Source organism: Nicotiana tomentosiformis, chromosome 10 (assembly GCF_000390325.3).
Source record: "Nicotiana tomentosiformis chromosome 10, ASM39032v3, whole genome shotgun sequence".
In the NCBI taxonomy this organism is placed as follows: domain Eukaryota; kingdom Viridiplantae; phylum Streptophyta; class Magnoliopsida; order Solanales; family Solanaceae; genus Nicotiana; species Nicotiana tomentosiformis.
The window spans coordinates 67,643,095-67,715,183 of record NC_090821.1 but is presented as its reverse complement, the minus strand read 5'-3'; the positions used below and the strand labels follow the sequence as shown (position 1 = coordinate 67,715,183).

The 72,089-nt window shown below is 36.5% G+C and overlaps 5 protein-coding genes across 10 annotated transcripts; 4 read left to right on the top strand and 1 right to left on the bottom strand.

Annotated features, from left to right (window-relative positions):
* Window positions 1–5,015: 5,015 nt before the first annotated feature.
* LOC138900342 (uncharacterized) lies at window positions 5,016–7,700 on the top strand (the record flags this gene model as incomplete). The annotated part of the gene is made up of 5 exons (XM_070187070.1): window positions 5,016–5,241; window positions 5,383–5,806; window positions 5,867–6,235; window positions 6,647–6,803; window positions 7,443–7,700. Coding segments are annotated over 5 exons (1,434 nt in total), but the record flags the coding sequence as incomplete, so codon positions are not given.
* A 1,744-nt stretch (window positions 7,701–9,444) lies between these two features.
* On the top strand, window positions 9,445–14,650 carry LOC138900341 (uncharacterized; the record flags this gene model as incomplete). Its single annotated transcript, XM_070187069.1, has 9 exons — window positions 9,445–9,670; window positions 9,812–10,235; window positions 10,296–10,664; window positions 11,076–11,232; window positions 11,872–12,193; window positions 12,800–12,975; window positions 13,445–13,536; window positions 14,230–14,452; window positions 14,495–14,650. Coding segments are annotated over 9 exons (2,145 nt in total), but the record flags the coding sequence as incomplete, so codon positions are not given.
* Window positions 14,651–30,120: 15,470 nt separating this feature from the next.
* On the bottom strand, window positions 30,121–35,458 carry LOC104091486 (uncharacterized). Its single transcript, XM_009596836.4, has 5 exons — window positions 35,015–35,458; window positions 31,588–31,645; window positions 31,424–31,507; window positions 30,932–31,073; window positions 30,121–30,703 (listed from the first exon to the last, which is right to left on the bottom strand). Exons 1-5 carry the CDS (start codon window positions 35,409–35,411, stop codon window positions 30,425–30,427), a joined length of 960 nt encoding a protein of 319 aa, XP_009595131.3. The 5' UTR covers window positions 35,412–35,458; the 3' UTR covers window positions 30,121–30,424.
* Window positions 35,459–37,444: 1,986 nt separating this feature from the next.
* LOC104091488 (putative pentatricopeptide repeat-containing protein At1g13630) lies at window positions 37,445–43,103 on the top strand. 6 transcript variants are annotated; one of them, XM_009596844.4, is made up of 5 exons: window positions 37,445–37,936; window positions 39,006–41,167; window positions 41,292–41,363; window positions 41,480–41,570; window positions 42,921–43,103. In XM_009596844.4, exons 1-2 carry the CDS (start codon window positions 37,495–37,497, stop codon window positions 40,988–40,990), a joined length of 2,427 nt encoding a protein of 808 aa, XP_009595139.1. In that variant the 5' UTR covers window positions 37,445–37,494; the 3' UTR covers window positions 40,991–41,167; window positions 41,292–41,363; window positions 41,480–41,570; window positions 42,921–43,103. The 6 variants fall into 6 exon arrangements, with proteins under 6 accessions (XP_009595139.1, XP_018624739.1, XP_070043362.1 ...); XM_018769223.3 differs by having other exon boundaries at window positions 41,292–41,367; XM_070187261.1 differs by having other exon boundaries at window positions 39,006–41,171; window positions 41,301–41,367.
* A 15,982-nt stretch (window positions 43,104–59,085) lies between these two features.
* LOC138900340 (F-box protein At2g16450-like) lies at window positions 59,086–59,661 on the top strand. Its single transcript, XM_070187068.1, has one exon. The coding sequence runs from the start codon at window positions 59,086–59,088 to the stop codon at window positions 59,659–59,661; it is 576 nt and encodes a 191-aa protein (XP_070043169.1).
* The last annotated feature ends 12,428 nt before the right edge of the window (window positions 59,662–72,089 follow it).

The window sequence follows — 72,089 nt, the reverse complement described above, 5'->3', positions numbered from 1 at the left end:
AATATTATCACTATCCTGAACAATATTTGTTTTGGGGTTAATTTTAACCCTTTCAACAGGTTTATCACCTACTTTGGTAGAAATTGTGTGTAAGGAAGCCGCACGATTTCTAGCCGGTCCATAGACTGGTTCAACAGGAGAAATATGTTGAATATCAGGCAACAGTCTACGATTGGTAAAAGAATGTCTATTATAATCCGAACTAATAGTAGGTAACAGTCTATTATTTGAAAATGACTGCCTACTATAAGTAGAACTATTAGCGGAACTTTTATCATCAAACTGAATACAAATCCTACCATCTGGATTTTGAGTAATATGAGAATACTCAGTATTACTGACAGCATCAGTTATCTGACTTGGGGATATAACTGAATCCAAAGTCTATGTAGTTGGAAAATTAATTTCCTCCCACTTAATAGGTCTCCTCGTGGTGACCTTAGACTTTGCAAAATTCGTTTCTACTAGAATAGTCTGATCAGATGTATCATATAATTTACATCTAGGGTTTAACGTAGAAAGTAATTTAAAATAAATCCTATATGATAAACATATAAGTTCAGAACCAGGCACGTAATTATAACCATGCGTTTTCACATTTAATGTTAAAGCATCTAGTATATTAACATCAGACAGAGATAATTGCAGATTGGGTTGGGTATTAAAATATACTGGGCCATAGGCGACAGTAGATTCAATAGAACCCATCAGAGACTGTCTGAAATTTAAATTTCTGGCATCTCTGAGAGCAGCCAAAAAAGTCTCTGGTAACCCTTTAAGGGTTAAAGGTTTAAAAGCAATTTGAACCATACCAATATGCAAATAATTATACTGGTGTTTATAAACATCTACATCATGTTTGTTTAACAAGCGAATAGTCTGTTCAGACGAATTCAAAGCTAAAGATTTGTTATTAAAACTGATGCACAGTCTGTTAAATATATGTTTAACAAAGATTTTAAACATGATGCCTCAAAGATGATATTTGCAAGATGGCAGGCTCAATTAGCCCCTTTTGATTTTGAAATACAATATAAAAAGGGAATTGATAATTCTCTGCCAGATTTCTTATCTCGTGAATATTTACAGGATGCAATCCCCCTGGGGTAGGGGAAGAGGTAGAGGTTGGGGAAGATCATCCCCACAGTCCAAAGGAAGGTCATCACCTTCAGGATCGTCATACGGATCCTCATCAAACTCCCCAGTTATACAAATGGGAAGAAGGAGTTTAGTCAATGAGAGGATATCTCTCAGAGAAGAATCATCTATTGGACCGTCCGTCCACCTGGAAGATATTCCTGAAGATAGTCCGTTATACGCACATTTGCAGGCATATTTAACTGCTCAAAAACAGAAAGAAACTTCTGTTAAGCAAAGTGATAACTTTGCTTCTATTGCTAGAGATGACAATGATGATATCAAGTCATACGAAAAAGTGCCAAAAAGAGAAATAATATTTCTCTTAGAAAACTCTGACATTCAGAGAAAAGAAGAACCATGGAAGATATTCCAAAGATATTTGATAAATGGGTTATATTACCCGGGTGAGTCATACAAAACCCGTTCTTACTATGAAACGATACTAATTAGTACGGGAAGTGCAGATTTTCAGCACTTTTCTGGATATAGTACAGACGAAAACGTTTATAATTTCTCAAAAATCATAATTAAACAGATTATATCTGTTGAAGAATGGGGTATATCCACAATGAAAGAAAGGCAGATAAGCCTTAACAAAGTAAAAATGAATTTTACTTATTGGGATTATATCCAAGCTTTTGATAAAGCATTATATTACAACAATGACAAACATAAACATACTTGGTTTATAAAGGTATGTGCAAAGATATTTGCAACAACTATTCCTAATTGGTTTCTAAACTGGTGGTCATACCACGGTCCAACGATAAAGATTTTACCAGATCCATTTCTTATGTTATACAAATAATGGGTAAAGATTTCTCCTTTTATTAATGATCTATATCACGCAGACCATATCTGCTACCCAGAAAAAATTAATCAAATATATTTCTTTCTGGAATTTTCTATCCCATGGATACACAAATGGAATCCAGAAGTAGGATTCACTGAAGAACAAGTCCCTTGCTTATATAGGACATTTTACAACAATTTTTGGGACAAACTAATGAAGAAGGATCCCAAAACAAAAACCTTATATGGTCAAGAGCTCTTGGACACAATCAAGATGAAGATCCAAGAATATTCCAGTAAACCTCAAAAAGAGGTAATTGATGACAGTACGATGAGGCATATTGCCAGAAGGATCTCCTTTCAAGAAGGAGATAAAACAGAGATGATTAACAGTTACTTGGAAGAGGTTAAAAGGAATTTATTGTCTTCCATTAATCAATATGAAAAGTCAGATACGTCAATGCAAAGTGAAACAAGCAACGATGATATTGCTGAAGATTCTCAGCCCATTGAAGCAGAAAGGATACTATCTGAAGAAGATTTACAAGAAGCAGAAGAATTCATCCGCAAATTAAAAAAAGCGGAAAAGAAGCCAGCACAGTGAAACAGCTGGACCCCTCTCAACAGTGAAGCCGCCGGACCCACAGCACAGTGAAGCCGCCGGACCCACTCAAACAGTAGATACACTGTTCATCAACAGTAAATACACTGTTTCAACAGTAGAAACACTGTTTCAACAGTAGAAACACTGTTACAGGGACCCACGGGGACCCACTTTTACTGTTCATAGATTCCTTTTCTTTTTCTATAAATAGAATTCATTCGTTTGAAAGAAGAGAACCCTGGAGACCCTATCTCTCTAGACTCTCTCTCTCTCTAAGTTTTTAAGTTAGTTTTAAAGTTTGAAGTTTGTTCATAGTAGATTGTAATAGAAGAACAAGTAAATAAAAGTTTTCAGTTCTTCATCTTCAGGGCCTTGCTTCTTGGCCACAAGGTACATACTTCTGTCTCTTAATTAGTTTTTCTTCTAGTCTCTTCTCTCTGGCCGCGACAATGTCCGGCTAAGAGACTTCATATCTATGTTGAGTATCTAACTTCTCTTTTATATACACCATGAAAGCGACGGCATCTATTAAAATATAAATGAGTTTTATATATAGAGTTTTGACTTGGTGTCAAGATGGTCGGTACAGTCTGATATAACACTGCTCTTATTGGCTTTGCCTTAGTGGCTTCGTCTAGCCAGCCGTGAACCTCAGCCCGATAAATGAGTTAAAAGGGCATCTTCTTTCACGGTTAGAACTGCTAGACACATGGGCTCAATAAAAGTATGTATTATATTATGACAGGCCCCTTGCTTGAGTAAAGGTTTTTAACCTTCCATACAGTCATTAAACTATATATAAAATTCAAGTATATTTCTATTCTTATCCTTACTGATTGTGCGGATTACCGCCAGTCTTTAAATATAAGGGTACTAAATTAGCTAGATTAAGAATTCTCAAATATGTTAAAATAGAAATCTTTAACTGGTGGAGACCTTTACGACCGTTGTAGTGTCGAAGAAGGTATGAAACGAAGCCAGTTCCCGGTCAAACGGTGATTTCTATTTTAATTTAATTGAGAAGTCATGGCGGATTACCGCCCGACACTTGATCCTGTATACTATGTATATATGTATACTATATTTAGTATACTATGTATACTATATGTATACTATATCTAGTATACTATGTATATATAGTAATTAAAACGCATGGTTATAATTACGCGCCTGGTTCTGAACTTATATGTTTATCATATAGGATTTATTTTAAATTACTTTCTACGTTAAACCCTAGATGTAAATTATATGATACATCTGATCAGACTATTCTAGTAGAAACGAATTTTGCAAAGTCTAAGGTCACCACGAGGAGACCTATTAAGTGGGAGGAAATTAATTTTCCAACTACATGGACTTTGGATTCAGTTATATCCCCAAGTCAGATAACTGATGCTGTCAGTAATACTAAGTATTCTCATATTACTCAAAATCCAGATGGTAGGATTTGTATTCAGTTTGATGATAAAAGTTCCGCTAATAGTTCTACTTATAGTAGGCAGTCATTTTCAAATAATAGACTGTTACCTACTATTAGTTCGGATTATAATAGACATTCTTTTACCAATCGTAGACTGTTGCCTGATATTCAACATATTTCTCCTGTTGAACCAGTCTATGGACCGGCTAGAAATCGTGCGGCTTCCTTACACACAATTTCTACCAAAGTAGGTGATAAACCTGTTGAAAGGGTTAAAATTAACCCCAAAACAAATATTGTTCAGGATAGTGATAATATTTCTGATAAGGATATTCCTTCTGCGTCCGAAATGGACTTTGACCCCAATGATACTTAATGATTCCACACCAAATTGATTTTAGTCCAGGGTCACAAGCTAGAGGTTATATTCAAAAAGAATTTTTCACTGATAAATGGAACCAGTTTAAAACTTGGTTTTTTGATACTTATAGTGAAGAAGATTTAAACAATATTTCTCAAGAGTTTTATGAAACTTGTGCTTTACATAATCAAATTATGTATTTTGTTCCTTGGTTTATAACCACATATTTACCACTTTTTATAAAAGTTTTGGAAAGATCTTATAAAGATGGGAGTGGCAATATTACTAAAGCCATTTACCCTCCTCAAGCGCCTTTTGTTTTAAATAACAATACAGGTATTACTTTTAATGCATTTCAAAAATTTATTGATGATGATGTTGCTGCAGTCAGCATCGCAGAAATTAATAAATTAATTTCTCAAAATAATTATTTGAGTTTATATGTTAAAGTTTTGGGTGAAAATATTACTTTTCTTAATAAGAAACTTGATGATTTAACTGTCTTAATAAAAGATATGAGTACTAAAAGGACTTTAACTGATATTGCCTCTTCTTCAGGAAGCAAATCAGAACCTCAAATTGTTGTTACTCATATTCAAAGACCCCCTGATATTCAGGATTTTAAATTTAAATCCTTTGGTGACTTAGAAGAACTTCTTGATAAAAAGTTATCCGGTTTGAATATCAAACCCATTGATTTATCAAATGATTTTGCTGATAAATTAGATTCTACTTTTGACTATAAAAAGGATGTTTTGTCAGAGTTTAATAAACTCCGTAGCTACCCCAAAAATAATAGTAAGTTTGCAGATAGCAGATATGCTGATAAACCTAGAATGCAGACTTATTATTACAATCGTCCTACTCCTCAAGATGTTTTAATAGAGGAACGTGATTGGAATCAGACTAATACGTCTTATAGTGGTTCCGAAATCTATGAATGGAATCTTGATGGATTGACTGATAGGCAATTAACTATTCTTGTGCATAGAATGCTTATGTATGCAGCTATCTGTAAAAGTGTGAAAAATACAGATAGAAATATTTGCAGAATGATTGTTGCAGGTTTTACTGGCCAACTTCGTGGCTGGTGGGACAATTATTTGTCTGTCGATGAAAGGGCAATGGTTATTAACGCTAAAGCCCTTGACGAAGGAGTTGATAATTTAGGCATGGCCCTAGTGGCAAATAGAGAAGATGCTGTTTACACTCTTATTCTTACTATATTAGAACATTTCAATGGTAGATTTACCAACCAGAATGAAACTGTCCGTACTCTCCTTAATAGCCTTAGATGTAAGACTTTAAGTGAATTTAGGTGGTATAAAGACACCTTTATGAGTAGAGTGATGGAACTACCGGAAAATAAGTTTGAACATTGGAAAGCTAAGTTTATAGATGGCCTTCCCTCTTTATTTGCCGAAAGAGTTAGAAAAGTTTTAAGAGGCAATAATGGTGAAATCTCATACGTAGATTATACCTATGGTAAGTTAATAGGAATTTGCACATAAGAAGGGTTAAACCTGTGCAATGAATTAAGATTATCTAGACAGCTTAAGATGGATAAGCTCAAAGAAAGAAACCAGTTAGGGGATTTTTGCACCCAGTTCGGTTTACCCGAGACTTCTACTCATAAGAAAAAGAAACATAAGTATCATAGATACCCCAACCAAGACAGTCCTAATAGGAGAAAGAGATCTAGATATAGATCCAAAGAAGAACGAGAAGCCAAGAAAGCACATCGCAAGTCTACTAGATTTACCAAAAATAGATCTAAGCGAGATCTTGCTGACATTAAGTGTTATAAGTGTGGTAAATTTGGCCATATAGCCCCGAATTGTAAGCTTCAAAAGCTGAAAACCTTAGGACTAGACGAGGAACTTCGTGATAAGGTTTATGGTTTGTTATACACTTCTGGATCAGAATCCGATTATTATTCTGAATCAGATTCCGAAGCAGAAATTGACTTGCTTGATTTATCTGATAGTGATAAAGATATTGATAATACTTGTACAACTTGTAAAGGTGATACATGTACTTGTGATGATGAATTTTATAAATTACAATCACAGTTTGAAAATCTAAACATGAAAACTATTACATCTGATAATGTGATAGAACTTTTAAAGGAAATTACTGATGATAAACTCCGCGAAAAGATTATTAATTTGGCTGCTAGTTCAAGTTCTAATTCAAAATCAGGTATTGAAAAACCTTTTGAAAAAGAATTTGAATATTCTCCACCTTATTCTTTACTAGAGGTTAATAACCGTCTTTTGAACAAAAATGCAACTCCAGCAAGAGATTCTTCTTTCGATGATTTAAAAATTGAAGTTGAAAACTTGAAACGAGAGATTAAATCTCTTAAACAAAATCAAATGATTTGTGATCATAGGATTACTCAGATTGAGAAAATCAATTCTCCAGCTGAGAAATCTAATGATAAAAACAAAGGTATTTTTGAAAATAATATTGAAGAAAAACCTATTAGTTTTAATCCTAAACATGATATGTTTTTAGGAATGATGAAAATTATTACTGCTCATAAATGGTATATTAAATGTACTATTCTCATTGATAATGATTTCTCTATCACAAATATTGCTATGATTGATAGTGGAGCAGATGTTAGCTGCATTCAAGAAGGTTTAGTACCTACGAAATATTTTCAAAAAACTACTCATATGGTTAGATCTGCATCCGGACATGCTTTAGATATAAAGTATAAACTTCCTAATACGGGTATTTGTCAGAATAAAGTCTGTATTCCTCACTTCTTTTTCTTGGTAAAGAACCAGTTATACCCTCCAATTATACTTGGAACACCGTTTATTAACGCCGTTTATCCTTTTACAAGCATAGACTCGAAAGGTTTTACTGCTACTTATAAGGATAAAGAAATTAGTTATACTTTTGTTACAGATCCTGTAACTAGAGATATTAATACTTTAATTAATATGAAGCAAAAACATGTTAATTCTTTACAATTAGAACTATTTAGTATGAATATATTTGATACTTTGAATTCTACTAAAGTACAGGAAAAAATCAAATTGATTTCCGAGCAGATTGCTATTGATATTTGTGCTGAGCATCCTAGTGCTTTTTGGAATCGAAAAAAGCACATTGTCACTCTTCCATATGAAGATAATTTCACTGAGGATGATATTCCTACTAAATCTCGACCTTGTCAGATGAATGCAGAATTAGTAGAATTTTGCAAGAAAGAGATTGATAGTTTGCTATCAAAGGGTTTGATAAAACCCTCGAAATCTCCTTGGTCCTGTACAGCTTTCTATGTTAATAACGCGGCTGAAAAGGAACGTGGTATTCCTAGATTAGTCATAAATTATAAGCCATTGAATGAAATCTTGATTTGTTAAACAAATGGACTATTCCTAAAGTCCCTATTAGAACAATCTATGATTATGGATGGTTTGATAAACTCTCTTCTAAACAACTTGTTAAAACAACTGAGCAATCTTTAGCTTTGAATTCGTCTGAACAGACTATTCGCTTGTTAAACAAACATGATGTAGATGTTTATAAACACCAGTATAATTATTTGCATATTGGTATGGTTCAAATTGCTTTTAAACCTTTAACCCTTAAAGGGTTACCAGAGACTTTTTTGGCTGCTCTCAGAGATGCCAGAAATTTAAATTTCAGACAGTCTCTGATGGGTTCTATTGAATCTACTGTCGCCTATGGCCCAGTATATTTTAATACCCAACCCAATCTGCAATTATCTCTGTCTGATGTTAATATACTAGATGCTTTAACATTAAATGTGAAAACGCATGGTTATAATTACGTGCCTGGTTCTGAACTTATATGTTTATCATATAGGATTTATTTTAAATTACTTTCTACGTTAAACCCTAGATGTAAATTATATGATACATCTGATCAGACTATTCTAGTAGAAACGAATTTTGCAAAGTCTAAGGTCACCACGAGGAGACCTATTAAGTGGGAGGAAATTAATTTTCCAACTACATAGACTTTGGATTCAGTTATATCCCCAAGTCAGATAACTGATGCTGTCAGTAATACTGAGTATTCTCATATTACTCAAAATCCAGATGGTAGGATTTGTATTCAGTTTGATGATAAAAGTTCCGCTAATAGTTCTACTTATAGTAGGCAGTCATTTTCAAATAATAGACTGTTACCTACTATTAGTTCGGATTATAATAGACATTCTTTTACCAATCGTAGACTGTTGCCTGATATTCAACATATTTCTCCTGTTGAACCAGTCTATGGACCGGCTAGAAATCGTGCGGCTTCCTTACACACAATTTCTACCAAAGTAGGTGATAAACCTGTTGAAAGGGTTAAAATTAACCCCAAAACAAATATTGTTCAGGATAGTGATAATATTTCTGATAAGGATATTCCTTCTGCGTCCGAAATGGACTTTGACCCCAATGATACTTAATGATTCCACACCAAATTGATTTTAGTCCAGGATCACAAGCTAGAGGTTATATTCAAAAAGAATTTTTCACTGATAAATGGAACCAGTTTAAAACTTGGTTTTTTGATACTTATAGTGAAGAAGATTTAAACAATATTTCTCAAGAGTTTTATGAAACTTGTGCTTTACATAATCAAATTATGTATTTTGTTCCTTGGTTTATAACCACATATTTACCACTTTTTATAAAAGTTTTGGAAAGATCTTATAAAGATGGGAGTGGCAATATTACTAAAGCCATTTACCCTCCTCAAGCGCCTTTTGTTTTAAATAACAATACAGGTATTACTTTTAATGCATTTCAAAAATTTATTGATGATGATGTTGCTGCAGTCAGCATCGCAGAAATTAATAAATTAATTTCTCAAAATAATTATTTGAGTTTATATGTTAAAGTTTTGGGTGAAAATATTACTTTTCTTAATAAGAAACTTGATGATTTAACTGTCTTAATAAAAGATATGAGTACTAAAAGGACTTTAACTGATATTGCCTCTTCTTCAGGAAGCAAATCAGAACCTCAAATTGTTGTTACTCATATTCAAAGACCCCCTGATATTCAGGATTTTAAATTTAAATCCTTTGGTGACTTAGAAGAACTTCTTGATAAAAAGTTATCCGGTTTGAATATCAAACCCATTGATTTATCAAATGATTTTGCTGATAAATTAGATTCTACTTTTGACTATAAAAAGGATGTTTTGTCAGAGTTTAATAAACTTCGTAGCTACCCCAAAAATAATAGTAAGTTTGCAGATAGCAGATATGCTGATAAACCTAGAATGCAGACTTATTATTACAATCGTCCTACTCCTCAAGATGTTTTAATAGAGGAACGTGATTGGAATCAGACTAATACGTCTTATAGTGGTTCCGAAATCTATGAATGGAATCTTGATGGATTGACTGATAGGCAATTAACTATTCTTGTGCATAGAATGCTTATGTATGCAACTATCTGTAAAAGTGTGAAAAATACAGATAGAAATATTTGCAGAATGATTGTTGCAGGTTTTACTGGCCAACTTCGTGGCTGGTGGGACAATTATTTGTCTGTCGATGAAAGGGCAATGGTTATTAACGCTAAAGCCCTTGACGAAGGAGTTGATAATTTAGGCATGGCCCTAGTGGCAAATAGAGAAGATGCTGTTTACACTCTTATTCTTACTATATTAGAACATTTCAATGGTAGATTTACCAACCAGAATGAAACTGTCCGTACTCTCCTTAATAGCCTTAGATGTAAGACTTTAAGTGAATTTAGGTGGTATAAAGACACCTTTATGAGTAGAGTGATGGAACTACCGAAAAATAAGTTTGAACATTGGAAAGCTAAGTTTATAGATGGCCTTCCCTCTTTATTTGCCGAAAGAGTTAGAAAAGTTTTAAGAGGCAATTATGGTGAAATCCCATACGTAGATTATACCTATGGTAAGTTAATAGGAATTTGCACACAAGAAGGGTTAAACCTGTGCAATGAATTAAGATTATCTAGACAGCTTAAGATGGATAAGCTCAAAGAAAGAAACCAGTTAGGGGATTTTTGCACCCAGTTCGGTTTACCCGAGACTTCTACTCATAAGAAAAAGAAACATAAGTATCATAGATACCCCAACCAAGACAGTCCTAATAGGAGAAAGAGATCTAGATATAGATCCAAAGAAGAACGAGAAGCCAAGAAAGCACATCGCAAGTCTACTAGATTTACCAAAAATAGATCTAAGCGAGATCTTGCTGACATTAAGTGTTATAAGTGTGGTAAATTTGGCCATATAGCCCCGAATTGTAAGCTTCAAAAGCTGAAAACCTTAGGACTAGACGAGGAACTTCGTGATAAGGTTTATGGTTTGTTATACACTTCTGGATCAGAATCCGATTATTATTCTGAATCAGATTCCGAAGCAGAAATTGACTTGCTTGATTTATCTGATAGTGATAAAGATATTGATAATACTTGTACAACTTGTAAAGGTGATACATGTACTTGTGATGATGAATTTTATAAATTACAATCACAATTTGAAAATCTAAACATGAAAACTATTACATCTGATAATGTGATAGAACTTTTAAAGGAAATTACTGATGATAAACTCCGCGAAAAGATTATTAATTTGGCTGCTAGTTCAAGTTCTAATTCAAAATCAGGTATTGAAAAACCTTTTGAAAAAGAATTTGAATATTCTCCACCTTATTCTTTACTAGAGGTTAATAACCGTCTTTTGAACAAAAATGCAACTCCAGCAAGAGATTCTTCTTTCGATGATTTAAAAATTGAAGTTGAAAACTTGAAACGAGAGATTAAATCTCTTAAACAAAATCAAATGATTTGTGATCATAGGATTACTCAGATTGAGAAAATCAATTCTCCAGCTGAGAAATCTAATGATAAAAACAAAGGTATTTTTGAAAATAATATTGAAGAAAAACCTATTAGTTTTAATCCTAAACATGATATGTTTTTAGGAATGATGCAAATTATTACTGCTCATAAATGGTATATTAAATGTACTATTCTCATTGATAATGATTTCTCTATCACAAATATTGCTATGATTGATAGTGGAGCAGATGTTAGCTGCATTCAAGAAGGTTTAGTACCTACGAAATATTTTCAAAAAACTACTCATATGGTTAGATCTGCATCCGGACATGCTTTAGATATAAAGTATAAACTTCCTAATACGGGTATTTGTCAGAATAAAGTCTGTATTCCTCACTTCTTTTTCTTGGTAAAGAACCAGTTATACCCTCCAATTATACTTGGAACACCGTTTATTAACGCCGTTTATCCTTTTACAAGCATAGACTCGAAAGGTTTTACTGCTACTTATAAGGATAAAGAAATTAGTTATACTTTTGTTACAGATCCTGTAACTAGAGATATTAATACTTTAATTAATATGAAGCAAAAACATGTTAATTCTTTACAATTAGAACTATTTAGTATGAATATATTTGATACTTTGAATTCTACTAAAGTACAGGAAAAAATCAAATTGATTTCCGAGCAGATTGCTATTGATATTTGTGCTGAGCATCCTAGTGCTTTTTGGAATCGAAAAAAGCACATTGTCACTCTTCCATATGAAGATAATTTCACTGAGGATGATATTCCTACTAAATCTCGACCTTGTCAGATGAATGCAGAATTAGTAGAATTTTGCAAGAAAGAGATTGATAGTTTGCTATCAAAGGGTTTGATAAAACCCTCGAAATCTCCTTGGTCCTGTACAGCTTTCTATGTTAATAACGCGGCTGAAAAGGAACGTGGTATTCCTAGATTAGTCATAAATTATAAGCCATTGAATAAATATTTGAAATGGATTAGGTATCCTATTCCTAACAAAAGAGATTTATTATCTAGATTATATGATGCCAATATATTTTCAAAATTTGATTTAAAATCTGGATATTGGCAGATTCAAATATTTAAAGAGCACACTTATAGAACTGCTTTTAATGTCCCATTTGGGCAATATGAATGGAATGTTATGCCATTTGGTTTGAAAAATGCCCCTTCAGAATTTCAAAAAATTATGAATGATATTTTCAATCCTTATTTAGACTTCGTCATTGTATATATCGATGACATTTTAGTATTCTCTAAAACACTCGAAATGCATATCAAGCATTTAGATATTTTCAAAAGAATTGTTATACAAAATGGTTTGGTAATCTCAAAATAAAAAATGAGTTTATTTCAAACTAATATTCGATTCCTAGGACATTATATTAGTCAAGGAAAGATTACTCCTATTCAACGATCGATTGATTTCGCTTCAAAATTTCCCGATGTTATTACTGAAAGAACTCAGTTACAGAGATTTTTGGGAAGTTTAAATTATATTTCACCCTTCTACAAAGATCTGTCACGTGATTTAGCCCCCTTATATGAAAGGCTAAAAAAGAATTATAAAAATCCTTGGACTGATAGTCACACTGCTTTAGTAAAAACTATTAAGCAACGTGTTAAATCTTTACCTTGCTTAACCTTAGCTAATCCTGCATGGCAAAAGATTATAGAAACTGATGCATCTAATATTGGTTACGGAGGGATTTTGAAACAAATAAATCCCAATGACAAACATGAATATCTGATTAGATTTTACTCTGGAAAATGGTCTGAAGCCCAGAGAAAATACGCTACTGTGGCACATGAAATGTTAACCATAGTAAAATGTGTTTTAAAATTTCAAGACGATTTATACAACCAAAAGTTCTTGATTAAAACTGATGCACAGTCTGTTAAATATATGTTTAACAAAGATTTTAAACATGATGCCTCAAAGATGATATTTGCAAGATGGCAGGCTCAATTAGCCCCTTTTGATTTTGAAATACAATATAAAAAGGGAATTGATAATTCTCTGCCAGATTTCTTATCTCGTGAATATTTACAGGATGCAATCCCCCTGGGGTAGGGGAAGAGGTAGAGGTTGGGGAAGATCATCCCCACAGTCCAAAGGAAGGTCATCACCTTCAGGATCGTCATACGGATCCTCATCAAACTCCCCAGTTATACAAATGGGAAGAAGGAGTTTAGTCAATGAGAGAATATCTCTTAGAGAAGAATCATCTATTGGACCGTCCGTCCACCTGGAAGATATTCCTGAAGATAGTCCGTTATACGCACATTTGCAGGCATATTTAACTGCTCAAAAACAGAAAGAAACTTCTGTTAAGCAAAGTGATACCTTTGCTTCTATTGCTAGAGATGACAATGATGATATCAAGTCATACGAAAAAGTGCCAAAAAGAGAAATAATATTTCTCTTAGAAAACTCTGACATTCAGAGAAAAGAAGAACCATGGAAGATATTCCAAAGATATTTGATAAATGGGTTATATTACCCGGGTGAGTCATACAAAACCCGTTCTTACTATGAAACGATACTAATTAGTACGGGAAGTGCAGATTTTCAGTACTTTTCTGGATATAGTACAGACGAAAACGTTTATAATTTCTCAAAAATCATAATTAAACAGATTATATCTGTTGAAGAATGGGGTATATCCACAATGAAAGAAAGGCAGATAAGCCTTAACAAAGTAAAAATAAATTTTACTTATTGGGATTATATCCAAGCTTTTGATAAAGCATTATATTACAACAATGACAAACATAAACATACTTGGTTTATAAAGGTATGTGCAAAGATATTTGCAACAACTATTCCTAATTGGTTTCTAAACTGGTGGTCATACCACGGTCCAACGATAAAGATTTTACCAGATCCATTTCTTATGTTATACAAAGAATGGGTAAAGATTTCTCCTTTTATTAATGATCTATATCACGCAGACCATATCTGCTACCCAGAAAAAATTAATCAAATATATTTCTTTCTGGAATTTTCTATCCCATGGATACACAAATGGAATCCAGAAGTAGGATTCACTGAAGAACAAGTCCCTTGCTTATATAGGACATTTTACAACAATTTTTGGGACAAACTAATGAAGAAGGATCCCAAAACAAAAACCTTATATGGTCAAGAGCTCTTGGACACAATCAAGATGAAGATCCAAGAATATTCCAGTAAACCTCAAAAAGAGGTAATTGATGACAGTTCGATGAGGCATATTGCAAGAAGGATCTCCTTTCAAGAAGGAGATAAAACAGAGATGATTAACAGTTACTTGGAAGAGGTTAAAAGGAATTTACTGTCTTCCATTAATCAATATGAAAAGTCAGATACGTCAATGCAAAGTGAAACAAGCAACGATGATATTGCTGAAGATTCTCAGCCCATTGAAGCAGAAAGGATACTATCTGAAGAAGATTTACAAGAAGCAGAAGAATTCATCCGCAAATTAAAAAAAGCGGAAAAGAAGCCAGCACAGTGAAACAGCTGGACCCCTTTCAACAGTGAAGCCGCCGGACCCACAGCACAGTGAAGCCGCCGGACCCACTCAAACAGTAGATACACTGTTCATCAACAGTAAATACACTGTTTCAACAGTAGAAACACTGTTTCAACAGTAGAAACACTGTTACAGGGACCCACGGGGACCCACTTTTACTGTTCATAGATTCCTTTTCTTTTTCTATAAATAGAATTCATTCGTTTGAAAGAAGAGAACCCTGGAGACCCTATCTCTCTAGACTCTCTCTCTCTCTAAGTTTTTAAGTTAGTTTTAAAGTTTGAAGTTTGTTCATAGTAGATTGTATTAGAAGAACAAGTAAATAAAAGTTTTCAGTTCTTCATCTTCAGGGCCTTGCTTCTTGGCCACAAGGTACATACTTCTGTCTCTTAATTAGTTTTTCTTCTAGTCTCTTCTCTCTGGCCGCGACAATGTCCGGCTAAGAGACTTCATATCTATGTTGAGTATCTAACTTCTCTTTTATATACACCATGAAAGCGACGGCATCTATTAAAATATAAATGAGTTTTATATATAGAGTTTTGACTTGGTGTCAAGATGGTCGGTACAGTCTGATATAACACTGCTCTTATTGGCTTTGCCTTAGTGGCTTCGTCTAGCCAGCCGTGAACCTCAGCCCGATAAATGAGTTAAAAGGGCATCTTCTTTCACGGTTAGAACTGCTAGACACATGGGCTCAATAAAAGTATGTATTATATTATGACATGCCCCTTGCTTGAGTAAAGGTTTTTAACCTTCCATACAGTCATTAAACTATATATAAAATTCAAGTATATTTCTATTCTTATCCTGACTGATTGTGCGGATTACCGCCAGTCTTTAAATATAAGGGTACTAAATTAGCTAGATTAAGAATTCTCAAATATGTTAAAATAGAAATCTTTAACTGGTGGAGACCTTTACGACCGTTGTAGTGTCGAAGAAGGTGCGAAACGAAGCCAGTTCCCGGTCAAACGGTGATTTCTGTTTTAATTTAATTGAGAAGTCATGGCGGATTACCGCCCGACACTTGATCCTGTATACTATGTATATATGTATACTATATTTAGTATACTATGTATACTATATGTATACTATATCTAGTATACTATGTATATATAGTATATTTTAAGAGATATTCAAATCAATGCGTTATATTTTTATTATAGCATTAAAAATCATGGCAATATCTTTCTTAGTCTTCCTCCCCCCTATGGAATGAGCACAACAAGGTGCTAATACCACCATTGAGAAGAAAAAGAAACTAATCAAGATGTGCCAAAATACAAGTTGAAAATAGGAAAAGTGTAATTATAAAAAGTTTGGGATTAAAACAAAGTTGAGGGGTTAAATGACTATTTCATAAATAGCCAACGGCTATTTTTTACATTCAAACGTTTAAAAAAAAAAATTAAAATTAAAAAAAAATTAAAAAATAAGCTGTTGGGCCCGCTAGGCCCGCTAAGGGGACCGGGCCGGTCCCGGGCCCTGGCGGGCCAAACGGTCCCGGATCTGGCGGGCCAAATCATAGGACCGGCCCACGAGACCGGACCAGGCCCACTAAAACCGGACCAAACGGTCCTGGCCCGTTTAGCCGTTTGGCCCGTCTGGCCCGCGGTCCTGGGCCGGTCCCGGGCCTGGACCGGCCCACTTGCCAGGCTTAATCTATCCTAACCCATGTATCAGTGACTAATTATATGATTTGAATTTATGACTTATAGATCATATAAAAATAACTTTACTGTTACTCTAAGTTCCCGTTAATTTTTCTGTTTGTGTGTCAGTAAAAAAAAATGAATAAAGAAACAAACCAAAATTATGAGATGAATATATTTAGTTGTTGAGTTTCTTTACATCACCATTAACTTTATCGTGTATTGTTTTCTAAGTAGTTGGTATATCACAATCGCTCTTGGCTTCTTTGTTACAAACAAAAGCTTGTGTCTCCTAATCTTGCCTTAATATCCTCAATGGCCCGTGTCGGAATATTTTTCTATTTTATCTTTTTTATAATTCATAAATTTTGAGTGGATCGACGGCAAATTTTTGAACACTTTTTGTCTTTTTTCTTATGCCAAAGGGAATTCTACAATTCATGCATATAATTTTTTTTATTTAAATACTATTTACATTGTATAATTTCCAAGCGAAGGAGAATTAATTTAGCACCTTTCATTACATGTAGCTCCACAACTAAATGGATTGTTGATCACGAAATTAAGAAGGCCGAGAATGTTTTCTTTCTTTTTCAGTTTCGTAGCAAAAAAAATGTAAAATAACCGTAATGATTACTTTTTCTGACGTCCATTAAGGTTTATCATAATCCAGAGCGAATTGCCTTACTATTGAAAATAATCAGCCTTCACACCTACTTTAATCAGGTTTAACTGAAAATTAAGTAAAGATATTAGAGCTCGTTTGGTTGGAAAACAAGTTATCCCATAATTAATTATTGCGGGATTAGTTATTCCACACTCCCATATGGATAAAAAAATACTACAATCCCGGGATTAGTTATACCACGATTTTATCTCAACCAAACATGGGATAAACTCATCTCAAATTTAATCTCGAAATTAATACACATTTTTATCTTATATTATCACTTAACTATGATTGATTAGTAGAGTTTGGTATAAATATCTGGTGTGGGTTGTATGGGTCAAAATCTGCCTAAGGGCATTTAACACGAAACGATGTTGCCATAGGTAATTTGGCCGATGTCGACTACTAACTAATGGGATTCATGGCCGAGCAACCAGTTATGGCCGAGCAACCAGTTATGGCCGAGGTCAAGTATCAGAAAGCAGTTAATGACCAGTTTAGTAATAGAACCTTTAAGAGAATATTTTGTTAGATATTCTTTATACTTGTACTTTTAGGGTTAATTGAGGGCGTGCCCCTATAAACAGAAAGAGAGAGATCAAATGAAGGGGATCTCTCTAACAAGAACTTACTTGACAAAAATAGATTCTCTACATCTTTGACAGCATATCCAAGAAAGACTCCAAAATTCTTGTATATATCTATCATTCATCATAGTGAAAAGAAGAATCGTTTTTATCCTATTCGATTTTGGGTGAATTATTTCCTTTATTTACCTTAGTGTCATTCAAGGTAATTAAATGCTAGATATTCCTCTGCCAATATTGGTATTCGCACATTGAATTCACATATGAAGTTATTATTATTAGCTAGGCTTTACCCCAAAATAAATACATTCAATTAGTTTAGCCAAATACAATCATTTTTTGGTCAAACAATTTGGCGCCGTCTGTAGGGATTGTCCTAGCTAAAATTTAATTTCTTCCAGATTTGTAAAAAAAATAATTCAAAACCCCTGTTTTCTTGTACGTATAGATCTAACATGGCAGATAACAGAGAAGAAAGGATGAAGGCAGTGGCCGATCTCACCACCCACCTCTTAAATACCATCAACGAAGTTTCTGAAACGGAGGACGAAGATGTAATGCCCAATGCCTCTCCCAGGCAGAGTGGCTCGCCCCTCCCCATGGTAGCATCACAACATCCCGCGACAAAAATGTTTTCACATCCATAACGGAAGGGGCGCCACCAGCAGTGAAAAAACTACTTGAGGCTTGGCTAACAAACACGCTGACCAGCGTCCTCAACAAACCTTCCCAAAAAGCAATCAGAGAAAATACAAAAACCTGTGTCGCACCAACGACGGCGGAGCGGTGCGGTCCAACTAACAATGTTAATAATGCAGGCGACGATACCCTCACGACCATTCTGAGAAAGGTGGAAGAAATAGAAAGCGAAAACAAAATGCTTAGAGACCAAATGAAAGAACATCAAGAAAGGGTAGACAAAATACCGGGCGCCCCAAAACTCTTACCAAAAAAAGATGATGGTCGGTTCATTGAACAACCGTACAATGATGAAGTCGCCCACATGTCATAGACAAAATCTTCAAAATGCCATTGTACCTAAAAGTATACGATGGTACAACCGACCCTGAGGATCACGTGACTCACTATGTCACCGTATTAAAAGGCAACGACCTCACCAAAGAACAAGTGTTCTCCATCCTGTTGAAAACGTTTGGTGAAACTCTCACCGGGGGCGCATTAACTTGGTATTCACATCTGCCAGCACACTCTATTGAAACTTTCGAAGAGATGGCCGACAAGTTTGTGGCAGCCCATGCCGGAGCTAAAAAGGCGGAGGCAAGAGTGAATGACATATTTGTTGTCAAACAATCACCTGGAGACGGACTAATGGACTTCCTCGCTCGATTCAACCATGTAAAGGTGACCTTACCAAATGTATCAGAAGGCATAGCTGTAGCAGCTTTCCAAAATGGGTTAAACAGAATCGGTTTGAGGGCGACCAAAAAGCTGTTAAGTCGACTCATGAAATACCCTCCAACCACTTGGGACGAAATACACAACGCCTACTACGCCGAAGTTCGTGCTGACGAAGACGACCTAAATGGACCAACCCAACGGCTGGCCTCAATATAGGGCGAGTCCAGAAGGGATCGAAGAAACACCAGAGGTGATCTAGAAGTTCTACGACCCAACTGGGAAAGGCATCAGCCATACATCAGGAGCGCCATCAAGCCGCCCTCCCGTCATGAAGAAGGCCCATCTAGGACAAGAATGGGGACTCAACGGAGCGAGAGAGGTATGCCTCATTTACTATCTGCTCACAATTTTTGTGTGTCACCTTCAGAAGTAGTCTACTTATTGGAGAAACTCGACCCAAAAGTGAAGTGGCCACAGAGAATGAGGTCCGACCTGAACACCAGGAAGTCAAACGCCCTCTGCGAATTCCATCAGGAACGAGGTCATAAAACTAAGGATTGCATTGCAATAAGGCAGGAGGTCGTGAACATGCTTCACCAAGGGCACTTGAAAGAGTTGTTGAGCGAGCGAGGAAGGGTCAACTTCGCCTGAGGGCGTGAACAGCACCATGGACCTCCAAAACTACCTTCACCAACTCGAACCATTCAAATGATCACCGGGGGTGGCAATGACGCATCTATCAATAGCGTAAAGTTCACCACGACTCACAAACTCAAATGGTCGATCACTCTTGAACGGTATGACGAATTCGAAGAAGGTATCATCTTTGATAAGTCAGATACCCACGGTTTGGTTTTCCCTCACTATGATGCTCTTTTTGTCACATTATGAATATTAGATATAGATGTAAATCGCATTATGGTGGACGATGGGAATCAGCGTGTGCATTATCCATCCATGAGTACTCGCACAGATGGAACTCGAGGACAAGATAGTGCCATGCTGCATTACGCTAACCGGTTTTAACAATGTAGTTGAACGAACATCCGGAGAAAGCACACTCCCCGTCCTTGCCGGTGGCATCACTCTGGAAATCACGTTTCACATTATGGACCAAGATACGACGTATAACACCATAATAAGTCGACACTGAATACACGCCATGAAGGCCATCCCTCCTAGCTTATACCAAGTTATCAAATTCCCCACTTCATGGGGAGTATTTAGCTAACGAGCAAAACAACACACTTCACGAGAATGCTATCGCATCGCCCAGGACTGCACATACACCCAATAAATAAAGGGCAAAGTAAAAGATGCATAGCAATTAACGGGCTTGAGATCGAGTAAAGATGAAATGGAAGACGTCACCAAGGACCCCAAAATAATAGAAGCCATAAGATCAACCGTAGAAGACCTCGACCCCGTCCAACTCGATGACAACGACCACAACAAAAAAGCTTATGTTAGTCACAAGCTTCAAGAACAAGGTAAATTCCTCCATTTCTTGACTAATAACGCAGACTTATTTGCCTTTTCCCATGCAGATATGCCAGAGATCCCGAAGGAGATCATGACACACAAGTTGAACATCGATCTATTTTATCCTCCAGTAAGGCAAGTTGGTGACAAGAATGTTTAAAGACCAACTCGGCAAAACCATGGAAGTCTACATAGATGACATGTTAGTCAAATCCAGACAGAAAGAAGATCACATCGACCATATGAAAGAGGCCTTTGACATACTCAGGCGATACAATATGAAACTAAACCCCGAGGAGTGTGCATTCGGCGTCACCTCGGGAATATTTTTGGGTTTCCTGGCATCACAAAGAGGCATCGAGGTTAATCCCGATTAAATCAAGTCCATAGAAGGAATACCAGAACACTTAACCAGCAAAAAACAGGTTCAGAGGCTAACCGGCCGCATCGCCGCCCTGTCAAGATTCATCTCACGATCGTCTGATAGTTGTCATAAATTTTTTGACGTACTCAAAAACGATAATGATCTTCTATGGATGTCTGACTGCGTGCAAGCCCTGAAGGAGTTAAAGGCTTATTTATCATCACCACCTTTGCTAGCCAAAGCAGAACCTAGAGAACGTCTCCTCATCTACCTCGCCGTTTCCAAAGAAGCAGTAAGCGCAGTTCTGGTCCGAGAAGACAAAGGTACGCAATCCCCCATATACTACATTAGCAAAACCTTAATCGACGCTGAGAGGCGGTATCCCCACCTCGAAAAACTAGCGCTGGCTTTGGTCGTAGCTTCATGAAAGCTTAGGCCTTACTTCCAGTGCCACCCCATCTCGGTAGTCACAACTTTCCCCCTGAGAAGTATTTTACATAAGCCCTAGCTATAGGGAAGATTGGCTAAGTGGGCTATAGAATTAAGCGATCATGATATCACGTATTAGCCACGGATTGCGATAAAATAACAAGTCCTCGCCAACTTTGTCACCGACTTCAGCACAAAAATAATGCCTGAAGTAGAAAAAGAAGCCACCCATGCTTCCCTGCAAACACAAGATCAATGGATTTTGTACACCGATGGTGCTTCAAATGCGTCAGGGTCCGGACTAAGACTCGTAATCGAGGTCCCGACAGGCAAAGTAATTCGCCAGTCCATAAGATATCCGGACATGATTAACAATGAGGCCGAGTATGAGGTCGTGATTGTAGGATTAAGGCTAGCACTCAAGTACGGAGCAAGGCAAGTCATCCTACGCTGTGACTTACAGCTCGTCGTCATCCAAGTCACAGGGACTTTCCAGATCAAAGAACAAAGGCTGCAAAAGTACCAAGCCAAAATTTGCAACTTACTGCTCGAGTTTGATGAATGTCGATTTGACCAAATCCCTCGAGCATAAAACAATGAGGCCGGCGGACTCACCAAATTAGTGGATGTCACCAAAAGGATAATCGGCGAAGGAAACATGGTCACCCTCTACTCGTCAATAGATCAAATTGAGGTAAGGGCTATAAACCTAGCTTGGGACTGGCGCAACCATATTATTACATACTTGCAGGACGACGTACTCCCAGATGATAAAAAAGAAGCCAAGAAACTTCGGATTCAATCAGCCTTGTACAACATCATCCAAAACGACCTATATAAGAGGACGTACGACGCCCCCTAGCAAAATGCTTAGGCCCGAATCAAACTCGTCGTGTACTATAAGTAGTCCACGAAGGCCACTGCGGGGCTCATTCAGGAAACCGAGCTCTAGTCAGATGCCTCATACGAGCAGGATACTACCGACCCACTATGAAAAAGAGGTCGCGGGCTTCGTAAAAATATGCGAGAAATGTCAAAAATACTCCCCAATGATCCACCAAGCAGGCGAGCAACTCCATTCGGTCACTTCCCCCTGGCCTTTTATCAAGTGGAGGATGGACATCGTCGGCCCCCTCCCTGCAGGACGAGGTAACGTACGCTTTCTTTTAGTTTTGAATGTATTTTTCTAAATAGGTAGAAGCAGTAGCATTCACTCAGATACGCGAGCAGGAAGTGATCACCTTCATATGGAAAAACATCTTGTGTCGTTTCGGCTTTCCAAAGAGATCATCTACGATAATGGACCCCAATTTACTGGAAAAAAGGTCGCAGAATTTTTCGAGAAGTGGCATATCAAAACAATACTCTCCATCCCATACCACCTCGCGGGCAACGACCAAGCGGAATCCTCCAATAAATCAATACTGAACATCATGAAGAAAAAGCTTGAGAACGCCAATGGGCTTTGGCCAGAACTACTGTCGGAAGTGCTATGGGCATACCGTACGACACCAAAGATGAGCACAGGTGAAACGCCCTACTCGTTAGTCTATGGGATTGATGCAGTAATACCAGTCGAAGTCGGAGAGCCCAGTTTGAGATACTCCCATGAAAGCGGGCCAAGGAACGACGAAAGTAGAATGCATGACCTCGACGAAGCCGAAGAACGGAGAGACATGGCCTACATAAGAATGGTAGCCCAAAAACAATAGGCAGAGCGCTACTACAACAAAAAGTCCAAGATCAGACCACTTAAAGTCGGGGACTACGTACTCAAAGACAAAACACAAGCAAGCAGAGATCCGCGGGAGGGCAAATTGGGAACAAATTGGGACAGCCCATACAACATCACAGCCACTACAGGCAAAGGGTCATTTCAACTATAAACAATGGAAGGAAAACGACTACCAAACAACTGGAACTTCACCCACCTCAAGTACTTCAACTTTTAAAAACAATCGTCTTCCAAGTCGTACTCTTTTTTCCTTACTTGAGTTTTATCCCAATTGGGTTTTCTCAAGGGGGTTTTTAACGAGGCGATGAGGAGGAAACTTCAAGTCAAAATGCGGACAAGAAAAATAAAGTTCATTGCTCAACCTCTCGATATATCTTCAGGTCGCCCAATGAAGGGACTAGGTAGTCCGAGACTGGAATGCCAGCCCGAAAGATATGTAAATTTCCCCAAGTATTGAGCAGATAGACTGGGACTGGAATGCCATCCTGAAAAATATATAAGCTACTCCAAGTATTGAGCCACATGAAAAAAAACATTCGACCTCGTTTGAATTAAAATATTCGACCTCGTTCGAAGTAAAACATTCGACCTCGTTCGAATTAAAACATCCGACCTAGTTCGAAGTGAAAATTTCGACCTCGTTCGAATTAAAACATTCGACCTCGTTCGAATTAAAACATTCGAACTCGTTCGAATTAAAGCATGCGACCTCGTTCGAATTAAAGCATTTGACCTCGATCGAATTAAAGCATTCGACCTCGTTCGAGTTAGAACGACATTCGACCTCCTTCGAATTAGAACGACAATCGACCTCGTTCGAATTTGACCATTCAACATTGCTCGAATTCACATTCAGTGTCGTTCAGATCAACTTTGGCCTATTTTCACTCGAATTAAACTTATACAGCCATCATCCATCTTTGAGTTTAGGTTACGTTCGACCTCGCTTGTATTAACTAAGTTATGTTTCAAATTAAGCTCCAGTTGTGTTTGACTTCGTTCGACAACACAAATTGTCCACATATCACGACTACCGAGTGCGGTGTTTGATCTCGTTCGACGTACAAACCGAGTTTCTACAGCCAAAAGCAACCAAACGATAGGATTAAGGAAATAATCATACATAACTGAACAGAAGAAATCCAGAAACAAAGCGAAAATAACATTTCATACTTCAAAACTATTCTTTACAAGGGCTAAAACAGACGCCCACAAAAATATACACCTTACAAGGATAACTACTCGCTACCCGACCCAACATCGCCATCTTCACCACCGCCATCAGGATATTCATCCTCGTACCAGGCATCCTGCTCAATCCCGTCTAGATCCTCCTCGCCATCGCCAGTCCTCGGTGTAGCAGGGTCGTAGTCACAGGCGATCCGAGCTGCACACGCCTTGACTCGAGAATCTTCCAAATCAGCCCCAGTAACTCTCCCCGCTGTCATCATATCTTTAAATATGTCTAGCTGGGACTCGGCATGGATCCACTTTTCATATAAATCCCGTGGAACATCGGGATATGCATAAGTGTGGGAGGAGGACGGTTGAGCCTATAACTGCGTCTTCTCGGCCTCAAGAGCGAGGATTTGGTCACCAAGGCTTGAAACCTTTTTTTCTAACCCCCCGATTTGCTCATCAAGCCACTCTTCCATGAGCCTGACCGTCTCCAAATCATTCTCCCGCTCAGACCGAAGGACACGAATTGTATCCCCCAAAGCCTCTACCTTTGTCAAAACCGCCAAACGAGCCAACTCGGCCTTCTCTAAATCCGTCGTCTTCTCGGCAACCTCATTACTCAACACATCGGCCTAGATCGAACATTGCTCGAGCTCAGCCCACAAGGATACCACTTGGTCTTGATGGTTCGCACATTCAGCCTCAACACCTTTGCTCACCTCGAGCTCCTCTTCTTTGTCCCTAAGTGCCCCTTCAAGGATGCTGCACTTACTGATGACTCTCATTAGCTCATCATCTTTCTGTTTCAACTCGTCCCTGATCGTTCGGAAGTCACCGCTCTCGCCAAATCGCCTACACATCTCGCGATGCTTATTACGATACTCACGATACTTGCTCGCCATCTTCTTAAAAATAGTTTTATGCCTTTCTTCTTGGCGAGCACTCTCAATCTCCAAGATAATTGTCTGAGAAAAAGGGAAGGAAATAAATATCAAAAATAATGCGCAAGATATAAAAACCACCAGAGTTTGGAAAATTTACCCTAAGGGCGGGGCCGGCTATGCTCGACGACAGGGTGGCATCATTCAGCTTCTCGAGGGTCTTCCCCTCCACATCGTAGCAAAGGGGGACCTAAAGAAGGGACCACGTTTTCAGTGTTCAAAAGTAGGTCGCGATCCATAGGGATCACGATGGTACGAGTGGACCCTTCCAATCTCACTTCCACCCGAGTGAACCCGATTTCATAGCCGTCCTAGGCAATATCTTTACCTCTCACCTCGGCCGACGAAGGAACATTAATCGGTACCGAGGATGACAGTTCAATTCGAGGTACGCTATCACCAACTCCCACGGACGGTCCTACGACTTCAACCCCAATCTCAAGAAAGGGCGCTCCTTCCGCTGCTCCCGTCGATAGTGGAACTTCAGATAACATATCACTTTCAGGTACAATGATGGTCGACTCTAGGTCTCCCCTTGTGGAATCCAATGCTCCGACTGTACCATCACTAACATCCACCGACCTCCTTTTTCGTGGATTCATATCATCTTCCTCGACGACGATTCATCCACTAAATGCCGCACAGGATAAGCCGAAGTCCCAGATGCTGAGCCCGCCGATGACTAAGCTGACTTGGCAAAACCAGAGATCGAACAGACACAGACGACCTGGCGAGCTTCGACGTAGTCGCAACAGAAGCAGATCCAGTTGTGGCGGTCGCCTGGCGGAATGCAGGAGTAGGAGTTATTGACCCCATCGGACCTCTTCGTGCTGATAAAGAACAAAAAAAAAATCAAGACCGACCCCTGCAAAGATAAAAGGCGACCTACCAGAAAAACTCAATAACGAAAATAAGCATTTACAGAGAAATGTGGGCCCAAAATTAGCGCGGAAGGTCGGCCGTTCGTGAATCCCCACTATATGAGGAAGGACTTGTCTAACCCACTCGTGAATATCCCCGACCAAGGGAGGGGGTCGGCCTCCGCTGCAAAAAAAAGATTTGAGTATAATCAAGGACGACCAATATAAAATGCAACGAAGGGAAGAAAAGTGCTTACGAGCATAGTTCTAATACTCAGGAAACCCGTTTGCATTTGCCACTATGTCTTTAGTTCGTACGTAGAAATTGTTGAGCTAAAACTAGCGGTTGGCCTTATCATCCATTTTTACCACAATACATTTGCCACCCCGGTGAAAAAGATGTAACATCGTCCCCTTGAAAAAATTAGGGATGAAGAGATGCATCAAGTGACGGATGGTCACCTCGACCCCGACCAACTCCGTGAGCTTCGAAATCATGCATATGATCTTGTAAATATATGGGGAGAGTTGAGTCGGGCACACCCGGTAGTAACTGCCAAACTCTGTGACCAGGGGTAGAATAGGAAAAGAATAACCTACAAGAATGGGTAGGCGTAGAAGGCACAGTACCCCGGGTGATGTATTTGTACCACGTCACACCCCGCTGGGATGATGTCTATGTGGACGGGAATTTTGAATTTAGCCCTAAACTTGGCGATGGCCTTCTCTGTCATCAACGACTCCAAAATTTCGGGGTCATCTTTGGGCATCTTTGACAAATCATTCCTTTCCTTATCCTTACGGGGAATTATTTTCTCTACCATAGGAAAGTTGTCATCTTCAGAAACCATGGCCACTTCATCATCGTGGGGGGCATGCAAACCGTCAAGGGGGCAGGATCACGCATTCCCCCAGAATTGGTTGTATTAACCACTTTTGCTCTTTTTTGTATCGAGAAAACAAAAGCGCAGAAGAGATATATGTGGCAGAAGGTATCCGAATCGGTGAAAACAAGAATGTAAGGTTGAAGTTAACAAAAGCAACAACAATGTAAGAAGGAAATAAGAGATGAATATGTTCGAAAAGCATTAAAAATCGGGTAAAGGAACTTATGTCCCTATTTATAAGAACCTGGGCACCACGATCGAGAATATAAACCGTCAATGCCACGCACTGATATCGAAATGACAGAGGCATGGGAAACGGCGCAATACATCGAGAAAACACGTAATAATGACGCGTAGCATCGTGATGTCAGTCTGAATCGACGTAACGATAAGTTTTGGTCCACGAAGCGCCACTTTATTGCCTCGCCAATAATGTTTCTACTTGACGTGCTCGCCTTAAATCTCTCCAATTACTACTAGCGAAGTCCACTCACCAAGGATATACGAGAAACGACCTCGATAATCGGAGGGACTAACTGTATGGGTCAAAATCTGCCTAAGGGCATTTAACACGAAGTGATGTTGCCATAGGTAATTTGGCCAAGGTCGACTAGTAACTAATGTGATTCATGGCCAAGCAACCAGTTATGGTCGAGGTCAAGTATCAGAGAGCAGTTAATGACCAATTTAGTAATAGAACCTTTAAGAGAATATTCTGTTAGATATTCTTTATACTTGTACTTTTAGGGTTAATTGAGGGTGTGGCCTTGTAAATAGAAAGAGAGAGATCAGATGAAAGGGATCTCTTAGACAAGAACTTACTTCAAAAATAAACTCTTTACATCTTTGAAAGTAGATCCAAGAAAGGCTCCAAAATTCTTGTATCTATCTATCATTCATCATAGTGAGAAGTAGAACCGTTTTTATCCTATTCGATTTTGGGTGAATCATTCCCTTTATTTACCTTAGTGCCATTCAAGGTAATTAAATGCTAGATATTCCTCTGCTAATATTGGTATTCAAACATTGAATTCACATCTGAAGTTATTATTATTAGCTACGGTTAACCCCAAAATAAATACATTCAATTAGTTTAGCCAAAGACAATTATTTTTTGGTCAAATAATTTGGCCCCGTCTGTGGAGATTGTCCTAGCTAAAATTTAATTTCTTCCAAATCTGTAAAAAATAAATAAATTCAAAACCCCTGTTTTCTTGTACGTATAGATCTAACATGACAGATAACGGAGAAGAAAGGATGAAGGTTGTGGCCGATCTCACCACCCACCTCTTAAATATCATCAACGAAGTTTCTGAAACGGAGGGCGAAGATGTAATGCCCAATGCCTCTCCTAGGCAAAGTGGCTCGCCCCTCCCCGTGGTAGCATCGCAACATCCCGCGGCAAAAAGGTTTTCACATCCACAACATCCCGCCCCTCCTTCCTTTTCTTCTGCTTTTCCTTTCCTTATTCTCATTTCTTTTTTCAAGATTTGTGAGGACAAGAGGTTCTTATCAAATTTTCTTCGATTTAATGCATTGTTCTTAGTTAATCATTGAGCTACTAGAAAAAGTAATAAATTCTGGGTGGCAATGTTGAAACTGCTATTTCACTACAGCACTGACTATTACCTACTAAATGCTAAAGAAAGTAAATACTAATTACTTCTCGACCAGCTAGAATTTATACACGTTAATCTAACATAGTATATTTTTGGCTGTGAAAAGAAATAACTAGCAGGACTGCAGGGTAGCAAAAAATTAGGTTGGATAGACCTTTTTAAACTAATGTTTTAATTTTGACTTCGTTAGGAAATATTTTGGGAAAATAGTCCTTCCTCAAAATTTTAAGTATTCTCCTAACGACTGCCAGAATTTTAAAGTACCAAAGAATTTTGACGATTATTAAATTTTTTAGTCATAATGCTGAAAAATTCTAGTGATCTGTCATAATTTGTCTTTAAAATTCTGCCTAACGTGATTTAAAATTTTGCTCAGCATACTTTAAAATTTTGCTCTGTATGCTTTAAAATTCCGACGTTATGCTTTTTCTCAATACTTCTGTTATCAGGGTTAAAAATAATAATAATATGTATGACAACGTGCTTCAAAATTTTGGCAACATACTTTAAAATTCTGACGTGTTTTAAAATTCAGGCATCATGCTTCAAATTCTTGCAGAGTGATTTGAAATTTTAGCTTTAAAATTGTGGTAGTGTATTTTAAAATTTTGGGTTGTGCTATTTTTCTAAAACTTTTCTTAACAGTGTCAAATTTCAAACGGATCATTTAGTGCAAAATTACCCAAATATGCAGAGGGAGTTAAAGTCCATTAAACTGCTATTATTCAGCCCATTCGTAGCCTAAGCCCAGTTTGATTGCGGTAAGTGAATTCGAGCCCATCTTTGTAATGGACTAAGGAATTTCAACCAATTATCATAAACTTATCTTTTCCAATGTTAAGTTAATAATGTAGTCAATTTAGCATAGCAGCTTGTTTGGATGGTTGTTATATATCGTTTCTTAATGTAATGTATTGTATTGTTTCGTTTTGATGTCTACAATATTTGGATAGATTGTATTGTTTGTCGTCGTTTGATGATGTCATGCACCAATAATATGTAACGACGGATTTAACGATACGATATAATAAAATTTAAGTAACAATCAAAACAAACATTATATTTAAAGTAATAATACGATACAATACAATATGTAACAATCATCCAAACAAGCTGTAAGTGTTATCAGTGACGTACGCAAGAATTTTTGTAAGCTGTGTTACCATTAGACGTAATAAATAAATAAATAAATAAATATAATATCATATTTTAAAAAACAACCAATAAAAAAAAATACAACTTACAAAGGAAACAGTCCAATTTAAAAATTGTATTGTGCTGGTCTCTTTAGTTATGACTTAGGATCCACCAAATTAGTACTTTGATACTAAACGGTTTAAACCCCTTTGGGCACGTATTGTTTTTACTTTTTAGATGAGGCATAAAAGTATTAATTAAAACATAAAATAAGCCTGCAGAGGTTCGAACTCGCTGCCACAGATAAAATTCTTCAGTTTCTAATCGGTTAAGTTCATTACAAGTGTTGTCACTTTATTTGTTTTTACTGGTTTCTTGTTTCTTCATTTGAATTTTATACAAATAATTATTAAAAAATTTCGACGAAGCGGTGTCATTTGACACCGCTTAGGCCAATGTAAATCCGTCCCTGAATGTTATAGGCCCCAAATAACATCTACATAAGAAAACATATATAGTACATACATCATAAATTTCAGCACAAGTAATTATCAAAAATAAACATTTATAAGTATAATCAAGAATAAACAGGGAAATAAATATAACACTCAATTCATAATTGATACATACAAGCAAAACAAGTGAAAAAAAAGGCTTAAATAAAGAAAGAAAAAGAGAAAAATGATTTATAAAATTAACAATAAACATACATAAAATTAAGTCATCATCTGTTGCATGGATTCTCCAAAATTATGTCGGTACCCGTGGCGGATCTTCCAACATGCACTACTTTTAGAGGATCTGACATGAGTCTGGCGACATTTTTCGAGAGTTCGAGCAACATATAGGTCTTCATACATGCCTCCAAGGTCTTTCTGCAAGATTTACACAATCCTTGTGCCTAAAACAATCAACTAAATGATCAATTGTCATTCCTGAAGCTTGCATAAATGAATACACAATCACTGGCCCAACAAATCGAAATCCTCTCTTAAGCAAATCTTTGCTAATTGTCTCTGCTTTTGGAGTTCTTAATGGAACATTTCTTGGATATCTGAATCTGTTAATTATTGGTTTGTAATTCACATAGTTCCACATGTAGCTGCTAAATGATCCAAATTCTCTCACAATCTGCATGTTTTAATTGATTGATAAGAAAATGTAAGTAAATTACCATATCGATCTTGATGTATGTTAAAGTGAAAATTTGATGGAAATGTAAATTGTTGCTCGGACTCTTCAGAAATATCGTCAGGTGTGTGTCGAATCCTTCAAAAATAGTGTATTTTTGGAGGATCTGATACGAATGTGAGAGCAATTTTGAAAAGTGTTTGCAACAAATAAAGGACTTGGACTTGCCTTGACTATGCATTTGGCATTGTCAACTATGCATCTAACTCTACTTTCTGCTAAATTGAGTTCTGTATTTGAGAATAATTCTTCAATTTCTCGCTCTCCCATTTTGGCCACATGGTTTGCATTAAATCCAGCAAAAGCTTCTCTGTATTTCCACATTAAGAAAAAGTGTTTAACTTCACAGTATAGATTTTTGATAACTAGATAACTATGCGTAATAAGTGAAACTAGTAACATGAAAAATAAAACAAACAACTTACTATAGCAAAGTAAATTACATTGATAATGAAATAATTATTTCTACTTATAGTGTATATAAATAAAATAAAAAATACATTCTTGAAATGTTCTTTAATGTAAACAGGAAAATAATAAGAGGGGTTGCTCAGATGGTCAGCATCTCGCCTACAACCCAGGATCGTACGTAAATAAAAAAAATACATTCTTGAAATGTTCTTTAAAATTAAGGTTCAAGAAAATAGAGGATTTATGTACCTTATTTGTTCCCTTCTCTTCAAAATTTCAGTCCAATTGAAATCCATAAGCATTCCACATAACGCAAGAAGCTCGAATAATTGACTGTTCAATTTATTTATTTATATGTTAATAAACTTTATTATATTAAACTTAGAGCTTAAAAAACACAACTTATTACTTACTGATCGTCATAAACAGGAACTCCCCAACAATCATCATGGAACTGGACGTAAACCTTATCTGCTTGTAGCAAATTCAAATAAATTAGTCTTTGATAAAGGACCAATCAAGAATTTTAAGTCAGGATACGGGGTGTGTTTGGTACGAAGGAAAATATAAATATTTTTATGGAAAATAAGCGTTTTTATTACTTATTTTCTCTTGTTTGGTTGGTGAGTGAAAAACTTTTTCCGAAAAATATTTTTTAGAAAAATAATTTTTTATACTATTCTCCGCTCCCCTTCGGAAACAGTCTCTCTGCCCTTCCAGTGTAGAGGTAAGGGTGCGTACATCCTACCCTCCCCAAACCCCACTTGCGGAAATATACTGAGTGATTGTTGTTGTTGTTCTCCTCAACCCCCTTCCCCCAAGTCCCCGGCCCATGTTTCTTGTGCTCTCCCTCCCCCCCCCTCAAAAAAAAAATACCCAACGTTTTCAGGACTCTATTTTCTTTAAGAATTTACTTATTCTTCTAAAAATTCAGAACCCAAAGAATCTAATGTGCTTCTTACTTTTTTTTACGCAAAAACTACGTTGGAATTTGTGCTCCATAACTTAAAAAAATACTCTTTTTTTGGTTGAAAAGAAAGTACTTTTCTACAATATGAAAATAAAGTACTCATTTTGTTGAAATGAAAAAAATACTTTTTCTACATCATGAAAAGAAAATACTCATTTTGTTGAAACGAAAACAAATATTTTTTCTACATCAAAAAAAAAAAATACTCTTTTGTTGAAATGAAAGAAAATACTCATTACTACATCATTTTGTTGAAATGAAAGAAAATACTTTTTATTGCATAATTTTGTTGAAATGAAAAATAAATAAATTCTACATCATGAAAAGAAAGTACTCATTTTATTGAAATGAAAAAATATAATTTTTTTACATCATAAAAAGAAAGTACTCGTTTTGTTAAAATGAAAGAAAATACTTTTTCTACATCATGAAAAGAAAATACTCATTTGTCGAAATGAAAAAAAAGTACTCTATCTATAACATGAAAAGAAAGTATTATTAATAATATTTCTATTTAAAGTGGAGATCGGGAGGCAAGGTGGGAGTGGGGTTGGAGTGGGTAGTTGGGGGTGGGGGTGGGTTGGAAGGAGGTTGGTGAGGATGGGAAATAGGGCGAGGAAGATTGAAAAAGAGTTTTGGAAAATATTTTCTTTTCTCTTGATTTTCCAAAATATTTAAGCCAACCAAACATGAGAAAATTGAAAAATATTTTTCTCCGTACCAAACGCACTCATGGAGTATCACGATATTCACTATTTTATTATATGCAAGTCGCGAATAAATATATATTTCATTATTAGAAAAACGCATTTTTCTGACAGACGTCTTTGTCTAAATTCTTTCGCCTAGTACATTTTTTGTGGAAGTCCGTTGCAGAAATGCGTGTTTCTAGTACAACAACAATAACAATAACAATATATTCGGTAAAATTTATTAGTGGGGTTGAGAGAGGGTATTGTTTATACAGACCTTACCCCTACCCAGTGAAGATAGAAAGATTATTTCTGATAACCCTCGGCTTAAGTAAAACATAATCCAACAATCATGAAAAAAATACAGCAGTGAAAATACCATGAAAAAGAAGATAACAAAAGCAAACAACAATAAGTAGCAATAGGCATGTTTCTAGTAGTTATTTTAAAACTTTTTAACTTTATTTATTTAGTCAAGTTACCTTCATTTTTAACAATGCGAAACTAAACTTAGAAAACGATATTGCAAATTTTTGTGGACCATATTATAACCACCACTGGAAAATATCCCACTGATTAAAATTTAAATTATAAAGCATTAAAATTGGCATTGTTTTGGCCCAGAGTTGCTAGGATTTTAGTAATACAAAAGTGTCAATGACAATGCATTGATAAGATAATTAAAATTATTCTACTACCAAATACCTGCTACTAAAGTAAGATACTCACAATCATTGCAATCCTTCTTTTAGCAAGTTTTAATTCTTATCTTATCATTTTCTTTGTCTTATCTACGTATGAGCAGCGAATATATTCCTATAATTAGGCCCTACTTAATTTCTTCGACCTTCTCAATTCACAAGTCAACTTCTCTTAGAAGAATAAATCATTAAGACATAGTAATTAATTTAATTTATACACTACAAAATTTTGAAGAGCATAAAGTAATTTGGTTTATACATTGTAAAAAAATGTTTATGGTATCCGATGACCAAAAGATATTTATATATCAGTGACGAAGTCAGGAATTTCACTAAGTGTGTTCAAGATTTAATATACGTATAATATAAAAAGTAATTTTTGATTTATGTGTACAATATAATTTTTTTTTTTTCACAATATAAGTTTTCAATGATAGATGTTCAATTGACCGTCCTTTATTGTATGTGACTTCCTATATGTAACCTCTCTAAAAGTTGGATTTGTAATCTTGAAAGTCACACAGATTACTTGCTAAAGTTGACTTGATAGTGTACATTTTTTATAATGTTGGAGAATATTAGTTAAACTCTTAAAATATTAGTTTGATCTTAAGTTACTTTTACTGAGAAAAATGCCTTACAAAGTTACTCATAAGCCGAATTGAAAAGACCTTCCTAGCAGCAACCTAAATTAAGATCAATAACCCAAACAACTAATCCATTCCTTTCAATTATATATGATACTCTTTTTATTTTGAAACATTCCAAAATATATGTTTGACACTGTTTTATTTCTGTACAACTTTTACCATTTTCAAGAATTTAAATTTATTTAACTGTTCGTACTTTAACTTCGATACAACCATTTGATATCTTTTCAACCACTACTTTTTTATTATCTTCCATCATCACACTAATAACTTGTTTGAATGGTTGTTATGTATTGTTTCGTAATATATCGTATATTATTGAATTGTACAGTATTTTTTTGATATATATAATGTTTGAATAGATTGTATTGTTTGTCCTTGTCAATGTGAAGAATAAACTTGAAATATTATAAAGAAAAAGTAAAATATAAGATGAAATTATTATATAAAAAGGTAGGGTAAAAGATAAATTATGATTATTTAATAATAAGGAAATACAAGATGAGAGAAAAACAAAATAAGGAACTGACGCGACCACACCAAATCGATCGTTTTATAAAATGACATTTTTCTTCGTTAACGATACGATACAATAAAATTTAAGTAACAATCAAAACCAATATTGTATTTAAATCAACAACGTACGGTACAATACAACAGGTAACAACCATCCAAACAAGTTGTAATATGTTACTTCATCTATTTCATTTTATGTGACACTATTTCGTTTGTAGTTTGTTCTAATATGTTTCAGGACAAACAAACATATTCTAACAGTAGCAATATTTCAAGAAAGGTAATAAAAAATAACAGTTGAATTAACTTACCACTACTACTAGTTATCCAATTGCACCTCCTCATTAGCTCTTCTTCAGTAGAAGTTGGACTAGGATTACTAGTCGGACTAACTGCTCGAACCACATTTTTCATGGCCGGAATCTCTCTTTTTTCCGACGACGACGACGCGATTAATCGGAGTGCCAATGAGATTTTCTGATCCAATGGAGTGATTGAAGAATAATCTGTAAGAGAAGAATCATTTGAAGTTTGTGATAAAGATAAAGAAAGTGAAGAAAGTGAAAGAGAAGAGCCTGTTTTATGTAACCCTATAGGGTAAATTTTCTTCCAATGTTTAGATAATAAGAAGTTAGTAGTATTGCTTCTTGTCTTCTCTTTTTCCCTATGCTTTTCTAATGCATGTCTTCTCACATTTTGCTTAGACATTTTTGAAGAAGAAGAAATTACAAGGTTGTGGTTTTGTTTCAGTTTGGTATAATGTTTAAGATGATTGAAATATATAAACATTGGACTTTGAATTGATGTGATATGAAAAAGAATATTAAAGAAGAAGTTGGTAGAATGTGAATCTCATAATGGAGCACCTTTTTAAACTTATAATTGAAGCAAAAATTGATGAAAATAGTTTATGGATTGTAAAATATTACTTGTTGAAAAAAAAATGAAAGTTTGAGTTTTAAGGTGGTGGAGAAGTATTGTCTTTCCAGGAGATCAAGATTTTTACTGAAAATGTTAAAGTTTTGAGATAGTTTTGTATGACATTATTATGTTAAGTACTATAGTACGTAATAGAGATTTTTCTGTTTTCTGCTCGGTGTTAGGTATTTTTATTAGAGTTTGATTAATTCGTATTTGCCTTGCATAAGGTCCATAAGGATTTCTTCTATATATTCTCAAGGCTCGAACCCGAGACCTTTGATTAATGACCGAGGGATTATTGACTTACCATAAATCCAACTTTCCTGTCACTTACCATGAAAAATAAAACCATTTTGACTAGTGGATCTATAATAATATTTAATTTTCAACATCCTAAAAATGATTAATTATAGATTATATATTCATGTTAGTAAAAATAGAATTACATTCTCAACCAGTACTCCCAGTTAATTTGCCCCAACTTACAATTTACCGTCTTTTCCAGTTTTTTTTTTCTTCTTTTTTTGCTGCTAAGCTAGGTAGATATAGTTCTGTCAAATTAAAATTTTTACTTACTCCAAGTAGCTTGTTCTTCTAGAAATAAATCCATGTTTTATTCATTCATCTTACCTTATTTAATCATGATTTTTTTCCATTCACATTTTCATTAACTGAGAATCCATCATCCTATGTTTTTTTTTGGTGCTTCTAAAGGTATTTGATATGGAAAAATGTAACATTAAACAACCAAAAATACTTTAAAGAAAATTATGAGCGCTAAAGAGTGAGTATAAAGCTTGAAAACATGAAATATGTTATTTTAATATAACCAAGCTTTTAGTTCAAATGTTTACTTCAATTAAGGTGTAATGGGTCACCTTTATATGCTAGACTTAATACTCACTCTTTAGCCCTTAAGGTCTAGAGGATAAACCAATATTGATTGCATAGATGATGATATCTCATCCTTCCTTTCTCTTTTTTCTTCAAATTTTGTTATAAGTCTAAGTTTAATGTATTGACGATTTAAAAGATATTTATATAATTATATTATTTAAAATACAATTACAAGTAACTCTATTTAATAGATTCATCGAAAATTTAGAATAATAATACTAATTAACTCTATAATAAATTAAATTATACTGATAGTATAATAATTCTGTGTTATAAATTTCTTGAGCCGGTGGTCTATCGGAAACAACCTCTCTACTTTTATAAGGTAGGGGTAAAGTACGCGTACATACTATCCTCCTCAGACCCCACTTATGAGATTATACGGGATTTTTTGTTTTTGTTTTTGTTGTTGTCCGTGTTATAAATTAAATTTTTATTGATATCTCATCTATTTTTGTCTCATTTATATACACTAGCTAGTAGCTACTACGTACGTATATGTGCTATCTTTTTAAAAATGATGTTCCTCTTGTAAGAAATTCTCTTACAACTGAGATTAGTAAAAGCAAAGCGTTGTCGACTTTGCAACTAAATGAGAGCTTTGCTAAATGTCAAAGTTAATTACTATGTTACAAATTACTCCATTCATACCAAAATGAATGCACTACTATTTCTATTTTGAGAGTCATTTTTAACTATAATAAAGTTAACATTTATAATATTATTATTTTGTTTCTGAATATGTACTTAATTTTATTGCACAAAAGTTAAGAAATAAGTGCTCGAATTCACATAAAAAAACTCTAATTGCCATCTTTTCAAACTGCTTACATTTAAGAAAAAAATAAAATAAGAAAAACAAATTCCAAAAATACGGCATCGTTTTCATTGTCTCTTTCACAGCCAATAATCTACTTTTGTTTATATCTCTAAAACCCTAAACCCTGTAAATCTCCCATTTCCATTTCCCCTAATGCTTCGATTAATCCTCAAATGTCCCTTTAAACCTCAATTACCCTACTCCTTCCTGCTCCTTAAGTCCTCTTTCTCCGCCGCCAGCCTCGCCGTCGACCACCCTGAACCACCAACCACCACCACCACCACCAAAACTGCATTTTCAAAAATTCTCACTTTTTTTCAAACTTATTGCACTAAAGGCTCTGCAAAGATTTTAAAAGGCGACCCATGTATTAAAAATTTAATCTTTGAGCTGAATGAATTAGAAATAGAAGGCATTGTTGAGGAACTGAGTGTTGAGAATCCCGAATCTGCCCTTGAGTTCTTTTTCTTGTTGAGAAATGATTATGGGTTTAAGCATTCGAGAGTTTCACACATTATTGTTGCTCATGTTTTGGCTAAAAAACAGAGGTTTAGAGCTTTGAAGTTTCATTTGCAAAATTTGGTTCAAGAAGAAGGTAAATTTGGTTCATTGTTATGTCATTAAAGATTCTTGTTTTAAGTGTAATGCAAGAAGTCACTCGCTCTGTCCCAATTTAGGTGATGTTGTTTGAGTGATCAGTTTTAAGAAAGAAAGTGAAACTAGTGTAAAATAAGTCATAAATAATTTTGTGGCTATTATCATCTCATTAAAGCCTTGGTGGACAGAGTTACCCGTTTCTTGTGCTGGTGTGAGGTAACAAGTATCTCGTGTAATTAGTCGCCCAAGCTGGCCCGGATATCACTCCGGTGTTATAAAAAAAGTCATCTCATTCAGGCTAAAATTTGAATTTTAAAGCTAAAATGTTTATAAATATTTAAGTAGTTACTCCCTCCGTCCCATTTTCTGTGATCGTCCCATTTTCTGTGATGTTGTGTGACTGATCACATAGCTTAAAAAAGAAAGAAAGACTTCTGAAACTTGTGATTTAAAACAATACAAAATATTTGTATGACTATTAATAATCTCATTAAGGGTAAATTAGAAATTTTGAAGTTAAATTATTAACCACCCAATTGTGTGGCCTAGTGGTCAATGAAGTGGTGAGAACCATGAGGTCTCAAGTTCAAATCCAAGCGGAGTCAAAAACACTAGGTGATTTCTTCCTATCTATCCAAGCCTTGGTGGATAGAGTTGTTGGTGGGTGGCAGATATCACGTGGAATTAGTCGAGGTGTGCGCAAGTTGGCCCGGACACAACGGTTATAAAAAAAATTATTAAGCATAGCAACGTGTCAGCCTTTGTAAGTAGTTAGTCCCTCCGTCCCATTTTGTGCGATGATGGTTGACCGAGTACAAAGTTTAAGACTAAAACAAAGACTTTTACAACTTGGGGTTTAGAAACAAGCTTAGATATATGTGTGGCAAATCATCTCATTAAGGGTAGAATGAGAATTTTAAAGTTAAATTATTTCTAAATATAGAAAAGTGTCGGCCCTTTTGGGACAGACTAAAATGGATAGTGTGTCGCATAAATTGAGATAGAGGGAGTACTTCTTACTTTGCTCATTTTTGCTGCTTATATAGATTTGTTTTGATTTCCATCAGGCTCGGGTTCAGCTTCTTTGCTAAGTGAGCTGCTTTTGAGTCGCTTTCAGAAATGGGATTCTAATCATGTTGTCTGGGATATGCTGGCTTCTGCTTATTCCCGATGTCAGATGGTTCTCGATGCTCTCTTTGTTTTTGCGAAGATGAAAGATTTCAATATCCGGGCTTCGATAATTTTATATAATAGTTTGTTGTATAAGTTGAGGGACACTGATATCATCCGGGATGTCTACGATGACATCAAAGCCAGTGGGATAAACCCGAGTGAGTATACTAATTCCATTCTTATAGATGGCCTATGCAAACAGTTCTCGATGCAAGAAGCTGTTGAGTTTCTTCGAGGGACTGAATGTAGAGAATTTGGGCCTTGTGTTGTGTCTTTCAATACTCTTATGTCAAGTTCCTGTAAAATGGGTTACATAGATGTTGCAAAGTCATTCTTTTGTATGATGTTTAAGTATGGATTACATCTCAATGTATATAGTTACAATATTCTCATTCATGGGTTAAGCATGGCGGGTGCAATGGAAGAAGCCTTGGAGTTCAAAGGTGATATGGAGAAACACGGTTTAGAGCCTAATGTGGTGACTTATAACGTCCTTGCCAAAGGATTTTGTTTGCTTGGTATGACAAGTGGTGTCCGGACATTAATTAATGAAATGCTTCATAAAGGCTTAAATCCTGATATTGTCACTTTTAAAATGTTGATCTGTGGATATTGCAAGGCAGTTAATGTTAATGAGGGTATTAAGTTGAGAAAGGAGAACAGCGGTCATAAACCAGATATTGTCATGTACTCGATTCTCGTACAAGGCCTTTGTAAGAAAGGATTGGTAGAGTTGGCTTTTCAATTGTACAAAGATATGTGCTATAAGAGAATTCTTCCAAATATTGTTGCTCATAGATCTATTCTCAAAAGCTTATGTGAGAAAGGGTACATGTGTGAGGCGAGAGCTTTTTTTGATGCTCTAATAAACTGTGACTTAATGGATGATGTGTTTTTGGGTAATATTATGATTGACGGATATGCAAAACGTGGTGACATTGGTGAAGCTCTTCAGGTATACGAACTAATAAAAGAGAAAGGAATAATGCCAAGCATAGTCACATTCAACTCCTTATTATATGGGTTCTGCAAAGCCAGAAAGCTAGATGATGCAAGAAAGTTGTTTGACACTATTGTTGCACATGGGTTGATACCAACAGAGGTCACGTACACAACTCTTATGGATGCGTATAGTGAGGAAGGAAATATTCAAACCATCTTAGAGTTGCAAGCGGAAATGAAAGCAAGGGGCATGGAACCAACTCATGTTACTCGCACAGTGATAATGAAATGCCACGGCAAAACAAGTCAGATGCATGAGTCCGTTCGGATACTAAAGAATATGTTAACGACGGGTCCTTGGCCTGATGAAGTTTCGTACAACACCATTATCCAAAGTTTCTGCAAAGCTCGAGATATGAAAGGTGCTATCCGATTACATGATGAGATGATAGACAACAATCTTCTGCCAAGTCGTGTCACATACAACATTCTCCTTAATGGTTTATGTGTACAAGGAGACCTAAAGTATGCTGAGAAACTATTTTCTTCTCTCGAAGATCGTGATGTTGGCCTGATGAAATATGATTACACCATTCTTATAAAAGCACATTGTGCAAAAGGTGATGTGAATAAGGCGGTGGGTCTGTTCAAAAAGATGATCGAGAAGGGCTTTGAAATCTCTATTAGAGATTATAGTGCTGTAATTAATAGGTTGTGCAAAAGAAACTTACTATATGGTCCTTATAAAAAAAGAAACTTACTGGATGATGTGAAGAATTTTCTGCATATGATGTTGTCGCATGGCATATCTCTTGATTTACAAATGTATTCTGTTATGCTTAACAGTTTCCGTCGTATTGGCGATCACAATTCTGTGTTCCAGCTGTTCTCTTTGAAAATTAAGTGTGGGTTAGATACTGGTTCTAATTATGGTTAAGAGTACGCGACACCAATTCATGATGATTACTATGCTCTGCTGCAACATATGAGCTTCTTGTTTCATGAGGTGTTACTAGAAAAGTTCAACAAGCTATTCCTTGATTTTATAAGGAATGTTAAGTTATTCAAATATTCAATCCCATACCTGGCTTAAAGAGAAATTGTGGTAGAAAAGGTTTGTAAGTTGCACTAACTATGCAGTTATGTGAACTTATAGATCAGGTCATATGAAAAGTTAATGACAAGTAATGCACCTGAGAACAGTACGGATTCTTTATTCTCTGCTGATTTCGTGTTAGGAAGTGAAGATTTTTGACAAAGGGGTCGAGTCATGTTTATGCATGTAGCATCACTTACAAAACAGAAAACTGGTATGTAAGTTTTAATTAACTTGCAAACTAAGGTACTTAGAAGGACTTTTTTTATGCGCAACCTACTGGTTAGGACCTTTGGGGAAATTGTCACTCCTTAACTAGTATATCTGCAGATGTGGTATGGATATTATGTCCTCTGATCAGCATCATCTTTGTATGGAGAAAAGACAGAGATTTAGGCATCTGTAAGAAAAGTTAAAACAGGTAAAGTTTCTTCTCTGTTTCTCTTCTTCTATCCTTTTTTGGTTCTGATATTGAATCCTTTTTAGCGGACTTGTCGAAAAAATGGTGTTCCCTGTTTATTGGAATCTAAATCTATCTTCTTTTGTTACCTTTAACCTTACAGTATTATGAATTCTTCGCTTAATTCTAGGCTGACTTACTAGTACTGCTTATCTTTGTTTAACGTCCCTTTTCAAGTTTTAAGTGCTCTCCATTTTCTTTAACTCACCCTAAATGCATTTTTCTTCTTTTGACAGTAAACGTTCCATTTGCCAGCCCAGCACATAAGTGCTCCTTAGTAGATTTCCTGTTTATTTTTCTATATTTATTTGCCTGAAGTTTCTTATCATATTTCTCAAGTGTCCTTTGAGTTACCTGTTAACCCACTTTGTTCTTATAGTTATTGCATAGTCACTCATTTCTTTTACATAATTATATCGTTGTTGGGCATTATTTGCCTGGTGAAATGATGCTGTAAAGCGAAGTTCAATTAAAGCATAACAAATCCTATTAATCAGTTAAAACTATTACAACTCATTCTGCATATGAGGCCTTACTGAAGGCGAGGCTCAGCTATGAAAATCCTTATGATTTTGGGTTTTAACTGAAAATTGTATTTTCTTTTGAGTGTGTTAGATTCAAAATTGTTTCATTTGATTTTTAAACTCGGTAATAATGGTTTCCTTTTATGCAAATTGCTTTGCTTAATAAATTTGTTGTCTTATACCTACTCGGACTGGTTGCTCTGTCATAATCACAGCGGACTCAAAGAATCAAACTTGTTAAATTTCACAATCTTCACGGTGTAAGGATTGCATCTTATATTTCATGGGAGTTTACCATTCAATCTTATAGAATTCTAAAGAAACTTTAGCATTAGAGTTCTTGAAGTATTAGATTCATTGTGATAAAGCTTCTAAGTTATTGTTTGTTAAGTAGGAGAAAATAGAAACTTAAGTACTTTTGGAATTTTGCATCCGTTACTAAAATGGAGAATTCAGAGATATTGCAATAGCAATTTGTCAAGTATTATCATTTGGTTTGGAAGAGACATGCATTTATCGTTATTATCTTAACTTCTAATTTTTCCTATCTAAAGGGTAATGATTTGTTGAACACCTACGCTGTTATAGATATGTCTAACTTCTCCCTCCCCTGGCCCAATGATAAATGAAATAAGGAATACAGATCACTGCTCCAGGATTTCTTTATTCACCATTATTTTGGTTTTATAAAAGATTTTTTTTTGTAATCTCCTTTTCACTTCTGTCTCGGGCAAAAGGAAGTGAAATTGTAAGTCTATTTTATTCTCTCTTCAATGATGACTTGCAGATATAATAGATTTTGGGGCCAGCAGTCATTGGGAATCTAGTCTTCAGCAGCCAATAGAGGCATACCAGTTGTATGACTGCAGCAGCTGTTATGGATCTAGTTCTTGGAGCTGCTCAGACTAGCAGCTCATTCGATCTGTCCAAGTTGTCAAGGAGCCAACTAATGGCATCATCTGAGTTGAAGGTCAGCACTAGCTAAAATTGCTCTCATGTTTACGATTTATATCGTGTCTCATGTATTTCTTGCTCGATCTTAAGGCTGTCCCATATTATCTTCTTTTTAGCAAACTTGCATTTTTCTTGGTGATATAAGGCTATAAGCTATACAAAGAACAGATATATAAACAAGCCCCCCTCGCGGCAGCCTGGTATAATAATGCGCTAGCCAAAGGGTCATACGCTGGTAGCATATTTCCAATATGCTTAACAGTTGCTTTGTTGCTGAAAAACTTTCTGAGTACTATATCTCATTAGTTGAGTCTGTCCCATACCATAGATTGGCTAAACATGTACAGGTTGGTCTTTTCAAATGCCCACAAGACTTCTTACCATCTACCTGGAGCATTGACCTCAAAAGATCTTTGCCAGCTCCTCTCTCTGATTTTTTATAGCCCTTATCGTAAAAATATCTGATTTTAAAACGGTGGTCTCTTGTTTTTTGCAGAAAAAGAACAAGGATTTAGCGAAGGCTGCTACAGGTTGCTGCTTAACACAATCTTTATGAAATAAATTCTTGTGGATCATTGTTTTATCATTTTATTTTAATCATATAGGCGTATGTCCATACATATAAATCATGTTATTTCTTTAAAAAGATGGCTTCTCCCAAGAGCTATCTATCGCATCACACAAAATCAGAATTACGAGCCAAAAGATGTGGGGAAGCTACTCCAAAAGTGATTATCCTTTTTCTTATTGCAACAGGTAATTTGTAATTTCCACTTCTTTTACTTCGTCCTTTTCTCTTTTTCTTCTATATAAACATAGAAAAACATCAGAGAAAGAATCTGCCTATGTGCTTATACTCGGTGCTTCATGTGGCTAAGAAGCAACCTTGGTTTAAAAGTTCTTATTAATTTATTCATAGAAACATGAACATAGAGGGGCATAAATAAGATCATTACTAGGGAGTTGAAAAACTCTGTAATTGATAAAACTGTCGGGGATAAGAGAAATTGCTTAAGTTGATAATAATTGTCTCTTTCTCACAACTCACAGTGTCACCCTTCTGAAGACTGTAAATCTCTCCCTCACCCCTTTTTGTAACGGCCTCTGTTCCGTTTGCTCTCACGCTTATTTCTCTGTTTGTTTCTTCTGAATTTGAGTGAATATATGTGTTATACCGTACGTGTTTTGGTGTTGTATTTCTGATTGTCATTAGAAAAAAAAATTCTGGAATAGACATGCTCGCTGGAATAGGAACATGTTTCTGTATTATTTTCTGATGTTCACGCCCATTCAATCTTTCTGTTTTTGATTCTATGGTGAATGATATGAAAATTGTTGTTGTAGGAAGTAGAGAAAAGAGAATAGAGACAGATAGTGAAACATTTGAGGAATTGCCCGTTGATTACAAGAATTGGTCATCCACAGTAATCTCTTTTAAAGAAAATGAAGATATCACTGTATATGTGGCCAGCTTGTTTTCCCCTGATAAGTGGGATTACTTCCTGTGACTTTAAAGTATACTTTGTTGGTAATGAGCAGGCATGACCATGCTGAGCTAATTTACCCTCTGGAAGTCAAAGTGTATGATATTCATGATGGATGAAAGGCTTCAGAAAGTTGCAAGTGATGTGCCATATCAATCAAGAATCACTTTGAGACGCTGGATATCAAGAATGTGTTTTGCTGCTTGAATGTTCTAGCCTTTCGCCATGCTAAGATTGTTGACTAGTCCAAGAAATCAGATATTTATGGTAAGATTTTTGACATTATTTACAGCTTGCACCTACATTACAAGGACTGTCCTACTTTGACGGCTCATGGATAATATATTAAAAGCCCCTTGGTTGAATATAATTGTGTAATTGTAGGGAATTACATGTACAGATTTGAGGTGTCTCGTTACTCTGACAGACTACGAGCTATGCTAATCATCAGTGGCGGATTCAGGATTTTATGCAATCGGGTTCAATCGAAAACAACTATAACTAATATAAGCTTATTTAATTTAACAAATTTTTGCTTATTTTATTTAGTTCTAACAAATTTAAATTTAGCTTATTTAAAATTTTGTTATACTTTAATCAAAAAATAATATTTGACCAATCAAAAAATTATTAACTCTAAGAAATTTGAGATTATAAAATATTTTCTAGTTTTATAAGTAACAAATTATTAGTTATAAAAGAAGGCAATAAGAAAAGAGTTACAAAATAAACTAAATCAATACCAAAATTATAAATAAATAAGAGAGCTTATACAATAGTGTAATTAATATTTAATTAAAAAGCAATGAAAAAGTTTCAACTTAAATTAAATTAAATTAACAAATAATATATAATTTCAACAAATATACTTGCAAGGCTTAGCAAATTTTATGAAGGAGAGCTAAAATTACCTTTTGAAGTAAAGTAAACTTCAGTATAAGTTTTATTTGAGTTTAAATAAAGAAAACAAACTTTAAAGTAAAATAGAGAAAACGAGAAAATATAAGCCATTGGAGTAATAAATCAACAAGCCAAGGTATGGTTAATTTAATTTGATGCAAAACAGTTTTACTAGGCCTAGCATTTGCACATTCTTGTTGCTATCTATACTAAAAAGAAGTATAAAAATGCACTGACGGGGAATTGAACACATGACCTCACCAAAACCATGAACCTGCCTGACTACTTTTTCAGGAGGAAAGTCATGTTAGTTGAAATACAATATTTTATATAAAGCTACCCTTAGTTTACATTGATACACAATAGTATTTTTCGACGAACTCCCTTAGAAATATGTGGGTCCGCCCCTGCTAATCATCTGTGAATTGGAGCATGAAATAGAAGCGCGCGATAATGTTTGTGTATGATCTTGATATGCGCCACCTTTCAGTATGTAGATATCTCCAACATTGTTATCCCAGAAGTGCTTCATGATATGTACAGTATTGATTATCTAGGCAAGAGGAATTCATGTCCAAGGTTTTCATTGGTTATCTAGTGCACTCGTCAGTCTTGTTCTGAAGCTCATCATGTGTGTACATGCACGTTTGCCCTCAGACGAAGTTCCAACTGCAGTTGGCGAGAGCTCAACAGAGTCATTCAATGCCAGCGGCATTGGCTGTAAAGTTTTTTCTTTATGGAGTTTACCATAAAGAAAATTCAGAAATCAGCAGATTTGTACATTCCTTTCCTGAACAACACACTTTTGACCTCTAGATCATTCTGGTAACGAGGGGAGGGTATTTGTTCTCTGTAGAACTAGTTCATTGTTAGAATTCTTCCTCAGTTATCACTGGCCCTGGTGCTTATGTAATGCTTCTAAATGTATGGAATATTACCTGCATTTTGTCTTGGTAGTTCAGGTCATTGTCATTGTCATTGTTTCTTTCCTCAGTACATGCGTATTTGTTATTTCTTGGCCACAGGTGAAGTCAAAGATAATTGAACTGTCCAATTGGAAGCAACAGTAATCTAGATTCTGATTGGGTAAGCCTTTTCTTACTTGCATGTACTCTAGAACAGTGATTCATGTTAATGAACTGAATTCTTTAGGAGTCTTATCTTTTTCGTCCATTCTTATATTCTAAAAGAACGTTATTCCTAATTAAAATCTTAACTTCTAGCTTATTCAATTTTTTTTTATGCTCCAACCATAAGCTTCTTTCTGCTGTCTGCATTCCGCTTTCTCCTCGAAAAGTAAAAAGATGCATATTCTTTTAATATTGTAGGGCAAGAAACGGATCGAAGTTCCTGTTTCATGTTTCTAGTATATTAACTCCCAATGGAAACTCTTAATATGGTAATGCAGAATTACATAAAATATCATTATAATATGTCGTGGTGCTGCTGACAATTGGAATGTGTATTTGAAGTATGTACTCTGCTCGTCCGTTTGTAGATTGATGCAGATATGCCGCAGATTTTTTAATCACGCAGCTGATATTGATTGTTGCTGAGTTAATGACTTAATTCCATTTATAACCTCAATAAAATTGAATGAGATTGTATGTGGGACCAAAAGTGGTTTGGCATATAAAGTTTGCCTTTTAGTTGTGGTTATAAATAAAGATGTACTAAATCTTTATATGGTTTCAAAAGCAGTTGTATCCTAGTCCTTAATATATGGCCTTTCAATTGGTGTTAGGAAAAAACAAGATATTTAGTGTTGTTGACCAGATTTCAGTTGCTTGAGACTGTTAATAGCTTGTTTGGATGGTTGTTAAATAACGTTTCATAATATATCGTATTGTATTGTTTTGGTGAATACAATGTTTGGATAGATTGTATTATTTTCCGTTGTTTCATGATATCTGTTACGCGGCGCCTTCCTGAAGTTCCTTGGAAGGGCGACGTAAGGCTAAGCAACCGATGTCAGTACGGTTGCTGTCCGCCAACTGAGGTCCCCTCCGTACGCTAGACTAGATTGTCAGTGCCGTACGAGAAAACCAATGTCGTGAGCAATTGAAAGAGAGCAGAAAAGAGAATTGAGAATGAAAGAAAGCTTGATTGCATTGAATGAAAGCTATTACAGAAAACAAGACGGTGTCGGGGGAGAGACACCAGTACAGAGAATTGTTTGCTTGCTTGAAAGTTTTGATTGCTTGGTCCCCCTTAATAATGCTTAAAAAAATAAACCAAAGTTACATGACTAGACCTATGAAAGCTGTAAAATCACACTTAAAGAAAATGCAGCAAAACTACTCTATATTTACATTGAAAATGACTTAGTCTTCTACAAAGCAGCAGCAAGTCCGTTGGCAGCAACTTTGTCTTTAGCATCAGGGTCTGCGCGCGCGGCGCTGTTGGCTTTTGCCTGTGGCTGGGCGCTGGCGATGGCTATCGGTGGGGCGACAGAGGCACCTGCGCGCTTGTCACTTGGATCTGCCGAGACCACGGGGCCGACCGTGGCGACGGGCGTTGGGAGGCTGGCCAGGACGCCACGGGGCACGTCCAAGGGGTCATGGGGCATGGCTGGAAAGCCGCCCATGACATTCTCCCCCACCTCAGTTGGCGACGTCCTCATCGCCTTCCTTGCCAGGTAATCATCAATCAGGCTCTTGTAGGCTTTGAGGTTTGTTCCCCTCTCCCAAGTATTCTCCTCTGCATCACATCCCTGCCATTTCACCAAGAACTCCTGGTGATCTTTTCTTGAGGCGTGAATCACTCGATCATCAAGAATAGCTTCAGCACGCCTTTTCCCGGTTGAATTGGGGCCTCGAATACTTGGTATTGTGAGTTGGCTTCGTGAAGGATCCTCCATATCTTCCCGAAAAGGTTTCAGGAGACTGACATGGAAAACATGATGGATTTTCCACCAAGCTGGGGTATCCACCCGGTATGCAACTTTCCCAATGCGCCTTTCAATGGACAAATGTCCAATATATTTTTGCAATAGGCGAGGGTCATGGACCCCTGCAAACAAGTACCGTTTTGGGATTTTGACCATCACTTTGTCTCCCACCTGGTATTCCACAAAGCGGCGATTCTGATCAGCATGCCTCTTCATCCGCTTTTGGGCTTTGACAAGATAGCTCCGCACTATCTCCAAATTTTGCTTCCATTCTTTTGAGAAGCTAGCAGCCCGAGGAGATTTTGACATGTTTGGTACGTTCACTGTGTGTGGGAGTAGCGGTTGCTGTCCGGTAACAATTTCAAAAGCGCTTTTGTTGGTACTTGAGCTCTTTTGTGAATTGAAACACAGTTGAGCAGCATCCAGAAGCTTCACCCAATTCTTCTGCGATCCGGTCACAAAGTGCCGGAGATATTCCTCTAGCATGCCATTGAATCGCTCCGTCTGGCCATCAGATTGCGGATGAAAACTTGAGCTATGACTCAATTTTGACCCGAGGCACTTAAAGAGTTGGGTCCAAAAATTGCTAGTGAAGCGTGAGTCGCGATCACTAACAATGTCTTTAGGTAAGCCCCAATATTTGACGACATGAGAGAAGAATAGTCGAGCTATATCTTCTGCTGATATATATTGTGGGGCTGCTATAAAGGTAGCATACTTGGAAAACCGATCCAACACAACCAAGATAGTTGTGAGATCTCCGACCTTGGGCAATCCGGTGATGAAGTCCAGGGAAACGCTTTCCCAAGGTCTTTTTGGTACAGCTAGTGGTTCCAAGAGCCCTGCCTGCGTCAAGCGGTCTGACTTATCTTTTTGGCATACTAGACAAGTCTTCACATACTGAGCGACGTCATCGACCATTTGAGGCCAATAATATGCACGGCGAAGTAATGCCATGGTGCGTTCCTCGCCGGGATGACCGGCCCACAAAGTATCGTGGCATTCTGCAAGAAGAGTCCGTCGCAGATCTCCTCCTTTAGGAACATAAAGTCGGTTCCCTTTCACCTTCAGGAACCCATCTTCGGTGTAGAACTGGCGAGTCTTGCCCTGTCCTACCAAATCAACCAAATACTGTGCAGCAGGATCCTTGATGAGTAGATCCTGTATCTGGTCTTTTATGGTGGTGGTTACTTCGCTTCCCTTTAGGGCGGCGAGAACACACATCGATGCTAGATCAGCTCTCCGACTGAGTGCATCAGCAACATGATTGGTCTTTCCACTTCGGTACTCCAGGTTGAAGTGAAATTCCGCTAGGAGTTCCTGCCACCTAGCCTGTCGTCCATTCAGCTTTGGCTGGGTCATGAAATGGCTAACGGCTGTATTGTCTGTCTTGACCACGAATGGGGCTCCCAGTAGATAATGCCTCCAAAGGCGTAAGCAATGAACGACAGCCAATAATTCTTTCTCATGGGCGGCATAGCGTCGCTCTGCATCCTTCAGTTTCCGGCTCTCGTACGCTACGGGATGCCCTTCTTGTAGCAATACTCCACCAAGTGCATAGTCGGAGGCATCCGTTTGTACTTCGAATGGCTTGGCCAAGTCAGGGAGGGCCAAGACTGGGCTACTAGACATAGCCATCTTCAATGCATCAAATGCCTCTGCCCGCTTGGGGGCCCAATCCCACGGGGTGGCCTTCTTGAGAAGTTCTGTCAGCGGCACTGCAATGAGGGAGTAACTTTTCACAAAACGCCGATAGAAGTTGCATAGACCAAGGAACGACCTCAAGGCATGTATATCCTTAGGAGGCGGCCATTCTGTAATGGCCTGAATCTTCTGCTGGTCCATCTTGATCCTCCCTTCCTCGATGACATGTCCGAGGAAGTCAATTTGTTTCTGAGCAAATGAGCACTTGGATAGCTTTGCATATAATTCGTGCTCCCGCAATCGGACTAGGACCTTCCGCAAATGCTCTAGGTGTTCTTCCAGTGTCTGGCTATATACCACAATGTCATCCAAATAAACCACGACGAATTCATCAATGTATTCTCGGAAGACCTGGTTCATCAAGGTGCAAATTGTGGCTGGCGCATTAGTCAAGCCAAAGGGCATAACCAGGAAGTCGTACGACCCATATCTTGTCACACAGGTCGTCTTGTGCTCATCCCCATCTGCAATCCGAACTTGCCAATAACCTGTCCTCAGGTCTATTTTGGTGAATATCGTCGCACCACCCAGTCTATCAAACAAGTCTGCCATTAGCGGAATAGGATACTTGTTTTTCACGGTGATTTTGTTTAGAGCCCGGTAATCCACACAGAGTCGTAAACTACCATCATGTTTCTTTTGGAATAGCACAGGGGACCCATATGGGGACTTGGAGGGCACGATGATCCCTGTGTCTAGCATTTCCGTCAATTGTCTCCGAAGCTCGGAGAGTTCGGGTTGTGACATTCTGTACGGCGCCCGGGCAGGTGGCTTCGCACCCGGCACCAACTCAATCTCATGGTCCACAGTTCGCCTAGGCGGAAGGCGCTTTGGCAGGTCTTGTGGCATGATGTCTTCAAATTCCAGAAGCAACTCCTTCACGGGTGTAGGAATGGGACCCGAGGAGCGTTCTATATCTTCCATGCAGAGGGTAGCCAAGAGCGTGGGTTCATGCCTCTTTACCCCCTTCTTCAATAAAACGGATCGGAGTTCCTGTTTCATGTTTCTAGTATATTAACTCCCAGTGGAAACTCTTAATATGGTAATGCAGAATTACATAAAATATCATTATAATATGTCGTGGTGCTGCTGTCAATTGGAATGTGTATTTGAAGTATGTACTCTGCTCGTCCGTTTGTAGATTGATGCAGATATGCCGCAAATTTTTTAATCACGCAGCTGATATTGATTGTTGCTGAGTTAATGACTTAATTCCATTTATAACCTCAATAAAATTGAATGAGATTGTATGTGGGACCAAAAGTGGTTTGGCATATAAAGTTTGCCTTTTAGTTGTGGTTATAAATAAAGATGTACTAAATCTTTATATGGTTTCAGAAGCAGTTGTATCCTAGTCCTTAATATATGGCCTTTCAATTGGTGTTAGGAAAAAACAAGATATTTAGTGTTGTTGACCAGATTTCAGTTGCTTGAGACTGTTAATAGCTTGTTTGGATGGTTGTTAAATAACGTTTCATAATATATCGTATTGTATTGTTTTGGTGAATACAATGTTTGGATAGATTGTATTATTTTCCGTTGTTTCATGATATCACACACCAATAATATGAAAAATAAACTTGCAACATTACAAAGAAAAAATAAAGTACGAGGTAGAATTATTATATAAAATACGGTAAAGGATAAAATATAATTATTTAATAATAAGGAAGGGCAAGATGAGAGGGAAAATTAAGGTAACGACGCGATCACACTAAACCGGTTGTTACATAAAATGACACTTTTTTATTATTTCATAACAACGGATTAAACGATACGATACAATAAAATTTAAGTAACAATTAAAACATTGTATTTAAAGTAACAATACGATGCAATACATCAACCATCCAAACAAGTCGTAAAGCATCTAATGTTTATTGTACTGTTTGTTTATGCCGAGTTAATTACTTCTGGAAAATTCTGAGTTGCCCCAGAAAAATTAGTTCATGTGAGCCTATGCACAATTAGAAGCATTTTGAACTACCATTTCATTTATTTCGTCCATTTCTCCTTTTTCTACTATAGATAAACGGTATAATATCATAGGAGAAGAGTGCCTATGTTCTCATCCTTAGTGCTTCATGTGGGTAAGAAGCAATCTTGGTTTATAAAGTTATTATTAACTTATTTACTGAAATAACACACATGAACAAAGAGGGGCATAAATAAGATCATGAGTAGGGTTGAAATCTCAGTAATTGATAAAAAATTGTTTGGGATAAGAGGGTTAAAATTCATTAAAGCATTGGTACTATCATTGGATATCAAGTACTAACTTTTTATATATATCTATTTTAAAAGGACAACCAACAAAAACCATAATGTATTTTGCATTATTTTCAGCTTATTGAAACAAATCCTTTCTTCCGGAGGTCAAAATAATCCTAAGCTTTAGATACTTAAGGTAATGTATATCAATGCAGAATAAACACTGGTCGAAACTAAAATGTAATAACCTATAAATTGGTTGACATATATGAGACGAGCAATGTTTACTTCAAAACTAGAAACAAAAACAAATTCTAGAGGATGGGTTTGAGAACGAGCATTGTGCAACTTGACAAAGTAAGGATCATGTCGTATCAAACTGTTCCAAGCTTTAGAAACACACCTAGATCGCACCAGAAACATCGCGGGAAGCCATGTTAATATCTCGAATATCAAATTGTAACCTCTTGGCTATTGAATTGTCACCAACTCTTTTTTTTTTTTTTTTGGATCTTTTCATTTGTGGTGTTTGTTCCAATCTCTGTAAAATTATTTTTGTTGTGGCGATTTTTTTGTGAAGGCTTTATATAATCTCCACGAATATATCAAATTTCAGTTGTTTGAGAAATTATTATGATTCAATACAAATAGTGATTTACTAACTCATGCGTTTTTAATTTTAGTCATTTTTCCACCTTGTTTTTTCCTTCTAAATTGAACCAAATTAAAGTTAAAACTCTAAGAATTTATGCAATTTACGTCAATTTCTAACGTTTATAGTTTGTTGTCCTTTTCTTCTCTCACATTTTTCAACTGCAAAAAAAAAAAAAAAAAAAAAAAAACCAAAGCTAGAGGTCTTCCATTATCTCTTTATGTCTTGCTTGTTACTTTTTCTTTTATCGTATTTGCGCATTTCCTTAATAATTCGTATTTCTATCTTTAGCAAAACCTAACAAAGACTTATATTTATTTGTTCATCATAATTAAGGATATTGATGTTACGCCCCAAACTCAGAGGCTTGTGTGACTAGCATCTAGCGCCCCCAACTAATACTGGGCGAGCCACTAGTCATAACCTCATCTAAGCCTCTCGAACTCCACCGACTCACCGAGCGCGACGTCCCAAATATTCTTGTTCATATATTAAAAATAAAATTTTCCTTGTTCATTTTAGCAAATCAAGAATAAATTATTTATTTTTATTTTTATTATTGATGAGTGATGACAGTCTGTAACGACCCGGTCTATCGTTTCGAGTATTACGACCCCGTTCCTCAATTTACTGCTCAATTTATGCCTTACAATTTATTTATGACTTATCGGGTTAGTTAGTTCGAGTACGGAAGGAATTCGGAATGAAATGAGACACTTAGTCTCATTATTGAAAATTTAAGTTAGTTGACCGAATGTGGACCTATATGTAAAAGATCTCGGATTTGAATTCCGATAATTCCAACAGATCTGTATGGTGATTTTGGACTTAGGAGCGTGTCAGAAAAATTATTTGGAGGTCTATAGTGAAATTAGGCTTGAAATGTCGAAAGTTGAATTTTTGGGAAGTTTGACTGGGTTGACTTTTTGATATCGGGGTCGGAATCCGATTCTGAAAATTTGAATGGCTTTGTTATGTAATTTATGACTTGTGTGCAAAATTTGAAGTCATTCCGGATTGATTTGATATGTTTCGGCACAAGATATAGAATTTGAAAGTTCAAAGTTCATAAATCTTGATTTGAGGTGCGATTCGACGTTTTGATGTTATTTGATGTGATTTGAGGCCTCGAGTAGGTCTGTATTATATTATGGAACGTGTTGGTATATTTGGTTGAGGTTCTGAGGGGCTTGGGGGTGTATTTTTGGATCATTCGTTGAAAGATTAATAAAGTTAAGAAATTTGGGAGTTTGGCCATGGTCAATATCGGGTCAAGACGACCTCTTTTCAGTGTTTTTGAGTGCGCGACCAGGTCCGTAGCATATTTTATGATTGAAATTCGTATATGGTTTGTGTCCGGAAGGTTCCGAATGAGTTTCGGGGTGAGTTTTGAGTGAGTCCGGGCATTTCGACACTCTAATATTGTTCCGACACTTTTGGGGGTACATACCGCACATTTTTGGGTGCTGAGGCGAAGGAGGGGCGCGGACCGCACATAATAGTACGGACCGCAGCAGAATTTCGCTGGCGCGCTTGGAATTTCGCGGACTGCACAATTCTGTGAGCGGCCACGCTCCAGGGAGTTCTGCAGATTCGCTGGTCCGATTTCTGAAGCCTATATCTTTTGATCTATTGTACAGAACGTTTTGGCCAAAATACTAAAGCCTGGTAGTGCAGCCACCAGTTTTTCGCGACCGCAGGACCTATGAGGCGCAACTGCGCTCAAATTTTCGCGGACCGCGAAGTGGGAGATCAGAGGTGCACTATATAAACAGGGTTTAAGGTATTATTTCACATTTTGGATCTAGGAAGCTCGGTTTGTGGCGATTTTTCGTGGATTTTTCAAAAAATTTATCGGGGTAAGTGATTCTAACTTGAATTTGGTAATATACATGAATATATCAATGATTTCATCATGTGATTATTACTTTGAGGTGGAAATTTGGAAAAATTGTACAAATTTCATAAAAATAAATTTTTGAGATTTGAACAATGATTCGGAATCGGATTTGAGTGAAATTAGTATGGTTGAATTCGTAATTGAATGGGTTGTCGGACTTTGTGAGTTTCGTCAGATTTCAAGATGTGGGCCCCACAGGTAATTTTTGGGGCGTAATTTCAGATTTTGTGAAAAATATTAGTATTTTGATATGGAATTAATTCCTATAAATTTTGTGGGCTGAATCAAATTAAGTGTGACTAGATTCGAGCCCTTCGGAAGTTAATACACGCATAATGGGATTTCTGGAGCACTGTTTAGCTTGCTCGGCATTGGATTTGGCTTGTTCGAGGTAAGTAACTCTTCTAGTCTTAGAGCTAAGGGTATGAACTCTGAATATATGTATTTCGTGAATTGTTGGGAGGTGACGCACATGCTAGGTGACAGGCGTGCACTATAGAAATTGCGACATAATTATTTATGTGGAATTTTGTAGTTGAATAATCTTGGCATTTTCCATGCGGTTTATGATTTAAAGAAATTGAGCTGAACAACATATTAAAAATCATGTTAAGGTTATGTGCCAGTATTATTTGGACCCACAGAGGTCATATTCTTGTGATTTATTTGTTTATATTGAAAATTCATACGTAGTCATATTCATTTCATTGCATATCATATCTCATTCTCTATTGTTATTTATTGATGCATGATATCATCATTTTTGGGCTATTCTCATAACATTGTGAGCCCATGAGAAAGAGACTTGAGAGATTGATGACTGAGGGAGGCTGAGGGCCTGATTGTGAGGATATTTTTGGGATCGGGTTGCACGCCACAGCCTGCCATGTTGGCTTTATATATATTATTACTATTATATGGATCGGGGCTGCCCACCTGCAGCAGGCTTTATTAGCTTATTATGGCACGTAAGTTATCCGTGCAGATTTTGATATGATATTATAGCCCACGATTTGTCCGTGCAGCACGTGAGTTGTCTGTGCAGATTATAGCGCTTGGGCTGAAGGAGCCCCTCCGGAGTCTGTACACACCCCAGTGAGAGCAGGTACCTACTGAGTACGAGTGTCGAGTGCCGAGTGATGAGTGACTGGGAGGCATGAGTGATTGTGAGGTATGCCCGAGGGGCTGTTTACGAGTGATTGTGAGGTAAGCCCGAGAGGCTGTATATGAGTGATTGTGAGGTCTGCCCGAGGGGCTGTTTATGATTTTATCACTGAGTTGTATAGCATTGGCATGTACACATGACATACAAGCATAGAGATGTATTTTTCTCATGCTATACAACATCACATCATTCATGATTTCTCACATATTTTGACAAATGGGCATAGTGATGCAATTTTTTTACACGGGTTATCCGGAAGGAAATGAAATATCTTATTTATTATTGAAAAGATTTTGGGTCGTGACACAGTCCATGTTTTATCTGAGTGAAAATATTTTTTCTCCTCCACTCACTACTAAAAAACTGGCTAATTTCGTCCAGGAAAACCGACCGAAATCGGTCGGAAATTGAGAAAAAGCGATCGATTTCCGACCGCTTTTAATTAGTCGGAAACATGATGGTCGCTAAGGTGTTTCGACCGAAATCGATCAAAAATTTCAATGCGTTGACTGACAGTCAAACTACATTTACCGACCGAAATCAGTCATTATTAATTGTTTTTTTTTAATTTTCAAAATACCGACCGAAATCGGTCGGAATTAATTAATTTTTTTTAATTTATTTTTCAGATACCGACCGAAATCGGTCAGAATTATAAATATATAATAATTATAGAAATCTTCCATATATATATGTTTTTGTATCACATGTATACTCCTCAGCTCGAGATATCATAGCACCACAATATTATATCTTATTACTATATTATTAATTAGTACTAGTATATATTATCATTATTATTTTATTGAATTCTAATTCTAAATATAGAATATTAAATCTTATTACTTAGAACTAACTACAACCCTTCCTATATTTGCTTATTTTTTATTAGTCCACAATTGTTGGACTCTATGCATCAAAGCTCAACTTATAAGATGGAAAAGCTCACATCTTTCAGCCGATGTGGGACAAGAGTATTTCCCAATTTCCGACCGAAATTGATCGGAATTTTTGAAAAATTTTAATGAAAAATTATTTTTCCATTTCAGCCGATGTGGGACAAGAACATAATTTCACATTCCGACAGAAATCGGTCGGAATTTTGAAAACTTTTAATAAAAAATTATTTTCCCATGGAAAAACCCACTACTTCTCTTCCCATGGAATATTTATTTACTAATCTATCCATTTTATTATTTGTTGTTTCTTTCTTTTTTATAAAAAAAAGAGTGCATTAAATAAGGATTCCATAAATCAATAAAAAATTATTTCAAGTGAATAAAATTATGATTACATTTTAATGTAAAAATATGCTTAGTTATTGTTTCTAAAATTTCATTTATAATCCTTAAATAACACATTAATTATTTTATATAAAAAAATATATTAACTAACCAGAATTAAATATATCGTACATTGGTTAAGTAATTGGTATATAAGCTATAAGCTATATTCAATATATATATCACATGGCAGCAACTTTACCAGTTACACCAAGGCTCCCCTTCAAAACTATTATCTTTTAATTGTACTATTTTTCTTAACACTTTAAATTCATAAAATAAATCTAAACCATCAATATCAGATTGATTATTATGCTCTAAGGAACACTCAAGATTAAAGCAGTATTTTTTCCAAATTTTCATTATCTGGTGATCTCAGGTTTTTGCGCTAAATAGAAAACAAAAAATATATTCACATGCTTCGAATTGTTCAAATCTATTTTGAAGTGAAAAAATAGTCTTGTTTACTATGTATAAATAGTAATTAACTCTGAAGGACTCTTCAAGAGATTTCAATATCAATAACGTCAAATTAGTTTTTTCTATATATCACACGTTACTTACAAAGTTCGGGTTTGATTTTCATTTCAGATGCAATTTTCTTGGTAGAAATCATATCAGTTGTAAATCCTTTTACTGCTTAAGCTTTTAAGACATAAGTTTTAAATTTTTTTTTCTTAAACTCTGTGATGAGTCAAACAATCTAATCTAAATTGAAATGTGGGGCCTAAAGCAGTTGATTTACCTGCTTTAGGGTAGAGCCGCCCCTGGGGGTAAGGTCTGCGTACACACTACCCTCCCCAGAACCCAGTACTAGGATTTCAGTAGGTCGTTGTTGTTGTTGTTGTTATATATTCGATATATATATATATCTTAAGATGTACATATAGTATATTCGATAGGCTATATTCGATATATATCTTAAGATGTATATATAGTAATATATATATATATATCTTAAGATGTATATATAGTAATATATAATATATAGTAATATATATATATCTTAAGATGTATATATAGTATATAGTATAGTATAGCATATATACTAAGTGTATAGTATATAAGCTATATTCGATATATATATATATATATATATGAGCTATATATATCGAATATAAGCTACATTCGATATTAAATATTGAATATTAAAATTGGATCTTAAATCAATTAAATATTATGTACATATATATATATATATATATCAATTAAGTATTAAATATTATTTATTTAAAAGCTATTTATATAAAGGTTGAAAAAAATCGACCGACTTCGGTCGGTAATATTATTAAAATTATATTTTATTATTTAAAATTGTTTTTCCGACCGAACTCGGTCGAAAATATTTAATTATAACTTATTCCTGTTGGTATATATAATTTTTGTTAGGGCGGGAAATCATAATTTCAAATATTCCGACCGATTTCGGTCGGTTTTTTTTCCGACTGACGTCGGTCGGTATTCTTTGGACGAATTTTGCCAGTTTTCTAATAGTGACTACATATTCCTAGTTTTTTTTTGGGTGAAGAAAATAGGTAGCCAACTCTAATATTGTTTTGCGGCTAAAACGAATCCAACTCAACTAACTCAAATATATTGAAAACTTGCGGCTAAAATCCTAGTAGGAATCCAACTCAAATATATATGGAAAACTTGGGCTAAAATCCAGTCAGCACTTGATGGCCGGCCGGTTACCAAGTTATTTATAACCAAATAGTACTAGGGTTAATTTCTCAACTTTGTTATGAGTGTAGAGAACAAAGAGACGCATAGCGTAGCGTAACGTGAGGCTTCTCATATAGCACAAACATGGAAGGAACCCTCAGTGAAGTAACAATTACTACCACCAAAAAGCGGCGGATGGAGGAGAAGCGTGGATTTGCAAGGGACATGATATTCGAGGTATTAACATGGCTTCCGGCGAAATCTCTGATGCGATTCAGGTGTGTTTCTAAAGCTTGGAACAGTTTCATACGACATGATCCCCACTTTGTCAAGTTGCACAATGCTCGTTCTCAAACCCGTCCTCTTGCCAGCCGCCTCTTATTTGAAATAGGAACACGCCATCGTGAAGTTGTAGAAAGCACTTCCAATTTCCCAACACAACTTGAAGGATTCTCTTTACAGCTCGCACGTCCTCGTCATTATTTCGACTTTAATGAAATTACTATTTGCTCAAATCATTGCAATGGCCTTGTTTGTTTCTATAACCGTAAAGATACTCAAAGTTACTTGTATAATGTCACCACCGGTGAGATAAAAGCTTTACCATCTTCTCTGAGGCTTCCGAAAGGATCTGGTCCTACGTTGTTTCTGGGATTTGATCAAGCCACGGAAAGATACAAATTGCTTCATGTTATTTCATATTTCACACATCTGTTCTAGTATTCTAAGGTCTTGCCAAAGGGCAATGCAGAACAAGTGTGTTGTTTTAGTCTCAAAATTTTCCATACATTATGCACCTATTGATGAATATCAATCCCTTTCCTGAAAGAAAACACTAATGAAGTAGCAAAGTGCAAAATAATCTTTAGATCTAGGAAAATTATAATCCATTGAATGCAATGAATCACATAACCACTGCAATTTAAGATCAGGGGCATTCACTTGTAAAATCTTTTCATTCTTTACTAAAGAAAATCCTTGTCTAACCCAAAATGAGCTTTTCAATTTATAGTACAACACAGGCAATGTTATTCGGGTATCTATATTGCAATGGTGCACTTTAAAACAAACTGACTTTGCCTGCCTCATTTTGGTCACCATTTAATAACAGCTCTTGAATGTCTATAAACCAATATACAGTATCATATTCATAATTGGAACATTTGTAGGAAAACAAAGAAACTAAAGGAAATAAAACAATAGAACTCTTACCTGAAATCCAGCTTCTTTCACTACAACACCAACAACAATAACGGGGTAGAGAGACTGTTTCCGATAGACCATCGGCTCCCTCTCTCCAAGAATTCCCCACCTTGATCTTGGGGTGACTCGAACTCACAACTTCTTGATTGGAAGTGAATGGTGCTTACCACTAGAACAACTCACTCTTGTGTACCACTAGAAATCCAGCTTCTTTGACTGCCTTATGAAAATAGAATTTCAGAAGTGGAACTAATGTCGGAGCAGCCTTTTCACGCATTAACATCACTTGTTTAACTCAACATTAAGCAAAAGGTTTCACTCAATAACATATGAAATATGAAAAAAAATTAAAATACCAACCTGGAAAATTTATGGGTAGAACCCTTCCTTCAACTCATCAGCATAGCAGCACAACATATAAAAAGTTGTATCCTTCTCCTCTACCTTTTTATGACTATTCTTTTATCCCCTAAGTTATACTCTTTCTGTTCTAGTTTAGGTGAACTTATTTCCTTTTTGGTCCGTTCAAAAAAAAATGACCACTTTCTAAATTTGTAAATAATTTAGCTTAAACTTACAATTCTACCCTTAACGAGAAGTTTTTATAACCACACAAATACTCTGGCCCTTTTTTGATTTGTTTAGGACCACAAATTCCAAAAGTTTTCATTATTTTCTTAAACTCCATGTCCAGTTAAACAAGTTCACATAAATTGGAACGGAGGGTGTAGTTAAATTAAAAAATAAATAGATCAGGTCATAGACATTGAAGACATGTCCTCAAGATCGTTTCATATGAAAACTAATGAATGTAATGGAGAACTATAGTGTTTGCTATATTCGATCAACTTGATACAGAAGTAGGTAGCTTTTGATCTCCTCAAAGGTTCTTTCATATGAAAATTAATGAATATAGGAAAAGCTTTTAAATAAATTCTATCAGAGAACATCAATTGCTAACGCAAAAGATGTATGCCCCATCTTAGTTTTGTACTAACCTTTGAAACTATACTAAACAGGGAAATATGCATATATCATATTTAGTAGTAAGGGTGTACAAATGAAACAGATAAATCGTATCAACCCGATAATTCGAGTCAAATCGAGAAAACAAATCCGACTATGGTTTGGTTTGATTTGGTTTGGTGTTGAAAAAATAAATCCGACCTTATTTGGTTTGGTTTGGTTTTAACTAAAAAAGGTCAAACCGAAACCAAACCAACCCAACATTATATGTATAGAAATTTTAAATATATTTAATACATAAAAATATTTATGGTAGTGTAGTTTATAAAAATATTCAGGTTCTGCACAAAAAGTGCAGCAAGTGTAGCATGAGTACGTAGACAATGTGTACCCAGTAAGTATCAAGCCTAATCTCGAAGAGGTAGAGACGAGATGGTCGACTTTGACACTCACTAAGGGTCAATAATATTAAATAAAATAAAAATAAAAATATTTAAATCGACATGGTTCACAGAGTTAACAATAATTTTATTTACGGCCGTTTTATTTAACCAGCAGAAATAATTAAATACCTTCAGATGCAACAATTTCCAATCTATTAATTAAATTCACAAGATGCAATTAAAATATCAAGGTATCGTGTAATTATTATTATTATTATTAAGCACGATTTCTACCGAGGTCGTACGGCCCGATCCAGAGTATCGTGTACACTGCCGAGGGACGTGCGACGCGATCCATAGATGCATTTATACTACCGAGGCGTTCGGCCTGCTCCACAAGAAAGGAGGACATTTTCTTACGTATCTCCGGAATAAGAGTATATTTATTATAAGATTAATTCGAGAGGATGAGCAATTATTTTAATAATTAATTAATTTAAACAGAAAATTAAGTATATAAGATTTCCATCTTTTTACTATCTTTCCCTAACAATTCACAATATATATTACAAATAATTTAATTAAATAAAGAATACAATTTACACACATAATTCATGATTTGAGTCCTAAACTACCCGGACTTTAGCATAAGTATTAGCTACGTACGGACTCTCGTTACCTCGTGCGTACGTAGCCCCCACACTTAGCAACAATTATTAATTTAATCACCTATGGGGTAATTTTCCCTCACAAGATTAGATAAGAGACTTATCTCAACTTGCTCCAATTTAAATCACTAGTAGGCCTTTTTTCCTCGATTATCCAACTCTGTATGGCTCGAATCTAGCCAAAATAATTCGATACAATCACTAAAAATTATAGGAATCAATTTCATAAGAAAATACTATATTTTTCAATAAAAATCCAAAATTAACTCAAAAATTATCCATGGAGCCCACGTCTCGGAATCCGGTGAAAGTTATGAAATATGAACGCCCACTCAACCACGAGTCTACCCATACAAAAATTAATAAATTCCGATAACAATTCAGCCCTCAAATCTATCCAAGAGGGTTTTTCAAACTTTTCCAACTTAATTCAACAATTAAATGATAAAAACAGTGATGAATTCGGGTAATTTAACTAATATTGAGTTAAGAACACTTACCCCGTTATTTTCTTTGAAAATCTCCCAAACCTGACCTCAATCCGAGCTCCAAATCGGTAAAAATAGAAAATGGGACGAAGTCCTATTTTTAGAACTTAAACTCTCTGCCCAGTGATTTCTTCTATGCGATCGCGAACTTCCTCACGCGATCGCATAGCACAAATTCTTACTGCCCAAAAATAAACCTACGCGATCGCGGAAATGTCCACGCGATTGCGAAGTTCAAACTTACAGGCCTACGCGATCGCAAACCAATTCACGCGATCGTGAAGCACAAAAATATCACTGCCTCAAACAAGCCTACGCGATCGCAAACGAACTTATGCGATCGCATATAAGAAAATCAGAAGAAAAATACCAGCAGCTATCAGGAATCTCCCAAAAGCCAAAAATGATCCGTTAGCCGTCTGAAACTCACCCGAGCCCCTCGGGGCCTCAACCAAATACACCAACAAGTCCTAAAATATCATACGAACTTAGTCGAAACCTCAAATCACATCAAACAACGCTAAAACCATGAATCATACTCCAATTCAAGCTTAACGAAACTTAAAATTTTCAACTTCTACATTCGGTGCCGAAACCTATCAAATCAAGTTCGATTGACTTCAAATTTTGCACACAAGTCATAAATGACACAACAGAGCTATGAAAATTTTCGGAACTGGATTCCGACTCCAGTATCAAAAAGTCAAACGACTGGTGGAGTAACTAGTGCGGTAATCATAGGCTGGTGACCCTGCTGCACTAGTCTATCCCGAAGCCTGGGGCAAAATCTCCGCATGTGACTGGGATCCCCACACTTGTAACAACTCTTAGGTGAGATGGGTTGCTGGCTAAGAATCTGGCCCTGGTGACCTGAATACTAGGGGTGTACATGGATCGGGTTGGTTCGGTTTTTATCAAAACCAAACCAACTATATCGATTTGGATTGGTTCGGTTTTGTCGGGGTTTTCGAATTTTTTGTTACTTAAATATTATTTCAATCTTACTTTGTTAAATATTTGATAAATAATATATATTTAGTAAAAATATAAAAAATTGCTAAACATATTATCGATTAAAATATTCTTATGAGAGAATTCTATTAGTAACACATAATAGTTATTTTTTTAGTCGTCTGGCAATAATTTTTCGTTGATGTACACTTTCAGGTTAACCGAATTTAGTAATTAAACATAAAAATCAGTATGATACATAAATATTAACAATCACTTCACATTCGAAAAAGATATAAGAATTTAATATATCTTAACATATGATATGAATATGGAAGAACAAAGAGATAAACGCATTTCAGTAACACTTGATAAGAAAGTGATCATACAACCCATTATTTAAGGTCAATAAATATGGAGCACTTCATATTCTATTAAAATTTATATCCCGCAAGAGAATCCCAAATATTTCTAGACATTTTTTAAAGAAATTTTTGTATAAAATCTTAAAAGTATATATAAAAATTATATATTTATATGTCGGGTTAGTTCGGATTTTTTTTACTCAATACCAAACTAAATCAAACCAAATCAAGTTGGGTTTTTTAATCGGTTTGGTTTGACTTTTCGGTTCGGTTTGTACACCCCTACTGAATACCCACTGGAAGAACCCTGAATTGCCGGTGGGCGATATAAACTCTCTCGCATAACACTGAAATAAGGTCGCACTGGAGGACCCCGATGAGGCGGTGATGCTGGATATGGGGGCCTACTGGACTGCCCTCTCACAAACTGACCTTTACCCCCAGACGGAGCACCTCTGAACTTTCCAGAATACCTAAACCGCTTATCTCTCATAACCTGCTCTCGGCTACGCTGACGCACACCCCCAATCCTCCGCGCTATCTTCACGACTAGCTCATAAGAAGTACCTATCTCAACCTCTCGAGCCATAGTGGCCTGAATTCCCGTATGTAAACCCGCAACAAACCTCCGCACTCTCTCCGCCTCAGTAGGGAGTATCATAAGTGCATGGCGAGATAACTCAGATAACCTCGCCTCATAATCGGTCAGTGACATCTGACCTTGCTGGAGCTGCTCAAACTAAAACCGCAACTCTTCCCTGTGGGGGGTGGAATATACCTATCCAGGAAGATACGAGTGAACCTGTTCCAAGTCATGGGAGGAAAATATGCTGGTCTGCCAAGAAGATAAGACTTCCACCATCTACGGGCTCTGCCCTTTAGCTGAAAAGTAGCAAAGTCTACCCCATGAGACTCCAATATCCTCATGTTGTGCAGTCCGTCCCTTCACCGATCAATGAAGTCATGGGGATCCTCATGCCACTCACCCTCAAAGACAGGAGGATGTAGTCTAGTCCATTTGTCCAATAGGTTTTACGGATCAGCGGCTGCAGCTAGCCTGGGCTCAGGTGTAGCTGCTGCCACTGGTTGGGCTCCACCCATGGGTAGTGCATCCTGAGTCTGATATACAGCAGTTGCCTGCCCATGAGCCTGTGCGGTCGGAGTCTGGGATCCCCACCCACCTGAGATGTGGCTGGGTCTGCCGAAAATAAATCGGCCTGGGTCATAGTGTCCATGAACCGCAACATACGACCCATGGCATTCTGGAATCCCAATGCAGATGTGAAATCCACCGGAGCTGGCTCTGCCACAGACACCTCACCTTGTTCCTCAATAATGGGATTCTCTGCTGGACCCACTGGCGATATAACTGGAACAGTCGTGGGACGTCCTCGTCCTCTACCACGGACCGGAGCCCTCCCTCGGCCTCTAACAGCAGGGTGAGTAGCTCTTCCCTGGTCTGGAACCTCATTAGAGCGCGTTCTCACTATCTGTGAGAGAGTAAGAGAAATATATTTAGTACTACATGAATTACACGGTGGAAAATGAAGAAAGGTAGTTTCCTAACACCCTATAGCCTCTCGAAGATAAGTACAAACGTCTCCGTATTGATCCACAAGACTCTATTAGGCCCGCTCATAACTTGTGGGGCCTATGTGAACCTAGTGCTCTAATACCATGTTGTCACGACCCAATTTCTCCTAAAGGTCGTGATGGCGCCCAACACTACAGCTAGGCAAGCCAACTAGTAATTTAAATACATATTCAATTCTTTTAAAATTATCCGAATAATTAAACTATTCTTACTTGCAAGAATTTAGACAATATGAAAAGATTTAGTAAATTAAAATAATCAAGAACATAATTAAATCCAAACATTCTACTAGTGCGTGTGCCAAGACCTGGTGACACAAGTGTATGCGCATCTAGTAGATTTTACAAAATTATAAATACTCTTTGAAAGGAAATAGACAGAATAAAATTCCCCAAAAAGGCACCAGTTGCTGCAGAACGGCTCAGAAAGCAGCTCACTACTAAGCCTCTGGATAACGCGGGTGCGCGCCGATAGGTCCAACGATAGCACCTGTCGATAGGTCCTGCACAAAAAGTGCAGCAAGTGTAGCATGAGTACGTAGACCATGTGTACCTAGTAAGTATCAAGCCTAATCTCGAAGAGATAGAGACGGGATGGTCGATTTTGACACTCACTAAGAGTCAATAATAATAAATAAAATAGAAATAGAAATATTTAAATCGACATGGTTCACATAGTTAACAATAATTTTATTTACGGCCGTTTTATTTAACCAGCAGAAATAATTAAATTCCTTCAGACGCAACAATTTCCAATCTATTAATTAAATTCACAAGATGCAATTAAAATATCAAGGTATCGTGTAATTATTATTATTATTAGGCACGATTTCTATCGAGGTCGTACGACCCGATCCAGAGTATCGTGTACACTGCCGCGGGACGTGCGACACGATCCATAGATGCATTTATACTACCGAGGCGTTCGGCGCGCTCCTCAAGAAAGGAGGAAATTTTTTTTAACAATTAATTAATTTAAACAGAAAATTAAGTATATAAGATTTCCATCTTTTACTATCTTTCCCTAACAATTCACAATATATATTACAAATAATTTAATTAAATAAAGAATACAATTTACACACGTAATTCATGATTTGAGTCCTAAACTACCCGGACTTTATCATAAATAGCAGTTACGTACGGACTCTCGTCACCTCGTGCGTACGTAGCCCCCACACTTAGCAACAATTATTAATTTAATCACATATGGGGTAATTTTTCCTCACAAGATTAGACAAGAGACTTATCTCAACTTGCTCCAATTTAAATCACTAGTAGGCCTTTTTCCCTCGATTATCCAACTCTGTATGGCTCGAATCTAGCCAAAATAATTCGATACAATCACTAAAAATTATGGTTATATTTCACTAATCTATGATTCATTTCATCATTTAATTTCGGATTTAGGTTTAAAAATTGGAGAAAATGGGAAGAAGTTCTTCAACTAAGATGTTTGGGTTTTGATTGAGATTTTGACATCGGATTTAGTTAATTTTGGTACGAGTGAACTCATGAGTGAATGTGTGTTCATAATTTATGACTTTTACCCGATTCCGAGACGTGGGCCCGGGAAGACATTTTGGGGCGATTTTTCTAATTTCTTGATTTAGTTTTGATTTCATTAATTAGATTAATTTCTTATAGTTGTATTTATAGTATATAATTAATTTTGGCTAGATTTGGGCCATTCAGAGTCGGATATTCATGGAAAAGGCATTGTTACCGATTGATTGAGCTTGGTTCGAGGTAAGTGGCTTGTCTAACCTTGTGTGGGGAAATTCTCTTAGGTTTTTGGTGCTGTTGTGATATGTGAGCGCCGTGTACGTGAGGTGACGAGTACGTACACGGGCTACTTGTTGTAAAACCCGATTTATTTTACAGAGTAGCAACCTGCTTTTTCTTTAATTTGAGTTATACTGTTTAAATGAGTATTAGTCTCTTTTCATTCTTAATTGAGTTGTTCCAATATGTGTAGTTGTCCTGTTTAGTCTAATATCGTATGTCTACGTGCTTTAACTTCTCATTTGAACTCTATAAAACATGCCTAGTTGATTTCTTGCTTTTCATTTGTTCTTTATCAGTATAACTGTAGAAATTTTGCTGTTAATTATTGTATTTATCGGTTTGACCTGTGTGTTTACTTTTGAGACTACGAGGCGGTTCCTCGATATTTCTCCCTGCACATTTACTTATGAGACTACGAGGCGGTTTCTCGGGAGTTCTCCCTGCACATTTACTTTTGAAACTACGAGGCGGTTCCTCGGGAGTTCTCCCTGCATATTTAATTTTGATACTACGAGGCAGTACCTCGAGAGTTCTCCCTGTATATTTACTTTCGGGACAACGAAACGGTATCTCGGGAGCGCCCATGTTGTTATATCATTGTGCGGTGTTGTTATTGCCTTGTGAATATTTGTTGTTATCTTCTCCATTTTACTTTATTTTTTATTTATAGCATCTGCCTTATTATTATATCCTGTAGGGCCCGGATCTAACCTCGTCACTACTCTACCGAGGTTAGGCTTGGCACTTACTGGGTACCATTGTGGTGTACTCATGCTATTATTCTGCACATGTTTTGTATACAGATCCAGGTACTTCTTATCAGCCCCGCTACTAGATGAGAGTGCTTGCTGTTGTACGGAGATTTCAAGGTATATCTGTCGTGTCCGCAGACCTCGGAGGCCCCCTCTTTTCTCTCCTATGTCATCTACTTTCCGTATTTCTTTTATTAGACTCTGGTGTATAGAGATTCTAATTTTCTTCTGTAGCTTGTGACTTATGATGTTTCGGGTTTTGGGAAGACTGTGTATTTATAGAATATTGGTTATTGTACATGCCGAGCGACATTGTTACTAGTTACTCAGTTATCCACTGATGTTAGTTGCCAAGTTTTGCTTTTGTTTTGTTATTTTTCGCAATTTGTTAGGCTTACCTAGTCGTAGAGACTAGGTGCCGTCACAACGTTATATAGAGAGAGTTTGGGTCGTGACAATTTATCTCCAACTTAGGTGGAAGAAATGAGATTAGAATACTAATATTTGAACTGATCAACTTGTAATTGTCATTCTATAGTGCAATACAATACAAGGACTGTCCTACTTTGACGGCTCATGGATAATATATTAAAAGCCCCTTGGTTGAATATAATTGTGTAATTGTAGGGAATTACATGTACAGATTTGAGGTGTCTCGTTACTCTGACAGACTACGAGCTATGCTAATCATCAGTGGCGGATTCAGGATTTTATGCAACCGGATTCAATCGAAAACAACTATAACTAATATAAGCTTATTTAATTTAACAAATATTTGCTTATTTTATTTAGTTCTAACAAATTTTTGCTTATTTTAATTTAAAAAATTTAAATTTAGCTTATTTAAAATTTTGTTATACTTTAACCAAAAAATAATATTTGACCAATCAAAAAATTATTAACTCTAAGAAATTTGAGATTATAAAATATTTTCTAGTTTTATAAGTAACAAATTATTAGTTATAAAAGAAGGCAATAAGAAAAGAGTTACAAAATAAACTAAATCAATACCAAAATTATAAATAAATAAGAGAGCTTATACAGTAGTGTAATTAATATTTAATTAAAAAGCAATGAAAAAGTTTCAACATAAATTAAATTAAATTAACAAATAATATATAATTTCAACAAATATACTTGCAAGGCTTAGCAAATTTTATGAAGGAGAGCTAAAATTACCTTTTGAAGTAAAGTAAACTTCAGTATAAGTTTTATTTGAGTTTAAATAAAGAAAACAAACTTATCTACTGCACTCGTCAGTCTTGTTCTGAAGCTCATCATGTGTGTACATGGACGTTTGCCCTCAGACGAAGTTCCAACTGCAGTTGGCGAGAGCTCAACAGAGTCATTCAATGCCAGCGGCATTGGCTGTAAAGTTTTTTCTTTATGGAGTTTACCATAAAGAAAATTCAGAAATCAGCAGATTTGTACATTCCTTTCCTGAACAACACACTTTTGACCTCTAGATCATTCTGGTAACGAGGGGAGGGTATTTGTTCTCTGTAGAACTAGTTCATTGTTAGAATTCTTCCTCAGTTATCACTGGCCCTGGTGCTTATGTAATGCTTCTAAATGTATGGAATATTACCTGCATTTTGTCTTGGTAGTTCAGGTCATTGTCATTGTCATTGTTTCTTTCCTCAGTACATGCGTATTTGTTATTTCTTGGCCACAGGTGAAGTCAAAGATAATTGAACTGTCCAATTGGAAGCAACAGTAATCTAGATTCTGATTGGGTAAGCCTTTTCTTACTTGCATGTACTCTAGAACAGTGATTCATGTTAATGAACTGAATTCTTTAGGAGTCTTATCTTTTTCGTCCATTCTTATATTCTAAAAGAACGTTATTCCTAATTAAAATCTTAACTTCTAGCTTATTCAATTTTTTTTTATGCTCCAACCATAAGCTTCTTTCTGCTGTCTGCATTCCGCTTTCTCCTCGAAAAGTAAAAAGATGCATATTCTTTTAATATTGTAGGGTAAGAAACGGATCGGAGTTCCTGTTTCATGTTTCTAGTATATTAACTCCCAATGGAAACTCTTAATATGGTAATGCAGAATTACATAAAATATCATTATAATATGTCGTGGTGCTGCTGTCAATTGGAATGTGTATTTGAAGTATGTACTCTGCTCGTCCGTTTGTAGATTGATGCAGATATGCCGCAGATTTTTTAATCACGCAGCTGATATTGATTGTTGGTGAGTTAATGACTTAATTCCATTTATAACCTCAATAAAATTGAATGAGATTGTATGTGGGACCAAAAGTGGTTTGGCATATAAAGTTTGCCTTTTAGTTGTGGTTATAAATAAAGATGTACTAAATCTTTATATGGTTTCATAAGCAGTTGTATCCTAGTCCTTAATATATGGCCTTTCAATTGGTGTTAGGAAAAAACAAGATATTTAGTGTTGTTGACCAGATTTCAGTTGCTTGAGACTGTTAATAGCTTGTTTGGATGGTTGTTAAATAACGTTTCATAATATATCGTATTGTATTGTTTTGGTGAATACAATGTTTGGATAGATTGTATTATTTTCCGTTGTTTCATGATATCTGTTACGCGGCGCCTTCCTGAAGTTCCTTGGAAGGGCGACGTAAGGCTAAGCAACCGATGTCAGTACGGTTGTTGTCCGCCAACTGAGGTCCCCTCCGTACGCTAGACTAGATTGTTAGTGCCGTACGGGAAAATCAATGTCGTGAGCAATTGAAAGAGAGCAGAAAAGAGAATTGAGAATGAATGAAAGCTTGATTGCATTGAATGAAAGCTATTACAGAAAACAAGATGGTGTCGGGGGGGGGGGGGGAGAGACACCAGTACAGAGAATTGTTTGCTTGCTTGAAAGTTTTGATTGCTTGGTCCCCCTTAATAATGCTTAAAAAAAATAAACCAAAGTTACATGACTAGACCTATGAAAGCTGTAAAATCACACTTAAAGAAAATGCAGCAAAACTACTCTATATTTACATTGAAAAGGACTTAGTCTTCTACAAAGCAGCAACAAGTCCGTTGGCATCAACTTTGTCTTTAGCATCAGGGTCTGCGCGCGCGGCGCTGTTGGCTTTTGCCTGTGGCTGGCGATGGCTATCGGTGGGGCGACAGAGGCACCTGCGCGCTTGTCACTTGGATCTGCCGAGACCACGGGGCCGACCGTGGCGACGGGCGTTGGGAGGCTGGCCAGGACGCCACGGGGCACGTCCAAGGGGTCATGGGGCATGGCTGGAAAGCCGCCCATGACATTCTCCCCCACCTGAGTTGGTGACGTCCTCGGCGCCTTCCTTGCCAGGTAATCATCAATCAGGCTCTTGTAGGCTTTGAGGTTTGTTCCCCTCTCCCAAGTATTCTCCTCTGCATCACATCCCTGCCATTTCACCAAGAACTCCTGGTGATCTTTTCTTGAGGCGTGAATCACTCGATCATCAAGAATAGCTTCAGCACGCCTTTTCCCGGTTGAATTGGGGCCTCGAATACTTGGTATTGTGAGTTGGCTTCGTGAAGGATCCTCCATATCTTCCCGAAAAGGTTTCAGGAGACTGACATGGAAAACAGGATGGATTTTCCACCAAGCTGGGGTATCCACCCGGTATGCAACTTTCCCAATGCGCCTTTCAATGGACAAGGGTCCAATATATTTTTGCAATAGGCGAGGGTCATGGACCCCTGCAAACAAGTACCGCTTTGGGATTTTGACCATCACTTTGTCTCCCACCTGGTATTCCACAAAGCGGCGATTCTGATCAGCATGCCTCTTCATCCGCTTTTGGGCTTTGACAAGATAGCTCCGCACTATCTCCAAATTTTGCTTCCATTCTTTTGAGAAGCTAGCAGCCCGAGGAGATTTTGACATGTTTGGTGCGTTCACTGTGTGTGGGAGTAGCGGTTGCTGTCCGGTAACAATTTCAAAAGCGCTTTTGTTGGTACTTGAGCTCTTTTGTGAATTGAAACACAGTTGAGCAGCATCCAGAAGCTTCACCCAATTCTTCTGC

What these genes read in the sequence shown, in the direction of transcription:
- LOC138900340 (XM_070187068.1), top strand. Translation starts at nt 59,086, where the DNA reads ATGGAAGGAACCCTCAGTGAAGTAACAATTACTACCACCAAAAAGCGG.
- LOC104091488 (XM_009596844.4), top strand. Translation starts at nt 37,495, where the DNA reads ATGCTTCGATTAATCCTCAAATGTCCCTTTAAACCTCAATTACCCTAC. An exon ending in AAATTTGGTTCAAGAAGAAG is followed by an intron (nt 37,937 to 39,005) that starts GTAAATTTGGTT and finishes GATTTCCATCAG; the next exon opens with GCTCGGGTTCAGCTTCTTTG.
- LOC104091486 (XM_009596836.4), bottom strand. Translation starts at nt 35,411, where the DNA reads ATGTCTAAGCAAAATGTGAGAAGACATGCATTAGAAAAGCATAGGGAA. An exon ending in TTGGATAACTAGTAGTAGTG is followed by an intron (nt 31,646 to 35,014) that starts GTAAGTTAATTC and finishes TGCTACAAGCAG; the next exon opens with ATAAGGTTTACGTCCAGTTC. An exon ending in ATGCCAAATGCATAGTCAAG is followed by an intron (nt 30,704 to 30,931) that starts GCAAGTCCAAGT and finishes TAAAACATGCAG; the next exon opens with ATTGTGAGAGAATTTGGATC.